We start from the raw sequence: 72089 nt of genomic DNA on the forward strand, positions 1-72089 counted from the left end.
AAAGCAGAGCAGTCTGTGAAAGAAGGCTTTCTGCAAAGCAAATTACCCAGTGCTGTATAAAATGCTGCATAAAATTAAATATCATATGCTTCTCCCTCCTCTTTTAACAATTTCCCTAGCATGTCAGTATTCTGCTAAAATGATTCAATCTTTTAAAGTTTGGATACCCATAGAAAAAGTACTGAAATAAGTGTTCATGTGCATTGTACAAGACCTGAAATCCAGGTAGCTTCACTGTTATTACAGAATCTGAAGAAACAACCATCAAAGGGAAATGAGATCACTATCTTCAAAAAAAAAAGTTTCCACAAGAGAAACAATTGTGGAAGAAAATTATCCTCTTTGCTAACAATATGGTGATCAGCCTTTCCTGCTCTCTCCTGATGATGAGGTGATGTCACTGGTCAGAAGTGCTGGCCTGTTTTCTGTTCTGCCTATGGTGGGTTGGATTGGATGAAAATAAACATCTTACATAACAGGCCGGCTGTGCACTTGGTTTTTGTTTTTTTTTGTTTTTTTCCCCAAGAAGATTTTCGCAGCATGAATTCTTCATGTGAATTCTGTACAATTAACACTGGTGAAATTTCAGCTAAAAAATCTGTTAGGTTTATGAGAAGATTAACAAATACAGTCCCGTATGCTGCTTTCTGCTCCACTTACCTTTTTCACACACGTACACACACACACACACACACACACACACATCATTACCACCTACATCACCACCACCACCACCACCACAGTATCATCATCTCCCTCACCTCCACCCCTCTTGTAATCAGAACATCTCTGTACTGAGAGAAGGAAAAACAGGAAAATTAAAATTAAAGTTAGTCTTCAAATAGTTGCAACAAAATTGAAGGTTGCAGATTAGAGTGCTTGTCTTATTCCACTGATGTAAATCAGATCCTCCTCGGGGTGTGTTTTCTCAAAATTGAAGATGAGTCAAAGATTATGAGCCTAACCAACTAGATGAATCCCTACCTTCTTTATACTCATAAAAAGAGCAAACCCAGCAGGAAGAATTTTCCATTGTAATTTGTAATAATTTACACAAATCTTGGAGTTTTCTGTCACAAGTCCTGTTTGGTAAGGAATGGTTTATGAATTTGTAAGCTTTGGCATTTATTGTGGAGACTACTTTTGGAGTGACTATCGTAAACTGAGCATTCAACTTGATTTTCCTAATTCCTGAAAGTACAAAAAAATCAGAGATGCCAAACAGGTAAAGGAAATATATACATGACCCTGTCAACTGATCTAGTGGTCTTAGTTTAAAAAAAAAATCAAGTTGTCTTTGCTCAGTAAATATTTGAGTATCTATCATATAATTAACACAGGACAAATGTTGAATAACAGGAACAGTATGGAGTTGAATTTAGACAATAAGTTCCTTTTTTTTTTTAAATGTAGTTCAAGGGAGGAAAAACATTTAAAGAGAAAGTAAAAGAGTAGATAATGAACTAAGATTATCTGATCCTTCCTGTTACTGTTCCTCGATCATAAGTATAAACCACTTTAAAAGAGCCAAAAATGAAACTGTCTTACTCAATGTAGGTATCAAATGTCAAATCAAGAAAGCAAGCCCCATACCTGTGTGGGAATTACTGTGTATCCATTTAGATGTGTTCGCCTGTGTATCCATTTAGATGTGTTTGCCTATGCTTTAGAGCCTAGAGTGCTGCAGTCAATGGGTTTGCAAAGAGTTGAACACAATTCAGCAACTGAACAACAATAATCTATGCTTAGAGGCTATTCGGTCATCTATAGGCTTTTCTGGTGGCTCAGACTATAGAGAATCTACCTGCAATTCAGGAGACACAGGTTCAGTCCCTGGGTTGGGAAGATCCCCTGGAGTAGGGAATGGCTACCCATTCCAGTATTCTTGCCTAGAGTTACATGGAGAGAGAAACCTGGCAAGCTGCAGTCCATGGGGTTGCAGAGAGTTGGACACAACTGAGTGACTGACACTTTCACTTACTTTTCAGTGTATACACAATATACATTAGTAATATTTGCTTGTTTGAATGGAGAATATGTAGGTATTAATAATAAGTCAACTGTGTTACTTGGGAAAGATAACTTTGTATTTTAAAGATTTACAATTAAATATCAACTTTGATTTTTATTGTCAGTAAGATCTTAGACAATTAATTTTACTTTTCTAATCCTCAGCTTTCTCACTAAAATGTGAAGACATTGATGTTTTTCAGTTCAGCTCAGTTGCTCAGACATGTCTGACTCTTTGAGACCCCATGGACTACATACAGCATGCCAGGCTTCCTGTCCATCACCAACTCCTGGAGTTTACTCAAACTCATGTCCATTATCCAACCATCTCATCCTCTGTCATACCCTTCTCCTTCTGCCTTCAATCTTTCCCAGCATCAGGGTCTTTTCAAATAAGTCAGTTCTTCCCATCGGGTAAACAAAATATTGGAATTTCAGCTTCAACATCAGTCCTTCCAATGAACATTCAGGACTGATTTCCTTTAGGATGGACTGGTTGGATCTCCTTGCTGTCCAAGGGATTCTCAAGAGTCTTCTCCAACACCACAGTTCAAAAGCATCAATTCTTCAACACTCAGCTATCTTTACAGTCCAACTCTCACATCCATACATGACTACTGGAAAAATCATAGCCTTGACTAGATGGACCTTTGTTGGCAAAGTAATGTCTCTGCTTTTTAATATGCTGTCTAGGTTGGTCATAGCTTTTCTTCCAAGGAGCAGTGAATTCACTCAGTCGTGTCTGACTCTTTGCGACCCCATGGACTGTAGCCTTCCAGGCTCTTCCATCCATGGGATTTTCCAGGCAAGAATACTGGAGTGGGTTGCCATTTCCTTCTCCAGGAGATCTTCCTGACCCGGGGATTGAACCCAGTCTCCCACATTGTAGGCAGACGCTTTACCGTCTGGTCCACCAGGGAAAGGCCTTCCAAGGAGCAAGTGTCTTTTAATTTCATGGCTGCAGTCACCATCTGCAGTGATTTTGGAGCCCAAAAAATAAAGTCTGTCACTGTTTCCATGGTTTCCCTATCTATTTGCCATGAAGTGATGGGACCAGATGCCATGATCTTAGTTTTCTGAATGTTGAGCTTTAAGCCAACTTTTCACTCTCCTCTTTCACTTTGATCAAGAGGCTCTTTGGTTCTTTTTCACTTTCTGCCATAAGGGTGGTGTCATCTTCATCTCTGAGGTTATTGGTATTTCTCCTGGCAATCTTGATTCTAACTTATGCTTCATCCAATCCAGTACTCTACATATAAGTTACATAAGCAGGGTGACAATATATAGACTTGATGTGCTCCTTTCCCGATTTGGAACCAGTCTGCTGTTCCATGTCCAGTTCTAAGTGTTGTTATAAGGAATAAAGAAGAAAATGTACTGAAATATCCTAAGCAGTTCATAGCAAATTGAATATACATATGTATGTATCTTTGAATGATCAAAGATACACAAATATGTACATATCATATGAATGACCAAAATCGGTATTCAGTATTTTCACAAAGAAACAAGATCAAATTATTTCATATTTACCAAGAAATGAAAAAAAAGGTTTCTGACTAGAGTAATTATTTACTTAAAGAATGATAATGGCTCATACTTTTTGTGCAAGTATGTAGAGTGATTGACATTAATGAGTAGCATTTAAATTAATTTATTATTGTTGAACCAATCAAATGTAGTTTGAATGCCTGTTTTAATGTTTACTAATAGAAGAGAGTAGCAATATTTTTTTCAGTAGTTTATTGTCTTCCAGGAGATTTCAGAGCTCTCAAGGACATGATAAAGAAACAATTACAAGATATTAAATAATTATTATCTTAATATTACTTAAGATATAAGTGCTCTAGAAGCTAAGTGTATATTTTAGTGAATTAGAAACAGTTACTGCATCCATATGCATTTCAAAGATGGCAAAATCTCTTTCTTTACATGTGGAAAAGAATTCTTCACAAGGTTTTGATACAGAATTATGATCTCTTGATATAGCTTCATGAGTTTTTGGGGAAAAAGTATTTCTCCAAGTAGTGTTTTTAGCCAGTGTCAAAGAATTCAAATCTAGGATGATTTACTGCTAATGATACTTTAAAATTTTCAAAATGTCTCAGTTAAATAGACTCATAACAAGTATATGTCTTTTAAAAATACATGTACAAAACAAAAACTTGAGATTTATAGAAATATTGTCATGTTCTAGCTATGTTAGATATTTTTTTTAAAAAAAAACTGTGGCATTGTGGCCTTCTCTATAAGCTTTGGATCATGAATGTAAAAAGTTGGTGGTGAAAGCTTATTGACTTTAGAGTTTAAGGTTTTATTTTGCTGTTTCTGAGGACATTTTAGCTGAAGAAAATTTAGGTTTCATGGGCCCTAGAAAAGGACAAGGAAACCTAGCTTTCCTTTGTGTAGAATCTCAAGTCCAGATGCTGGCTTTTTTCTTCATGAAAATTCATAATGTGTCTATTATAGCTTCCTAATTAAAGTCACACATGTATGAATAATGTTTTGAAAATCAGTTACTATCCACTTTACATATGTTAACATATATTATGCTTTAGAGCCATTTTCTGCCAAATAGCTCAGTGTGCTACATAACTTAGAATGGAGTAGTGGTATCATTATTTTCTTTTTACTCATTGACTGGATGCAGGGATTATATTTATAATGTTGAAAAGTGAAAGGAGCTAAAGTTACTTATTTTCCAAAACTCAAACTTGGTGACTAAAAAAGTGTACTGTGTTTTATTTTTTTATGTTTCCAAAGAACTGTAACTTTTAATACATTCAACATATAATTTTTTAAACATCTACTTACTGTCAGTCACTCTGAAAAGCATCTGGAATTTATCTGTGAACAAAGCAGAAAAAAAGCATCTCTATAGTAGCTAATATTCTGAATCAACAGTAAATTAAATTAAAACAAATATATTAATTATATAACATATTAGATGGAAATAAGTGCTGTGCAAAGCAATAGAACAGAGATATTCGGAGAAGGAAGTGCAGTTTTGAATGGAGTGGTCAGCGTTGGCCTTATTGAGAAGCTGCCATTTGAACAAAGATGTGAACGAGGCAAGGGAAAGATTTGAGTGCCTTCCTATCATAGAACAGAGCACAGTACCAATTATTGGGAATCGGACTCTGCCAGTTATTTAACTTCATGATCATGGCCAAGTATTTTGCTTCTTTACCTATAAGGTAAACATAGGGACTATATCTACACAGGAAAAATAAGACCATTTATTTCACAGATACGTTGTTCAGTGGCAACTGGGAGCTAGGTACTCGGAATGAACACCACCTAATCTTGAGGAACCTGCATTCTAATAATGATTACGTTATAGCAGTGAACAATGACAGCGTATTTCAAGGCTTTCTGGAGACTGCCATGTATGTTGTAATTGAATAGATATTGAAAAGCAGAATTGCCTTTTCCATGTGTTACCCTTTTAGACCTCAGCATCATCCATCTTGCTGAAGCTTCTCCTTTGCTGTGTCTCTATAGCCTTCTCCTACCTCTCATTCACCCATTTGCTATTTAATTCACTGATTTGTTTTCTTTTTTCAGATCCTTTATAAATAATATGCTTTTAAGAATTCTTTCTTAGTCCTCTATGTTTTTGTCTAGTCATTCTTGTCATGGACAAGTATTACTGATTTAAATATCACCTCTAAAGAAATACCTACCTGTCTGTCTTATCCAAATTATCTGTTCTGTGTTTAGGCGCTCAGTGGTGTTCGACTCTTTGTGACTCTTTGGACTGTAGCCCACCAGGCTCCTCTGTCCATGGAATTCTCCAGGCAAGAATACTGGAGTGGGTTGCCCTTTCCTCCTCCAGGGTATCTTCCCAACCTAAGGATTGAACCTGTGTCTCCTGTATCTTTTACATTGCAGAAGACAATGGCTCTTTATTCACTGAGCCATCTTGGAAGCCAAGTTATGGACTGAGATAAAAGACAGCAGTCTACAGATGGAGAATAATTTTTCATGGTTAAGGCTTAAAAAAAAAAAAAAAAAGAGAGATGCAGCTTTGCATGTGAAGCCAGTGGGCTGGCTAACTGAACCTCATAATTCCTTGCCAGTAGAAGAGGCAAAACTTTACTTCTACCCTCTTAGGATCTCTACTGGTCCTGAAAATTAGAATTGACATAGGTGTATTAATAGGGAAAAAAAGCACACCAGTTTTTATAGATGCATGGGGGTTCCCCATAGGAAAATGAAGACTGAAAGAAGTGGCAAAAGCCTAAATGCTCATACACTAAGTTGAACAGAGACAATAGTGGAAAATAGCTAAAATAAATGGGAAGATTAAGACAACTTAGTGACTGGACAACAACAGCGAAGGAGAGTAAGAGTTATTCTTTTTTTTTTTTTTTTTTTGAGGTAAGTCTTTATTTATTTTTTTTTTAATTTTTTTTTACATTTTTATTTATTTATTTATTTATTTATTTATTTTTAAATTTTAAAATCTTTAATTCTTACATGTGTTCCCAAACATGACCCCCCCCTCCCACCTCCCTCCCCACAACATCTCTCTGGGTCATCCCCATGCACCAGCCCCAAGCATGCTGCACCCTACGTCAGACATGGACTGGCGATTCAATTCTTACATGATAGTATACATGTTAGAATTCCCATTCTCCCAAATCATCCCACCCTCTCCCTCTCCCTCTGAGTCCAAAAGTCCGTTATACACATCTGTGTCTTTTCTTATAAGCTCTGTGTGTACAGCATTCTCGTGGCCTGACATCCCGCCTCTGGTGATGAAATTGTTTCTTCCTGGTGGAGGGAAAGCGTCTTTCCCTTGGGAGTTTTATCTCTCTCTCTCTCTCTCTCTCTCTCTCTCTCTCTCTCTCTCTCTCTCCTGCTTTCAGGAAAAAAAGGGGAGGTTAGATAATTCTTTTTGCACCTGCTGTTTCTCAAGTGTCTTTAGCCTGAAATCATCCTAATGCCACTCTCCACAGCTGTAGACCATGGGAACCTTCTGCACTTTGATTATCCTCCTGGTACTTTCGTAGACAGTGAGAAGTTTGATCAGAAAGTTCTATCCATAAGCCTGAACTTTTGCTCCCTATTCTTTTTCCATCCCAGATTTTGTCCAGCCACATAGTCCAACATAGCATGTCAGAGATAAGACTTCTAGTACAACATTAGAATTATCATATAATAAAAGGTATAAAGATTCTCCAGTTCTTTAAAAAAAAATCACAATAGAGAGAGGTCCCAAATGTGGATATAAGCTCCCCAACAGTATCAAATTTTCAGATAGGAGTGAAAAATTAAATGGGCTTTCAAGTTGAATTCTACCCATCAATGGCCTTGAATTCAAAGTAAAATCCCACATTAATTACAAGTTTACAGAAAGAAGAGTCAAAAATCCATTTACAGCATCTCCTAACCTTGCCAATAATTGTCCAGAGAGGTTCTCCATACCTGGGCAGAGTTGAGCCTCCTTCAGCAGCTCAAAGCTAGGCTATTGTTTGCTAGAATGCTGATAGTTCTTTTGAAGCTGAGTTCTTTGCCTCATTTTTTAAAGCAGAAGTTTTGTAATTTATGTTTTTATTGATGCATAAGTAAAGTCGCTCAATCGTGTCCAACTCTTTGCGACCCCATGGACTGTAGGCTACCAGGCTCCTCTGTCCATGGGATTTTCCAGACAATAGTGCTGGGCAAATAATGAAATGTACAAATTTAAAGTGGACAGTTCAATTAGTTTTGACAAGCATATACATCATACATCCATCAAGAAATGGACATTTCTTGTCACTCCAGGAAGTGCCCTAGTGCTGCCTCCCAGTAAATTTCTGTCCCTCAAGAAGCAGTTGCTCTGCGTTCTCACCATACACCAGTTTCCTCTAATTTACAAATGCGTGTACATAGCATCATAAAGTACTCTAGCCTCTGGCTTCTTTCACTTAAAAAAAGGATGTTTTTGAAATCCATCTATGCTGTCATGTGTCAGCAGTGGATTAGTTATTGCTACTGAGTAGGAAGGAATGTGGAGGGAGCGTTAAATGTAGGAAGATGCCACAGTAATTTTTTTTAAGTCTGTTCTCCTGTTGATGGATACCTGAGCTATTTCCAGCTTTGGGGATGTTGTGAGTAAAGTCATCATGGACATTATTGCACAAAGAGCTTTGTGTCTATATCTTCATTTTTCCTGAATAAATACCTAGGAGAATTCCTAGGCCATAGGATAGAAGAATATTTAATTTTATTAAAAACTACCAAGTTTTTTCCAAAGTAAGATATATCATTTTATAACTCCATGACAGTATTTGAGAGTCCTGATTGCTCCATATCCCTGACAACATTAGACAGCTTTTTTTTTTTCATTTTATCTGTTTTTAGGTGTTGTATTATGGTTTTAATTTTTTGCCTCACAGTAATGGAATCCAGACATCCAAGATTATTACAGTACTGGCCTCACACCAATTTTTTCTTCAGATAATTCAGTCCATAGCCACAGTTTTGCTCCTAGGAAAAATTATAAACACAGTATTCAGCAATATTTAAAAAATAGCAAAAGCTCTTTGGTATTTGAGTGAAACAAAGAGTAGATGTAGAAATTCTGCTTGTTTTTCCCCAGAATTCTGGAAATAAAAGCAAAAATAAACAAATGGGATCTAATTAAAATTAAAAGCTTCTGCACGACAAAGGAAAATATAAGCAAGGTGAAAAGACAGCCTTCTGAATGGGAGAAAATAATAGCAAATGAAGCAACTGACAAACAACTAATCTCAAAAATATACAAGCAACTTATGCAGCTCAATTCCAGAAAAATAAACGACCCAATCAAAAAATGGGCCAAAGAACTAAACAGACATTTCTCCAAAGAAGACATACGGATGGCTAACAAACACATGAAAAGATGCTCAACATCACTCATTATTAGAGAAATGCAAGTCAAAACCACAACGAGGTACCACTTCACACCAGTCAGAATGGCTGCGATCCAAAAATCTGCAAGCAATAAATGCTGGAGAGGGTGTGGAGAAAAGGGAACCCTCCTACACTGTTGGTGGGAATGCAAACTAGTACAGCCACTATGGAGAACAGTGTGGAGATTCCTTAAAAAATTGCAAATAGAACTACCGTATGACCCAGCAATCCGACTGCTGGGCATACACACCGAGGAAACCAGAATTGAAAGAGACACATGTACCCCAATGTTCATCGCAGCACTGTTTATAATAGCCAGGACATGGAAACAACCTAGATGTCCATCAGCAGATGAATGGATAAGAAAGCTGTGGTACATATACACAATGGAGTATTACTCAGCCGTTAAAAAGAATTCATTTGAATCAGTTCTAATGAGGTGGATGAAACTGGAGCCGATTATACAGAGTGAAGTAAGCCAGAAAGAAAAACACCAATACAGTATACTAACACATATATACGGAATTTAGGAAGATGGCAATGATGACCCTGTATGCAAGACAGGAAAAAAGACACAGATGTGTATAACGGACTTTTGGACTCAGAGGGAGAGGAAGAGGGTGGGATGATTTGGGAGAATGGGAATTCTAACATGTATACTATCATGTAAGAATTGAATCGCCAGTCTATGTCTGACGCAGGATACAGCATGCTTGGGGCTGGTGCATGGGGATGACCCAGAGAGATGTTATGGGGAGGGAGGTGGGAGGGGGGTTCATGTTTGGGAACACATGTAAGAATTAAAGATTTTAAAATTTAAAAAATAAAAAACTAAAAAAAAAAAAGAAAAGAAATTCTGCTTGTTTTTAAACTTGTTAGGATGTTAGTCAATCTAATCCACTCATAACCCATAACCTATCGATTTAATCTCAACTGGAAGAAATCTACCTTCAAGAAGCTAAATTAAATCCTAAGCATTTACTGTTTCTGGGGAGGCGAGAGCTACACATATGTTACATCTTAATTTTAATTTTACTTTTTAGTCCCATCATCTTCACCGGGTGGATCCCAAGGTTCCTTGTTGATCTGGCCAAACTAAGGAAGGGAAAGAAAGCAGAGAAGATGATATGAGAAAGGTTTGCAAGAGCCAAGTATAAAAATGTACACCATCACTTCCCCTCATAGTCTGTTAACTAAAACCTGGGCATAGGACTGCAAGGAAGACTGGAAAATGAGATCTAGTTGCTCGCTGGAAGAAGAGAAAATGGGCTGAGACTGAGAAGCATCTCTGGCTCCCTCGACCTAGCCTGCAGGGGCAGGTTATACTCTGCAGTGTCTCACACCCTGAAACTGCTTGCAACTCTGAGAACAGCCAGCAGTTTGCTGCAGTCCGCTGGTCTGGAGTTCTCTGACACGATCTAAACAGTCCTCAGACCTTTACTGGCCCTCCTGGCTGCACCTTTACCACCTGAGCACTTCTACCAGGACCCGAGTGCCTTTTCTGTGGTCTGAGTGCATTTTTTCAAGGCCCACATTTCCTCAGATCCCTGCCTCTTTGGAAACGCTTTATAGAAACCCACCTGTGGCCAAAGCTGACATAGGCTGAGGTACCACACCAAAGTCAAAATACCTTTGACTCAGAGTTTTAAGCTTTTGTTAAAATCTGGCTCAATATAAGCTTCTGAAAGTGACTAAGGTTAAAATGTTTAACTAGCACATCAAATTCAAAGCCTAGAACCATATGCCTGGCCACATTAGACACTCCATCACTTCTCATGTATGTTTTACTCCCCCGAATTGCTCTTGTTTTATTTTCCAGTGTTTCCATTTAGCATGAAAAAAGATGCAGGATCTTAATGTCGTTCCTTCAAAAGCTACAGTCCTCAGTCCCTCACTCTGCAGCACAGAGCCTACCCCAGCACAAGTTCCAGGATATGGGAAATAATGGAAAGCATGCACTGACTAACAGGGATGAAAAAGGGCAAAACACAGCCATGTTTCTTCCTTACACATTTAATAATTGGATAAACTACTCATATCCCTTGGCATTGAGTGAGTGAAAGGGTTTCAGAGCCTGTATTATAGTATTTGAGCTCCCATCATATGGGAAAAACATCATTTAAGAAGTGGGTCCCCACCCTTTAAAACAGTAGCCATGTCTATTTCCCTAGGCCTTATGTCCTCTTAACCTCAACTACTCAGTGGATATCTTCATTTGCACATCCCAAGAGCATCTCAAAAGATGGTCAGAATTTCTCCTACTGGTTCCCCCATTCTCATAGTCATCCAAGCTTGGAAACTGAGAGCCAACTATGATCCTTCTCATTTTAAAAAATGTGATGTAGATACTCTTGCTCAAACTATTTCTCATATAGTCATGTTTTTTCTACTTCCAATTCTCTAGTTTTGATATTTAGTGCCTCATTAAAACTTTGCAAAAGCCTCCTATCAGATTTGTCCTGCATACCCATTAGCCTGCATATAATTACCAAATTTTATCTTCCTAAAATATAGCTCATGGGTCTCTTTCACTTGCAAATTTTAATGACTTCTGCAAAATTGAATATAGACATTTTAATGGACTTTTACTTCTTTTTGCTTATCCAAGAACTTCAAATGCTTAGTTTATATTTGAGGAATTTCCCATCTTAAAAATTCATGTTTCTCTAAGATATGTGAGCAGTCTGACACACCCCTGGAGATTTCAATTTAGAAGGTAGTGACATAAAGAGGGAGCATTCATTCTGAAGAGAAGGAAGAGCAGGGTAGGCAGCACTCTCATTTCAGAGACAGCTCCTGTTGTGGTCTACTAACAGCATCCTGTAGCCAACATCGGTGATGAAGTCTGAGCTCTTTTCATAGCAGCAAGGATGGCAGTAGGGTCTGTCGTACGGCAGCCTTCTAGCATCTGGCTGTGTATTCTAATTCTCTTATCCTCGTATCCTTCAGTAATTTTACTTTCTGTTTAAAGTACTTCATATTTTTATTCTGTTTTTCTGTTAAAATTTAGTTATATCTTTAGAAATTTTTCTAGTTAAACTAGATAAAGTAGATTTCAGTGTTTGCAGTTGAAAACCCTACTGATATAGTATCTCTACCCTGCTGACATCCCCTTTTAGAATCATTCAATGGCTTTTTATTGCTCTTAGAGTAAAGGTCAAAATGCTTTCAGTAGATCCCAGGACCATGCATGATCTGATCCTAACCTGGCCCCGGATTTTATCTTTTTCTATTCACCCTCTTCATTACCACTCACCTACTTCCTTGATTTTCTTTCTTTCTGTTCACCCTCTTCACTATCAGTCATCTGCCAAATAGACTTTCTTTCAGGTCCTTGAATTAATTAAGATTATACCTACCCCAGGACCTTTGAACATACTACTTATCTCTTCCGTCTCCTGAATTGGCAGGTGGGATCTTTACTACTAGTGCCACCTGGGAAGCCCTGCAGCTCTTTTGGGCCTCAGCTTAAATGTAACTTCCTCAGAAGTGTCTTCCTTGACTCCTTAGAGGACATATTATGATAGTCGCTCCGTGGTGTCCAACTCTTTGTGACCCCATGGACTGTGGCTTCTCTATTATCCACTTTCACATCATTTTTTATTTTCCTAAAAGAATGTCTCACAACTAAAACTAATTACTTGTGTAATTTTTTGACTTATTGTTTCTTTTCCACTGAAAATAAGTGGTAGAGAATCGGTCCACTTTATCCATTCACTGTTGCCCTTACAATCCAAGAGAATAGCCGGTATTCAGTAGATGTTCACTGAATACTTGTTGGACGAATGTGCCTAAACTTCAGGATTCCCCACAGTATCACCCTAAACCTCCGTTACCAGTTTAGTTTTTCAAAAGACTAAAACTGGGTAAGTTTTCTCAAACCCACTTCAGAGTTCTACTATAATAATGTGACTCATAATTACTCTGGTCCTTAGAATATCCTTGACATTTTGTCTGGGTTTGAAAGTCCTGTAACTATCTTTATATGTCAACTTATGAAATTACAGTTTTCTCCAAAAATCCATTTCTGATGTCCTTCATGAGTGGCCATGTGTCCCTTCTTTCTTTAAACTCAAACAGAACAACATAGTTCAACACATTCCTTGTAGAGTGGTGATTTGTCTTCCTGCCTTAAACCTCAGTAAGACTGTAGATTTCTTTAGCGCAGAGGATTCTGCCACAGTGCCTAGTACAAAGCCATTGTCCAACCAATGCTACCTGAATTTCACATCACAAGAAATAAAGCTAAACATCACTCAGTCCCAGACTTCAAAAGTAATTTAATGAAGTTCAAGATATAAAGCCATTAGTTTCAAGACTGGATTTATATCAGTCATTGACTGTGAACTGAGCCCTTACTTCTTTAGTGAAGGCTCTCCTTTCCTTTTCCTTATTTTTTCTCCCCATGTTTTTTAGAGTATAGACAATGATGGTACAATTAAATAAGCACTTAACTTAAAGTAAGGAAAGTCTGTATTGGATGTTAGCTTTGTTCCTGACCAGGACCTGACAGTTCCAACTAGATACTTTAAATTCAATATCTTGCGTTTCTAAAGCAAGATAAAAGAGTTGATGCACTCTTTTCATTGACATTTAATGAATTCATCCCTACATCCTATGAGGATGCTTTAAAAAGATCAAATTGTCTTTACCTCAGAACCAGCTGCCTGTACTTATTAACCTATTTTCTTTTTCAATTATTTCACTGTCTCTCAGGCACTGAAGAAGGAAAATTGGTGTCTCACAGTTAATGAGTACTCAAGTCCTAGCAACTGCTGTTTCATCATTTCTTCTCTTTCCACTTTTACTGTTATCCCTCCTGTTTGAGGTCTTTGCCCATTCAAATCTGATAGATATGAATAATCTCAACCAAACTACTAACTACGTATCTGGGGAGAAAATTATAGTATAATCTCTCTAATATCCTAAAACACAGTCTTCATTTGACCACTCCAAATGGAAAAGAGCTTAGTGACTGCTCTCTGAGAATAATTTACAACCTGTGCCCTCTAATATGGAAGCCATTGGTCACAGGTGACTATTTAAATTGATTAAACTTAAGTACAATTAATTAAGTTCCTCAGTTGCATTAGTAACCACAATTTCAAGTGCACAGTAGTCAGGTGTGACTAAGGGCTACCATATTACACAGTGCAGATATAGAATATTTCTGTCATAGTAGAAAGTTCTATTGGACAGTGGTTATTTTCTCTAAACAGCTGTTGCACATATGAGTGTCTTTGCAGACACTTGAAGACCTTAAACTTGTACTGATATTTGATCAGTGGTATGGTGTCATAGAAAAAAAATTTTTTTTCATTCAGAAAATGTGCTTTTGCCTGTTGGCTCCACCACTTCCTAACCACATGACCTTGGGAAAATCACTCTGGTTTCTACATCTGTTCAGTTCAGTTCAGTCACTCAGTCGTGGCTGACTCTTTGTGACCCCATGGGCTGCAGCACATCAGGCTTCCCTGTCCATCACCAGCTTCTGGAGCCTGCTCAAACTCATGTCCACCGCATCGGTGATGCCATCCAGCCATCACATCCTCTGTCGTCTCCTTCTCCCCTGCCTTCAATCTTTCCCAGCATCAGGGTCTTTTCCAATGAGTCAGTTCTTTGCATCAGGTGGCCAAAGTAACTACATCTGTAAAATGGAGTTAAAAATAGTACCAAGACTATTTATTCCACTGAGTTTTTCTAAAGTTTAATGTGTGTGACTGTGAATGTTGTAAAACCCAGTACAAATAATGGTGGTAATAGAAGTCATAAATGTTTCTGTTGTTCCCAGTATGATATCATTTGCTTATCATTTTTGATAATAAGGTCATGTTGATTTGTGCATTGTACCACCAACAGCCCCATGCACAAAGCACGTTTTCAGTTCAGTTCAGTTCAGTCACTGAGTCATGTCTGACTCTTTGCAACCCCACGAACTGCAGCACACCAGGCCTCCCTGTCCATCAACAACTCCTGGAGTCCACCCAAACCCATGTCCATCGAGTTGGGGATGCCATCCAACCATCTCATCCTCTGTAATGCCCTTCTCCTCCTGCCCTCAATCTTTCCCAGCATCAGGGTCTTTTCCAGTGAGTTACCTCTTCGCATCAGGTGGCCAAAGTATTGGGAGTTTCAGCTTCAACATCAGTCCTTCCAATGAACACCCAGAACTGATCTCCTTTAGGATGGACTGGTTGGATCTCCTTGAAGTCCAATGGACTCTCAAGAGTCTTCTCCAACACTACAGTTCAAAAGCATTAATTCTTCAGTGCTCAGCATTCTTTATAGTCCAACTCTGACATCCATACATGACTACTGGAAAAACCATAGCCTTGACTAGACAGACCTTTGTTGTCAAAGTAAAGTCTCTGCTTTTTTTTTTTTTAATTTTAAAATCTTTAATTCTTACATGCGTTCCCAAACATGAACCCCCCTCCCACCTCCCTCCCCATAACATCTCTCTGGGTCATCCCCATGCACCAGCCCCAAGCATGCTGCACCCCACGTCAGACATGGACTGGCGATTCAATTCTTACATGATAGTATACATGTTAGAATTCCCATTCTCCCAAATCATCCCACCCTCTCCCTCTCCCTCTGAGTCCAAAAGTCCGTTATACACATCTGTGTCTCTTTCCCTGTCTTGCATACAGGGTCGTCATTTCCATCTTCCTAAATTCCATATATATGTGTTAGTATACTGTATTGGTGTTTTTCTTTCTGGCTTACTTCACTCTGTATAATCGGCTCCAGTTTCATCCATCTCATCAGAACTGATTCAAATGAATTCTTTTTAATGGCTGAGTAATACTCCATTGTGTATATGTACCACAGCTTTCTTATCCATTCATCTGCTGATGGACATCTAGGTTGTTTCCATGTCCTGGCTATTATAAACAGTGCTGCGATGAACATTGGGGTACATGTGTCTCTTTCAATTCTGGTTTCCTCGGTGTGTATGCCCAGCAGTCGGATTGCTGGGTCATAAGGTAGTTCTATTTGCAATTTTTTAAGGAATCTCCACACTGTTCTCCATAGTGGCTGTACTAGTTTGCATTCCCACCAACAGTGTAGGAGGGTTCCCTTTTCTCCACACCCTCTCCAGCATTTATTGCTTGCAGATTTTTGGATCGCAGCCATTCTGACTGGTGTGAAGTGGTACCTCGCTGTGGTTTTGACTTGCATTTCTCTGATAATGAGTGATGTTGAGCATCTTTTCATGTGTTTGTTAGCCATCCGTATGTCTTCTTTGGAGAAATGTCTATTTAGTTCTTTGGCCCATTTTTTGATTGGGTCGTTTATTTTTCTGGAGTTGAGCTGCATAAGTTGCTTGTATATTTTTGAGATTAGTTGTTTGTCAGTTGCTTCATTTGCTATTATTTTCTCCCATTCAGAAGGCTGTCTTTTCACCTTGCTTATATTTTCCTTTGTTGTGCAGAAGCTTTTAATTTTAATTAGATCCCATTTGTTTATTTTTGCTTTTATTTCCAGAATTCTGGGAGGTGGATCATAGAGGATCCTGCTGTGATTTATGTCGGAGAGTGTTTTGCCTATATTCTCCTCTAGGAGTTTTATAGTTTCTGATCTTACATTTAGATCTTTAATCCATTTTGAGTTTATTTTTGTGTACGGTGTTAGAAAGTGATCTAGTTTCATTCTTTTACAAGTGGTTGACCAGTTTTCCCAGCACCACTTGTTAAAGAGATTGTCTTTACTCCATTGTATATTCTTGCCTCCTTTGTCAAAGATAAGGTGTCCATATGTGTGTGGATTTATCTCTGGGCTTTCTATTTTGTTGCATTGATCTATATGTCTGTCTTTGTGCCAGTACCATACTGTCTTGATGACTGTGGCTTTGTAGCCTGACTTCAGGCTCTACTACAAAGTCTCTGCTTTTTAATATGCTATCTAGGTTGGTCATAACTGTCCTTCCAAGGAGTAAGCATCTCTTAATTTCATGGCTACAATCACCATCTGCAGTGATTTTGGAGCCCAGAAAAATAAAGTTAGCCATCTATTTGCCATGTTTCCACTGTTTCCTCATCTATTTGCCATGAAGTGATTGGACCGGATGCCATGATCTTATATTTATTGAATTTGAATATTAAAATATATCTATAGAGAATATATTAAATGTGTATATCTATGTTTTGTTGTTGTTCAGTCGATAGTCGTGTCCAGCTGTTTGCAATCTCACAGACTGTAGTGCGCAGGCTTCCCTGTCCTTCGCTATCTCCCAGAGCTTGCTCAAACTCGTATCCATTGAGTTGGTGATACTGTCTAACCATCTCATCCTCTTTCGTCCCCTTCTAGGGGTACAAACATATTAATACACAATACAAATATATTTGCCTTTTTAAAAATTCAGCTAAAATAAAGAATATAAATATTTCAAGTGTAAACTATTGAGAAGCAAGTCATAGCTTGGAGTGATGGTTAGTAAAATATTAGTTTTTTTATCTCTATGATGATAAGAAAATGTAGAAGATAACTTATCTGGATAATTCTATCAATTCTTCCCCACTCTGTCCTTATTCCAAAATTTCTAAACTAACCATGTGAGGGAAAACTGAACTCAAAATAGTTTGGGGAGGAGTTAATCAAATCGTCAATTCCATGTATCTTAACTTTTCATTTAGATTCATTCTATTCATTAATCTGGAAGGCTCATGATTATTGCCATTTTTCCTTCCTTTTCTGAATTTTGAAAGACTAGACTTAAAGCTGATGGTTAAAAACCCTACAGATTCCTTACCAACTGTTCTTTTTTTGGTTGCAGGGGCTAAAGAAAGTGTTAAAACCACTTTCTGTAGGATCAAAGCAGAAAGACATGTTGTATGCATGCAAGTGCTCAAGGAAATGTGGGGTCTGCGTCAGCAGCATGACTCAACTTTATGGGACTCTTCTGGTAAGCAGAAGAGCCCATGCACACATGACAAGCTGGGATGAAGGCTTGCAGTTGAGAGTAATATTTGGACTGAGTAAAAATCATCTCCTGTGAAAGATTAAGATTGAAATCAACTCTGAGGGAGCCCTCATGGAACTTGGCAAAAGTTTGCCTCACACTCTCTCTTTGACTCAGAAGGCTGGGGAAGGCAAAATGAGAAAGATATATGTTTATGCTCCAGAGAGGGGAGAATGACCTATATGGCATCCTTCACCTTCAAAGTACTGTACATTGGCTCAGCATCAAGAATTAGTCTGCTACACTATCCCTTATCAGAAAACAAAATTTTGAGAATCAAAGAAGGTAGCAATTCTAAGGGTTAATTGAATAGGCTGAAAAAGACTCCAAGGGTAGTAAGATTACAAAACCTCACCTCTTCGTCTTTTGACTTAAACCCTTTTTTCATGAATATCCATTAGGCAGCATGATTTCGTGTTTGAGAAGTACTAACCAGAAGAAGAACAATTAGGCCCTCAAGAAATTCCTAATCTATTGGCTCCAAGGCCACTGATTGAACTCAGAGAGCTATAAACTGCTGCCTTTGTGAACTGGACAAAGTCTGATTGTGTCTGGTGTTACAGTTCCTTCTCAAAGGAAGCTTCCTCTAAAAAAGATTGGGGAATCAGCTTTGAAGGTGGGGGGAAGGGGTTACAATTCAATAGCTACATAGCTTTATGAAAAGAGGAGTACGTATAAATCTTCCCAAAAATGGAGGGAAAATATGAAACCATCTTTCCTTATCTCTGGGGAAAATATTCTGTTTAATTCGTAGGAATAAATGACACAGAAGCTGAAATAAAGTTTGGTTTGTCGTAAGTGGTGATCCCAGAAATAATCTCAGGATTGCTTGACATGTTGGTAAATGAATGATTGAGAACCAAATTAGCTAGAGCATGTAGCATCTATGTCTGATAGATTCTTAACATCAAGTAAACAAAATGTTCAGAGATGAAATTAAGAAGGTGATGGTTTGCAAATGCTTCCCATATGGAAAGAAAATACCAAATATTTTCCTCTGGTAACTGTCTTATAATTTGATATTTTTGGCTACATACACACAAAAAGGACATATATACACACATGTATGTGTATCTATACACATGTACGTTATGTAGTATGTATGTATATACATATGTACATTTGTGTTTATTACATACTTGACTGTACGTCTTTTGTAGATATTTTAAATACAGATCATGTAACCAATGCAATACTACTATATATGATTATGATTTCTTAGAGTGGGTAAAATAGCATTTACCTCACCGTGTATCTGAGTTATTTGTTGTTCAGTTGCTAAGTCATTTCTGACTGTACACCAGGCTCCTCTGTCTTCTGCTATCTCCCAGAGTCTGCTCAAATTCATGTCCATAGAGTCACTAATGCTATCTAACCATCTCATCCTCTGCCGCCCCCTTCTTTTGCCTTTAATCTTTCCCATCATTGGGATCTTTTCCAATGAGTTGGCTCTTCACATCAGGTGGCCAAAATACCGGAGCTTTAGCTTCAGCTTCAGTCCTTCCAATGAATATTCAGTTGATTTCCTTTAGGATTGTTGGGTTTGATCTCTTTAGAGTTCAAAGGGCAATCAAGAGTCTTCTCCACTGCCACGGTTCAAAAGCATCAATTCTTCAGTGCTCAGCCTTCTTTTTGGTATAGCTCTCACAACCATACCTGACTGCTGGAAAAATCATAGCTTTGACTGTAGAGACCTTTATCTGTGAAGTGATGTCTCTGCTTTTTAATATACTGCCTAGCTTTGTCATAGCTTTTCTTCCAAGGAGCGAGTGTCTTTTAATTTCATGTCACCATCCACGGTGATTTAGGAGGCCTGGAGAATAAAATTTGTCACTGTTTCCATTTTTTCCCTATCTATTTGCCATTAAGTGATAGGACTGAATTCCATGATCTTAGTTTTTTGAATGTTGAATTTCAAGCCAGCCTTTTCACTCTTTTCTTCCACCCATCAAAGAGACTCTTGAGTTCTTCCTCACTTTCTGCCATTAGAGTGGTATCATCTGCTTATCTGAAGTGGTTTATATTTTTCCCAGCAATCTTGATTCCAGGTTGTGATTCATCCTGCCCAGCATTTTGCATGATGTACTCTGCATATAAATTAAATAAGTAAGGTGACAAAATACAGCCTTGTCATACTCCTTTCCCAATTTGGAACCAGCCTATTGTTCCATGTCCTACTCTAACTGTTACTTGTTGACCCACATACAAGTTTCTCAGGAGACAGGTAAAGTGGTCTGCTATGCCCACCCCTTTAAGAATTTTCCAGTTTGTTGTGATCCACATAGTCAAAGGCCTTAGCATAGTCGATAAAACGGAAGTAGATTTTTTTTTTTTTTTGGAGTTCCTTTGCTTTGTCTATGATGCAATGAATGTTGTCAATTTGATCTCTGGTTGTTCTGTCTTTTCTAAACCCAACTTGTACATCTGGAATTTCTTGGTGCATGTACTGCTGAAGCGTGGCTTGAAAGATTGTGAGCATAACCTGGTGAGCATGTGGAATGAGTGTAAATGTTCAGTAGTTTAAACACCCTTTGTCATTGCTTTTCTTTGGTATTGGTATGAAACTGACTTTTTCCAGTCCTGTTGTTACCAAGTCCAAGCTCACTCTGTTAGCCATACAACAGGTTAATGAATCTGAGAGTTGAGGGGTTGAGGCAAGGAAGAGACTTTATTTGGGGAGTTGGCTGACCAAGATGATGTCAGGCTAGTGCCTCAAAATAATCATCTTATTGGAGTTTGGATGCCAAGTTCTTTTATAGATCAGAGATAGGGGGGGTTGAGGAAGCAAAGTAAAAAGGTCATTAATCTTGCAAACATCTCCCAGAATGGCAAGCCTCCAAAGGGGATGTGTTAATTTCTTCCTTTCTGCTATCTACAGGTGGACAGGGTTCTGAACAAAGGCACTTTAGTTTAACAGTCATGCAGAGGGGCAGAATTCTGAGGCAGGCCTTCTGTATGATTATAATAACAAAAGCAACCAAAAGCAAGTCAAAGAAACAGTTCCAACAGGGAGTCAGAATTGGCTTCTTCTGTACAACACTGTGGCCTCGCTGAGTTATGTGAGTTACAAAAACAGGCTAAAAATTTACTCTTTTGCCTGAGAAGTGTACAAGTCTTACACTGGAGAAATAGGTAGGATATAAATTAATCACTTAATAAGTCATAGATATTATTAATGTTTCTATGTTTGCATATAATGTACATGTGTACATATAATGTATGTATGTGTACATATAACACACATACATAAAACTGGTTATACATGTATATCTGTGGAGAAGGAAATGGCAACCCTCTAGAGTATTCTTGCCTGGAGAATCCCATGGACAGGGGAGCCTGGTGGGCTGCTGTCCATAGGGTCACACAGAGTCAGACACGACTGAAGTGACTCAGCATTCATGCATGCATGCATTGGAGAAGGAAATGGTATCCCACTCCAGTATCTTGCCTGGAGAACCCCAGGGACAGAGGAGCCTGGTGGGCTGCCATCTATAGGGTCACACAGAGTCGGACACGACTGAAGTGACTTAGCATTCATGCATGTGTGCATTGGAGAAGGAAATGGTAACCCACTCCAGTATCTTGCCTGGAGAACCCCAGGGACAGAGGAGCCTGGTGGGCTGCCATCTATGGGGTCACACAGAGTAGGACACGACTGACGCGACTTAGCATGCATATCATGCATGTGTCTGTGTGTGTATGCACACAGAGGCATGTTATTAATAAAAGCAATTTTAGCAATTATGGCAAACAAAACTTCTATCCTTGGAATTTCAATTTAGTGCATCGAAAATATTTTTTCCTAATAATTTTATCTAATTAGCATACTATCACCACTTGCTTTTTATTTATTCATTTATTGGCCTGTTAGCATATATTTTCCCTCTTCTGATATGTGATTGGACTGAACTGACCCAAATCCCAACTTCTGGGAATATGACATAAGACATAGTCTGTCTTGTTAGCAATGGTGATTGGCTCAAATATGGACCTAGAATTCCACTTGGGACAGTGAATTTCAAGCCCAAGACTTAGGTCTAAGTGTTGATATTATAAGCCATTTTGCCTTCACAAGGAAAGAAACTGGAAATGGCATCAGTTTAGGGAAAAGCCGAGCCAAGGGCTGGAGAGATCCCAGGGGCCAGTGTAGACTTCAGAGTGGATGCCCACAGATAAGTGAGGGGAGAAGTCTAAATTTGAAATATAATGTTGTCCAACCAATACAATGTGAATAGTATGGATCATTTACATGCTATTGGTAAAAGATGGTTTAGAACTGTATCACTTGACTGGGTTTGTCAATATATATCTTAATGCATAGTGAGTATGACATAATGACGAGGTAACTGATTTTTTTAAGGCACTTGGAAATAATTGAGTAGTATTGTGTCTATCCTAAACCCTCCTCCCCAGGTAAGGCCCCTTTAATGTCACATAATAAAGCTGTCAGTAAAAGCTCAGAACAGTGATACAGTTTCACGTTCTTCCTGTCTAAGCTATAACAGAGCCTGAGGAAACTGAATCTCCCAGGAGGATGCAGGGAGGGATCATCAAAGCCCCTTCTTGCCCTCGGACCTCTCCAGTTGTGGGCAGTGTTAAAGAGGCAGCATTATCAAAACTGCCATGGGGGTTTGGAGCCTTCTCCTTAGGAGGGACGTGGTCTTGGAGACGCAACAGAAGCCAGGGTGAATCTATCATGTAACTGAGGTTTAGGATTTACTGTAGACCGGGGGCTCTAAAGGAGACAGTAGAAGAGAAAGGAGGTTGCCTTTCTGTTGCTTGGTTCCACTTAGCAGGATAGGAAACCATATCAAGAATCAGTGGATGCACTATTTTAGACATGTTTGTTTACAAATAATTAAAATAGATGATGACTAAGTGAAACCACCAAAAGGAATATATGGGAAGCAAGTTTGGATAACTCATGGAATTTACACAAATATTGAACTAAAGCACTGGCATAGTATGAACTAATATAGTTGAAGAAGTCTAATAATGGAAGGTTGTGAAACTTCCGTCTAGAGAACTGACATAAAGATGAATTAGTTGTTGCTTTTCCATTCAGGATTTTAAGTTCTTGGGAGAAAGAACTCGCTTCGCTCTACGTCTATAGAAGGAGGTCACAGTCACCTTGGAGCTAACTTTGGTTATTGGGGATGGTTGCATAGGTGAGAAATTGTAAACAGGGTCAAAATGGCTTAGATTCTAAGGGGTAAGATTTGATTTTAAAGAACAAAAAAGAATGTACATTTGCCTAGCACAATCCTGTATTATATCTGGGAAGCCTGAGAGAAGTGGTAGATAGCTGGGTGCGTTGCAAAACCAGTTAGAAAGGAACAGCACCTGACCCCACCCCTCAGCCCCACTTTCCCACTCAGAGTGAAAATGAAAATGCTCATGTATCAGTCTTCAAGTCACAAATGAATAGAGAGATTCTGAATTGATCACAACTTACTCCATAGGCATTCTTGAGTGGGGAACATATGCAAAGGATAGAAAAGTGTTTAATGAGGAAAATAAAACTTCAGTCCCTGAATGTAAGGTAGAGGTAAAAGAAAGGCACAAGATGTATCAGAGGTTTTGAATCAATTTGGGATTTAGTCAACAAAAAGTTTCTGACTCAGTTATGCTTATGTGGACAGCATCTTAAGACACAGTGCAAGCCAGAGGGATTTTTTACAGACTTCTTGGTAGCATCACCCCCTCAAGATCTTCAGGATCTCTTTGCACTACTCATATGTGGACCTCAAAACTTCAAGTGACTAATTCTGTCTCTCTTGAGACAATAATAGCATAGAAACAAAAAGGGCCTTTTAACACATACTAAGGGAATTCTACTCTGCATTGTATTGGTTGCTTTAGGACTCAGTGAGATAACAAATGAAAAATTCTGGAGATAGCACTGGCTCTCAGCATGTATTAATAACATTTTCTTTTCCTTGACTTTCCCCTGGTACTGTGAAAGAGATGCCTAAGAGAACAGATGTTAATATTCTGTGCCTGGAGAGGTACATTATTATTGCATACTAGCAAATTTGGGAGTAAGTTTATAGGGAAATCTTTCCAGAATTTTCTTACTATGGATCAGTCTTACAGAATATCTGAGGAATTAATTTCTTTTTTAAAAAAATTTACTAGAGTACAGTTGATTTATAATATTGTGTTAGTTTCAGGTATAAAGTGAATGTTATATATACATATATATCTACTCTTTTTAAAATTCTTTGTCTATATAGGTCATAACAAAGTACTCTGTAGAGTTCCCTGTGCTATACAGTAGGTCCTTATTAGTTACCTATTTTATATATAGTAGCCTGCATATGTCAATCCCAAGCTCCCAATTTATCCTTCCCTACCTTACTTTCTCCTCTAGTAACTATAAATTTAATTTTTATATATGTAACTCTACTTCTGTTTTGTGAATAAGCTCAACTGTATCCATTTTTTTAGATTCCGTATATAAGTGAACTCATTTTGTGAATAAGTTCCATTGTATTAGTTTTTTTAGATTCCATACTATTACTTATATATGGTATTTATATCATACATCACTCTTATATTGTATTTGTCTTCCTCTGTCTAACTTACATCACTCAGTATGACAGTCTCCAAATCCATCTATGTTGCTGCAAATAGCATTATTTTGTTAATTTTATGGCTGAGTAATATTGTGTATATGTACCATATCTCCTTTATTCATTCTTCTGTTGATGGACGTTTAGGTTGCTTCCATGTCTTGGCTATTATAAGCAGTGCTGCAATTAACTTTAGGGTGCATGTCTTTGTTTGAATTATGGTTTTCTCTGGATGTGTGCCCTGGAGTGGGATTCTGGATCATATGATAGTTCTTTTTTTTTTTTTTTAATTTAAGGAACCTCCATATTGTTCTCTATACTGGCTTTATCAATTTCACACTGCCACCAACAGTGTAGGAAGGTTCCCTGTTTTATCTATATCCTCTCCAGCATTTGTCTTGCTGGGTAGCTCAAACAGTAAAGAATCTGCCTACAATACAGGAGACCTGGGTTCAATTCTTGGGTTGGGAAGATTTCCTGTAGAAAGGCATGGCAACCCACTCCAGTATTTCTTGTCTGGAAAATTCCATGGGCAGAGGAGCCTGGCAGGCTACAGTCCATGGAGTTCTAAAGGGTTGGACACGACTGAGCGACTTTCACTTTCTCCAGCATTTCTTGTTTGTGGATTATCGATGATGGCCATTCTGACTGGTGTGAGTTGATACCTAATTATAGTTTTGATTTGTATTTCTCTAGTAAATGGTGATATTGAGCACTTTTTCATGTTCTTTTTCACTATCTGTATGTTTTCTTTGGAGAAATGTCTGTTTAGGTCTTTTGGCTATATTTTGATTGGGTTTGTTTTTGCTTTTATACTGAATTGCATGAACTGTTCATGTATTTCGGAGATTAATACCTTGTTGGTTGCTTTGATTGCAAATATTTTCTCACATTCTGTGGATCGTCTTTTTATTTTGTTTATGGTTTCCTTTGCTTTTAAATGTAATTAGTCTCATTTGTTTATTTGCTTTTTATTTTTGTTACTTTAGAAGGTGGATCAAAAAAGACACTATTGCAGTTTATCTCAGAAAGTGTTCTTCCTATGTTTCCCTCTAAGAGTTTTATAGTATCCAGCCTTACATTTGGGTCTTTAATTCCAGTTTGAGTTTAATTTTATGCGCAGTGTTAGAGAGGGTTCTGATTTCATTCTTTTACATTTAACTGTCCAGTTTTCCCAGCACCACTTATTAAAGAGACTGTCTTTTCTCCGTTGTATATTCTTGCCTCCTGTGTCATAGATTAGTTGACCATAGATGCATGGGTTTATCTCTGAACATTCTATCCCATTCCATTAATCTATATTTCTATTTTTGTTCCAGTACCAAACTGTTTTAATTACTGAAGCTTTGTAATATAGTCTGAACAATTAATTTCTAGATGTTAAGTACAACTAAGATCATCCCTCGTCTTTTGTGGTTGCAAAAAGGTGTTGCACATCAAGCAAGCAGCAAGGTTATACCCTTCTTTAAACATATTCTAAAAGTCCAATGCACTGCCCATTGAACCACAGAGCCACCTTAAACACATTTTAAAATGACACTATCCATGTACCAAGAGGCATTCATACTCCTGGATCGTTTGTTAATTTCAACCACTGATGAGATCACTTGAAAGCTAGGAAAGGCAGTGCTGTTGTGTATATTCTGACTGTTTTTAGCTCAAGTGAGAGTACTTGGCTTCTATCAAATAGAAGTTCCTTAGTTGTAAGCAATATTGCAGGGTCTCTTAAGTACTAGAGGTATCCAGATATACATGTGTACGTGTACAATACACAGCTGATGTATACTTAAATTTTTCTTAGTGAAATTGAGGGGGGGTTGTGTGTGATACATCAATTCTTGAAATGCACTAGGGTAGTTCATCATTTGAAGCCACCCACAAAAATACCCCTTTGTCAAATGATGATTGTAAATATTGATTTTTTAAAATATTGGTTTTTCTAAAATATATAACTGATGCTTCATGTGAACCTATAAAATCTAATATCAGAGGAAGAGCGGCTCCCTAGTGACCATCAGTATGCATGCACACACACACACACACACACACGCACACACACTCATTCAGTCTCCCAAAAATATCCACTAGCAATTGACCTAATGAATGAATTTAAAGCTCAAACAGTTTATGTGGCCACTGGTGAAGAAATTTGCTCTGCTACTTCAAATAAACACAACGAAACACCTGCCAGGGATTGTAGCAGACAAGTAATAGCAATACTGTCTCTTGACTATAGACTCTGCCAGGCCTTAAGCTTTTAGGAGCCAAGCAGAAGAAAATCTTCACCAAGCCATGGCTCAGCCCCCAGAAAGCATCTTTGTTATGACAAATGACAACTTGTATTCGTTTATCCCCCACTACTGGTGGGAAGGAAAACAGATCATCCTCACCACTGGAAAATTAAAAATTAAAACTGGAAAGAATCCTATAGATTGTCTCACACAGTACTTTTCAAATTTTTGAATCTCATGAACCAGAAGTGTTTAAAAAATATAAATAAATTTTTTAGAAGACAAAATAGGGAGAAAGAGGGCAGATACTGACATAGGACTTTTTTTTTTGAAAAAAAGTTTTTAAAAATACCCCTGCCAGTTTGAAGATGACAGCTTAGATTAGCATCTCCCTCTTTTTTCTTAGAGCTCATTGAAAGCAGAAAGGAAACTAGGAAACAATAGCATATAATATGCCTTTCGTAAAACCAGGAGACAGCTAGAGCCCCAAATTTTGGAGTAGGTGAGGAGTTTCCATTAGCATTGGTAATGGAACAGCAGTGTGACAGAGAACACAGAATCTGCAGATCTCACAATATCAGAATGTTTTTCTGAAGTCATTTTCTGATCTTTGCATCATCAGAGTGGGTGTATGTATCAACAGTGCTACCTTGCATATCTCAGTTTTGTTTTAAGAGGTAGAGGCAGGCTCAATGATATGCTCCAGTTGAAAATAGTCTGTCTCATGAAACAAAATAGAAGATGGGGGAAGGGAGGGAAATATTACAGTTATCCTCATTGGCTCAAGTATAAACAAACTTTCTCCCCAAATCCTGAGTCTTGGGAAAATTTAGGCAAATTCCAGCTTGTCATTATGAACACCTATACAAGTAAATGGTACAGAAAATACACAATAATTTCAAAATTAAGTACTCAAAATATAATATAACCCAGAAATGATTGATAAAAGTATGCTTCAAGAATCAAAAGAAAGTAACAGAAAAACAGGTTAAATTTCTCTCACAAGAAAATTATTTTCATGGAGTATGTTAAAGTTGAGACTAAGAGGGCAAAAGGGTGAGGCTGGAATTAACATATACACATTACTATATATAAAATAGATAACCAATAAGGACCTACTGTCCTTATTGGGCTTTCCTGGTGGCTCAGATGGTAAAGAATTTGCCTGAAATGCAAGAGACCTGGGTTGGGAAGATCCCCTGGAGAAGGGATTGGCTACCCACTCCAGTATTGTTGCCTGGAGAATTACATGGGTAGAGGAGCCTGGCAAGGCTACAGTCAATGGGATTCAAAGAGTTGGACAAGATGAAGTGACTAATCCTTTCACTTTTCAAAGACCTATTGTATAGCACAGGGAACTCTCAACTCAATATTATGTAATAACCTAAGGAAAATAATCTGAAAAAGATTATACACACATAGACTCATATATATCATGTAAGTTTCACGTGTACAGCACAGTGTTCTCTGCTGTACACGTGAAACTTACATGATATTATAAATTAACTATACTTCAATAAATTTTTCTAAAATTGAGACTAGGTATGACCATCGTTTAAAAAGATACCGAAGTATTAATATTTCTTCTTGCAAAGTAACGATACAAAAAAGGGATGCAATAGCCTAACAGGAATATGCCAATAAAAGATGTGGATGTAAAATATGAGTTAGTATAACTTCAGAAAGAACTGAAGTTAAAAAAAATGGAGGCAAGAATAAAGATGAATTTGGAAGATCTGATATATACATGATTAAACACTGAAAAACTATAGTTGTCAACAAAGCAAATATGAAAAATAATTTTAATCTGGCACATGAAAAAGTACCCATAATTATTAGGTATCAGGAAAAATAAGTTCAAGTCTCAATCAGCTACTTCTATACACATTAGGATGGCTATGATTAAAAGACAGACAACCCCAAATACTGAGCATCCTGACTCTCATACATTGCTGATATAAATGTAAATGACCCAACCACTTTGGAACAGGGTTCAGTAGTTTCCTAGAAAGATAAATATGTGTGTTCCTAACACAGAGAAATTCTACTACTGGATACTGATCCAATAGAAATGAAAACAAGCGTCCATTAAAATGATTTTTGTTGAAGAATATTTATGCCAGCTTTATTCATAGTAACCAGAGGCTGGAAACAATCCAAATATACCTTTACAAGAAAAAAAAAAGATTATAAGGAATATTTATTCTGTGAATAATACTAAGTCATCAAAAGGGATAACTACTAGCATTTCCAGTGTCATAAATGAAATATGACAGATAATGTGCTGAGTCAAAGAATCTGGATGTAAGATAGCACATACTCTGTGATTTAATGTATATGAGTTCTAGAACAGGCAAACCTAACTATATACATATTTTAATTGAAATAGTAGTTGTCTGTGGGGGCAGGGGAATATAGATTTAAAAAGACATAGGAGAATTTTCCAAGATGATAGAAATATTTTGTATCTTGATGTGATGTGAGTTAAAGAAGTGCATCCACTTGTCAAAATTAAATAGTCATAGTTTGTGGATTTAAATTTATTACATATATGCATTAACTAAAAAATGCATTCAATAGTAATGAATAATGAAGTGGAATTTGGAGAGTGGGTATAAGGACAGAAAAAATAAAAATGATGGAATGTCATTAATTATTGAAGCTGAGAGATAGCTGCAAGAAAATTCATTCAATCATTTGCTTTCTTTATATTGACTTGAATTCTTCCCAAATAGTTGAAACTCTAAAATAAGGAATAACTTCATTCAAAATATAGAATTTTGAAAATAAAGAAAAATGCTTTTTTTGGCCTGAATTCTATTTTATCTGTTATTAAAATCATGAGTCATATTTCCTTTGTTCTTATATTTGCATGTTATTTCTTTGCCAATTATTTTCATTTTAACCATCTAAATTTCTTTAAGTATATTTCTTTACATGGTCTTGAGTTGGACCATTTTGCTTTGTTAGCCAAACTAAAAAAATTTTTCGTGTAACATGTTATAAGCTCACATTACTGATGTGACTGATAGATTGTCTTCGTTCTACAATATTGATTTCTTTTTTCTTTATTTTATATTGGAGTATAGTTGTTACTTTTAATGTCTTTTACTTTGCCAGTTTATTCATATTTTTTATTTCTATTGATGCCTAGAAGGTATATACTTTTGCTCTAGTACTTACCTTTATACAATAATTTTATAATACACTTACTCACCTGTTTCTTAGGAAACTTAGTTTTTACTATGAGAAATACTAAAATTAGATTATACCATCTTCTTTCCCCATTTCTCTGTTTGTTCTCTTTCTTCAGTTTTAATCACTGGTAAAGTTTTAGTTTTGATATTTTATCCCTAAATGTATTAACTTCTACTTGCTTTGTGAATCTCAAGTTATATACTATTATCAGTCCAGTTCAGTCATTCAGTCATGTGCAACTCTTTGTGACCCCATGGACTGCAGCACGTCAGGCTTCACTGTCCATCACCAGCTCCTGGAACTTGCTCAAACTGATGTCCATTGAATCAGTGATGCCACCAACCATCTTATCTTCTGTCATCCCCTTCACCTCCTGCCTTCAATCTTTCTCAGCAACAGGGCCTTTTCCAATGAGTCAGTGCTTCACATTAGGTGGCCAAAGTATTGGAATTTCAGCTTTAGCATCAGTTCTGCCAATGAATACTCACAGGACTGATTTCCTTTAGACTTGACAGGTTGGATCTCCTTGCAGTCCAAGGGACTCTCAAGAGTCTTCTCCAACACCACAGTTCAAAAGCATTAATTCTTTGGTGCACAGCTTTCTTTATAGTCCAACTGTCACATCCATACATGACTACTAGAAAAACCGTAGCTTTGACTAGATGGACCTTTGTTGGTAAAGTAACGTCTCTGCTTTTTAATATGCTGTCTAGGTTGGTCATAGCTTTTCTTCCAAGGAGCAAGTGTCTTTTAAATTCATGGCTGCAGTTTCCATCTGCAGTGATTTTGGAGCCCAAGAAAATAAAGTCTGTCCCTGTTTCCATTGTTTCCCCATCTACTTTCCATGAAGTGTTGGGACAGGAAGCCATGATCTTGGCCTTTTGAATGTTGAGATTTAAGCCAACTTTTCCACTGTCCTCTTTCACTTTCATCAAGAGGCTTTTTAGTTCCTCACTGCTTTTTGCCATAAGGATGGTGTCATCTGAGGTTAAAGATATTTCTCCTGGCAGTCTTGATTTGAACTTGGCTTCATCCAGCCTGGCATTTCACATGATGTCTTGAGAATATTAGAAATAAGCAGAGTGACAATATACAGCCTTGACGTGCTCCTTTTCCTGTTTGGAACCAGTCTGTTGTTCCATGTCCAGTTCTAACTGTTGCTTCTTGACCTGCATACAGATTTCTCAGAAGGCAGGTCAGGTGGTCTGGTATTGCCATATCTTGAAGAATTTTCCACAGTTTGTGGTTATCCACAAAGGCTTTGGCTTAGTCAATAAGGCTGAAGAGATGTTTTTCTGTGATTTCTTGCTTTTTCTATGATCCAGTGGTTGTTAGCAATTTTATCTCTGGTTCCTCTGCTTTTTCTAAATCAAACTTGAACATCTGGAAGTTCACAGTTCATGTACTGTTGAAGCCTGGCTGAGAGAATTTTAAGCATTACTTTGCTAGTGTGTGAGATGAGTGCAATTGTGCAGTAGTTTGAGCATTCTTTGGCATTGCCTTTCTTTGGGATTAGAATGAAAACTGACCTTTTGAGTCCTGTAGCCACTGCTGAGTTTTCCAATTTGGTGGCATATTGAGTGCAGCACTTTCACAGCATCAACTCTTAGGAATTGAAATAACTCAGTTGGAAATCTATCACCTCCACTAGCTTTGCTCATAATGATGCTTCCTAAGGCTCACTTGACATTGCATTGCAGGATGTCTGGCTCTAGGTGAGTGACCACACCATTGTGGTTATCTGGGTCATTAAGACCTTTTTTGGATAGTTCTCTATATTCTTGCAACCTCTTCTTAATATCTTCTGCTTCATTTAGGTCCCTACCATTCCTGTCCTTAATTGTGCCCATCTTTGCATTAAATTTTCCCTTGATATCTCTAATTTTCTTAATATATCTCTAGTCTTTCTCATACTATTATTGTTTTCCTGTATTTTATTTTATTTTTTTTTTGCAGTGATCATTAAGAAAGGCTTTCTTATCTCCTTAATATTCTCTGGAACTCTACATTCAAATGGGTATATCTTTCCTTTTCTCCTTTGCCTTTCAGTTCAGTTCAGTTGCTGAGTCATTTCCGACTCTTTGTGACCCCATGAATTGCAGCACACCAGGCCTCCCTGTCCATCACCAACTCCCAGAGTTCACTCAGACTCACATCCATTGAGTCTGTGATGCCATCCAGCCATCTCATCCTCGGTCATCCCCTTCTCCTCCTACCCCCAATCCCTCCCAGCATCAGAGTCTTTTCCAATGAGTCAACTCTTCACATGAGGTGGCCAAAGTACTGGAGTTTCAGCTTTAGCATCATTCCTTCCAAAGAACACCCAGGGCTGATCTCCTTCAGAATGGACTGGTTGGATCTCCTTGCAGTCCAAGGGACTCTCAAGGGTCTTCTCAAACACCACAGTTCAAAAGCATCAATTCTTTGGCACTCAGCTTTCTTCACAATCCAACTCTCATATCCATACATGACTACTGGAAAAACCATAGCCTTGACTTGATGGACCTTAGTCGGCAAAGTAATGTCTCTGCTTTTGAATATGCTATTTAGGTTGGTCATAATTTTCTTCCAAGGAGTAAGCGTCTTTTAATTTCATGGCTGCAATCACCATCTGCAGTGATTTTGGAGCCCCCAAATATAAAGTCTGACACTATTTCCACTGTTGCCCCATCTATTTCTCATGAAGTGATGGGGCCAGATGCCATGATCTTCGTTTTCTGAATGTTGAGCTTTAAGCCAACTTTTTCACTCTCCTCTTTCACTTTCATCAAGAGGCTTTTTAGTTCCTCTTCACTTTCTGCCATAAGGGTGGTGTCATCTGCATATCTGAGGTTATTGATATTTCTCCCGGCAATCTTGATTCCAGCTTGTGCTTCTTCCAGCCCAGCATTTCTCATGATGTACTCTGCATTTAAGTTAAATAAGGAGGGTGACAATATACAGCCTCGACGTACTCCTTTTCCTATTTGGAACCAGTCTGTTGTTCCATGTCCAGTTCTAACTGTTGCTTCTTGACCTGCATACAGATTTCTCAAGAGGCAAAAGGTGGTCTGGTATTTCCATCTCTTTCAGAATTTTCCACAGTTTCTTGTGATCCACACAGTCAAAGGCTTTGGCATAGTTAATAAAGCAGAAATAGATGTTTTTCTGGAACTCTTTTGCTTTTTCCATGATCCAGCGGATGTTGGCAATTTGATCTCTGGCTCCTCTGCCTTTTCTAAAACCAGCTTGAACATTTGGAAGTTCACGGTTCACATATTGCTAAAGCCTGGCTTGAAGAATTTTGAGCATTACTTTACTAGCATGTGAGATGAGTGCAATTGTGTGGTAGTTTGAACATTCTTTGGCATTGCCTTTCTTTGGGATTGGAATGAAAACTGACCTCTTCCAGTCCTGTGGCCACTGCTGAGTTTTCCAAATTTGCTGGCATATTGACTGCAACATTTCCACAGCATCATCTTTCACGATTTTGAGTAGCTCAACTGGATTTCCATCACCTCCAGTAGCTTTGTTCATAGTGATGCTTTCTAAGGCCCACTTGGCTTCACATTCCAGGATGTCTGGCTCTAGGTGAGTGATCTCACCATCGTGATTATCTTCATCATGATTATCTTGAAGATCTTTTCTGTACAACTCTTCTGTGTATTCTTGCCACCTCTTCTTCATATCTTCTGCTTCTGTTAGGTCCATACCCTTTCTGTCCTTTATTGAGCCCATCTTTGCATGAAATGTTCCCTTGGTATCTCTCATTTTCTTGAAGAGATCTCTAGCCTTTCCCATTCTGTTGTTTTCCTCTATTTCTTTGCATTGATCGCTGAGGAAGGCTTTCTTATCTCTTCTTGCTATTCTTTGAAACTCTGCATTCAGATGCTTATATCTTTCCTTGTCTCCTTTGCTTTTCACTTCTCTTCTTTTCACAGCTATTTGTAAGGCCTCCCCAGACAGCCATGTTGTTTTTTTGCATTTCTTTCCATGAGGATGGTCTTGATCCCTGTCTCCTATACAGTGTCACGAACCTCTGTCCATAGTTCATCAGGCACTCTATCAGATCTAGTCCCTTAAATCTATTTCTCACTTCCACTGTATAATCATAAGGGATTTGATTTAGGTCATACCTGAATGGCTGGGTGGTTTTCCTTACTTTCTTCAATTTAAGTCTGAATTTGTCAATAAGGAGTTCATGACCTGAGCCATGGTCAGCTCATAGTCTTGTTTTTGCTGACTGTATAGAACTTTTCCATCTTTGGCTGCAAAGAATATAATCACTCTGATTTCAGTGTTGACCACCTGGTGATGTCTATGTGTAGAGTCTTCTCTCGTGTTGTTGGAAGAGGGTGTTTGCTAAGACCAGTGCATTTTCTTGGCAAAACTCTATTAGTTTTTGCCCTGCTTCATTCCAAGGCCAAATCTGCCTGTTACTCCAGGTGTTTCTTGACTTCCTGATTTTGCATTCCAGTCCCCTATAATGAAAAGGACATATTTTCTGGGTGTTAGTTCTAAAAGGTTTATAGGTCTTCATAGAATCATTCAACTTCAGCTTCTTCAGCATTACTGGTTGGGGTATAGACTTGGATTACTGTGATACCGAATGGTTTGCCTTGGAAATGAACAGAGATCATTCTGTAGTTTTTGAGATTGCATCCAAGTACTTCATTTCAGACTCTTTCGTTGACCATGATGGCTACTCCATTTCTTCTAAGGCATTCCTGCCCACAGTAATAAATATAATGATCATCTGAGTTAAATTCACCCATTCCATCCATTTTAGTTCACTGATTCTTAGAATGTCGATGTTCACTCTTGCCATCTCTTGTTTGACCACTTCCAATTTGCCTTGATTCATGGACCTGACATTCCAGGTTCCTATGCAATATTGCTCCTACAGCATCGAAGCTTGCTTCTATCACCAGTCACATCCACAACTGGGTATTGTTTTTGCTTTGGCTCCGTCCCTTCATTCTTTCTGGAGTTATTTCTCCACTGATCTCCAGTAGCATATTGGGCACCTACTGACCTGGGGAGTTCCTCTTTCAGTATCCTGTCATTTTGCCTTTTCGTACTGTTCATGGGGTTCTCAAGGCAAGAGTAGTGAAGTGGTTTGCCACTCCCTTCTCCTTTGCCTTTAGCATCTCTGTTTTTCACAGATATTTGTAAGGCCTCCTCAGACAACGATTTTGCCTTTTTGCATTTCTTTTTCTTGAGGATGGTTTTGATAATTGCCTCCTGTACAATGTCACAAACCTCTATACTTCATTTCAGGCACTCTGTGTATCAGATCTAATCCCTTGAATCTATTTGTCACTTCTACACTATAATCCTAAGGGATTTGATGTAGGTCATAACTGAATGGTCCAGTGGTTTTCCCTATTTTCTTCAATTTAAGTCTGAATTTGGCAATAAGGAGTTCATGATCTGGGCCACAGTGAGCTCTTGCTCTTATTTTTGTTGACTATATAGAGCTTCACCATCTTTGGCTGCAAAGGCTATATCAATCTGATTTCGGTGTTGACTATCTAGTGATGTCCATGTATGGAGTTGTCTCTTGTGTTTTTGGAAGAGGGTGTTTGCTATGACCAATGCATTCTCTTGGAAAAACTGTTAGCCTTTTCCCTAGATCATTTTTCCCTCCTTCTGTTTGTATACTATTAAACTCCCTATTAATAGTTATGAAAATACCAGGAAACTAATTCTACTTTCTGTTAATTCCTTGCCTTCTTATATTTTTTCAGTTGTGGAATATCTCTTTTCTTAGAGTGTATTACATTTATATAGTATTCTGTCAAGATTTTTTTTTTTGGTTTTTATTGTATAGTTAATGATTTTTATTGTATAGTTAAAAATATTCCGTTTGAATCCCCATGAACCTTACAATGGAGTATCCCCAGTCATTTTGTTGTGGTAGAAGTTCATTCACTAGTAGGTTCCTGAGGAAGAGCTCATGGGAATGATATTCCCAGATGTCTAGCTTGTTCCTAACTTGATTTGATTGGTTATCAATGGCCTTATCTTTGAAGGATATAAAAGTTTATCTCATATTTCTTTCCTTGATTGTTATAAAAAATATTCTGTTGCTTTCTTAACCTAAACAGGTATTTTCCCTTGTTTTGTTTTTATTGAGGTAAAACTCACTCTTCAGTGTGTGGTTCTGAAGCTTCCAGATGCCTTCAGGTAGGTGTCAGAGTTTACCTGCTTGTGGTTGTACTACTGAGGTCCTCATTTCCGCACTGTCTGTGAACTAGGGGTTGTTCTCAGCTTCTAAAGTCTGTCTGCACTCCTTGACTCATGCCATCTCCCTCTCATGGCCAGAAGTGGTGGGTTGAGTCCTCCTTGTGCTTTGATTCTCTCTGACCTCCTCTTTTACCTCATTTATCCTGCCTCTTTTGCTGCATTTCTCTGGCTGACTCTTCTGCCTGCCTTCCTCATCTTTTTTCCAAGGAGTTATTTGATTAAATTGGGCCTACCCAGGTAATCCATAACAGTCTCTCTTTTTAAAGTCAATTGATTAGTAACTTTAATTATTTCTGCAAAGTCTATCCACAACAGTACCTAAAAATAGTGTTTAAATAGGATATCTTTATGACACGAATGAGAATTTTAGGGAGACATCTTTAGAGTTCTACCTAACATACTTACATAACAAAAATTCACTGGATTTCACTCATAAGGAACATATAAATTAAACATATACTGAGCTACCATTTTTCACTACTGCATAAACAAATATCAAATAGTATAATATAGTGATGAAGAAGAGGGGTACCAGAACTTGGATATATTGTGAGGAGTTATAAGTGATAAGACATCTACAGAGGCAACATGGCAAAATCTATCAAAGTTAAACACACTGATACCTATTTATTCAGAAATTCAACTTCTGGAAAAGTTTCTATAAATATCACATAAGTATAATATGACCTATGTACAAAGTTGGTTACTGCACCTTGATTTTTGTAGCAAAATACACAAGGAAACCTAAAGATCCAAGGGATTTAATAAGTCAGTGTAACTTGATATCAATAGAATGCAGTACCTAGAATTCAATAAAATGCAAACAATGATGAATCTCTTCATATACTATTATGTGATAACAAGCAGTATATATTATTTTAAAAAGACATTCTAGAACAGTGGATATTGTATGAAACCAAGAGAAGAAGTAGAATTATACATACCTATTTGGATGCTTTCATGGAAGAGAAATTGGTGGCAACTGGTAGCAAGGGTGGGACCTTTTGGAATGTTTTTGAACCTTGGATCACATAAGTGCACAATATCTTCAATAATTAAATGAATAAACTTTGTAAAGTTCTTTCTGCTATCATTTCTTAAAGGCAATATTTTTTACTGGAGAAGCTATTTAATGATCACTTACTGTGTCCTAAGCAGTCTGCAGAAGATTTTGAGGGCATCATGTCTTTCCATCTTTAGAGTGGCATATATGGTTAGTTCTATTCTCCTATTTTACAGAGCCCAATCTGCAGTCACATGCTGAAGTCTCTTGTGTTACACCTCCCACAGAGACTCCTTGAAAAACTTCAGTGACAATGAACGTTCCATGAAGTGATTTTCTCGAAGCAGTCCCTCATGGATTAAGGCAGGTTTCATGCTAGAAAGTTTGTCTCAAATATGCTCTCCTTACACTCTCCATACATTTGTCCAGTTAGCGCCATGGAGCCACCATGAAAGTTCTAATTGATCCCTCTTGATTATGACAGCTCTTCAGACTTTCTCTTTCTATGTCATACTCTCCAAGATTCTCTCTCTCTCATACAAGATTTCAGTTTTGTTTTGCTTTTTTCCCACCTGCATAACAGATAATTTTCAGGGTGCTCCACTCCAGTTTGTCAGTGTTTTTGATAGAATATTTTTCCAGGGCATATTGACTAGCAGAAAGTAGACAGGAATTATTACATTGCTGAGCATCATCCTATTAACATAGAATAAAATAGATTATCTTTATGACAAGAGGATCAGGCTGCTAATTTGTATAGAACAGACAAGCATATACAACCTTTAATTATTTTTCACATTTGCAACTCATAGATTTCCCATCTCTGAGAAAGAGATGGAGAAAGAGAGAAGAGAGTGAAGATTCTTTGCCTTATGGACATGATGTTAATATTATACCCATTCCAATTAGATTAATTCTTTATTGGGGCTAGTTAGTTCCAATTCCAATTAGTTTCTTTTAGAGTCAGCTTGTTTAAAAAAAAAGAATCTAAATTTAGAAAAATGTAGTGGAAAAATTAGGGGGAAGTTAAAAATGAAAAAAGAAATATCAGAAAAAGCTAAAAATACATGCCAGTGTGAATTCAGGTAGTTGTTTTCATTAATGAAATATCCAGTGAAGTTTCAGGATTTTCATAGTAAATATTTGAAATACTTGATTAGTGTCTAGATTTCAGACCACTAAAAAATTACATCAGTAAATTATATAAATAGCTAACATTTATAGAAGCTCATTGTAAAGCAGTAACTATGAGGGCTTCAGTGAATTACATTATTTTGTTTCACAAAAATCATGTAATATAGATAGTGTATTATTAATACCTCCATTTTTGAAGATAAGGAAACAGAGGCCTGGGGTTACCCTGGAGCAGTTAACTAAGTTGCTCAAGATCACAGAACAAATTATCAATGAAACTGATATTCAAAACCAACAAGTTCAGTTTTGAAGTAAATGACATATGGATAATTATATAACCAATCTATACAGGGCCAAGTTTGCTTGAGTTTATTCTCAAAATAGGTAAAAACATAAAAATTCGGGAATATGCAGAATCAATAATACCTATAGACAAAAGAAAAGTTGCATTAGAAATAGAAATTCAGTCATAGAAAGGAAACAGTGGGTGCAGTGGTAGGCTTTCAAATCCTACAGTCTAGGTTTGAATTCAACTCTGCTACTCACCAGAAGTGAGGCTGTGGGCAGATGACCGACCCTGGGGAAGCTCAGTGTCTTTGTCTGTGAAATGAAGGTAATAATATCTCCTTCAAAGGACTCTTACCAAGAACAAATGCAATAATGTATGCAAATCACTTCCCAGTGCCAGACACATAGTATGCACTTAATAAATGATGGCTATTATATTATTATTATAGTCAAGTTTGAGTCATGACACCGGAGGAAACTTATGCCTAGTAAATTCAATTTTCTCCCTCAGTGAAGTTGCTCGTGTCCCTAACCTTCAGTAGTGTCTAATTCAGGAATGTATGCTCAATAATTACTCATATATTATATTTTATTGCATTAGCTAATGTTGCTTTCCGCTTTTAGCTGTTTCAAAACTTCTTGGGGAATTTGTCATTTTTTTCATTAACTGAATGAAATTGTAAAATAAGAAATCTAGAGAATACTTTTTTTCCTACTATTTCTAAATTAAAGGGTACTTTTCCTTCCATGGCAGAACATTTATCTTGTATTACAAAGTCCATCAAAATGTCTCTAACAATGTCAGTTTCTATGACTGGAGAACAAATATAATTTAGGGTCAAATTTAGCAGAGTATGTAACTAAGAGCCTGGGAGAGAACGTTTATCAATGCAGAGTCATTAGTACATGTAAAGGAAATAATTTTGTTCAAAATGAAGTTATTATTTACTTAGCTTTTAGTACTCATTTATTTTTCACACTATTTGCAGCACTGTTAATTGTTAACATTGTTAGGCACAATCCTCAGAATGTTTTCAGGTTTCCAAGGATTTATCTCTCCCAGAGAAGTCTTTCCAGGCACAAAGGACAAAGGACCCTGCTGCTACTGCTGCTGCTGCAGCTGCTGAGTCGCTTCAATCGTGTCCAACTCTGAGCGAGCCCATAGACGGCAGCCCACCAGGCTCCTCCATCCCTGGGATTCTCCAGGCAAGAATACTGGAGTGGGTTGCAATTTCCTTCTCCAATGCATGCATGCATGCTAAGTCGCATCAGTGGTGTCCGACTCTGTGAGACCCTACGGACAGCAGCCCACCAGGCTCCTCCGTCCACAGGATTCTCCAGGCAAGAATACTAGAGTCGATTGCCATTTCCTTCTTGTGACTCAGACGGTAAAGTATCTGACCACGATGCAGGCAACCAGGGTTCGATCCCTGGGCTGGGAAGATCCCCGGAGAAGGAAATGGAAACCCACTCCAGAATTCTTGCCTGGAAAATTCCATGAACAGAGGAGCCTGGTAAGTTACAGTTCATGGTGTCACAAAGAGTCGGACACAACTGAGTGACTTCACTTTCTTTCTTTCTTTCTTTTCTCCAAGACCAAGGACCCTAGAAATGATCAATTCTTAGACAAGTTTCATTCAAGTAGAAAATTTATATAATCATATTTAATGTTTTTTAAGTTATAACACAACACAGTTTTATTCATGGAAACTATATCATTGGATAGTGTGGTCAAAATTAAACCATATCCAGTAACTTTTCTGCATTAAACCTGATTCAGTTCCATTCACTTTAGTAGCTCAGTCATGTTCAATCTTGTCCAACTCTTCCCAACCCCATGAACTGCAGCACACCAGGCTTCCCTGTTCATCACCAACTCGCAGAGTTTACTCAAACTCATGTCTGTTGAGTTGGTGATACCATCCAACCATCTCATCCTCTGTCGTCCCCTTCTCCTCCTGCCCTCAATTTTTCCCAGCATCAGGGTCTTTTCCAATGAGTCACCTCTTCGCATCAGGTGGCTAAAGCATTAGAGTTTCAGCTTCAACATCAGCCCTCCAATGAACACCCAGGACTGATCTCCTTTAGAATGGATTGGTTGATCTCCTTGCAACCCAAGGGACTCTCAAGAGTCTTCTCCAGCACCACAGTTCAAAAGCATCAATTCCTCAACACTCAGCTTTTTTTACAGTCCAACTCTGACATCCATACATGACTACTGGTAAAACCATAGCTTTGACTAGACAGACCTTTGTTGGCAAAGTAATGTCCCTGCTTTTTAATATGCTGTCTAGGTTGGTCATAACTTTTCTTCCAATGAGTAAGCGTCTTTTAATTTCAAGGCTGCAGTCACAATCTGCAGTGATTTGGGAGCCCCCCAAAATAAAGTCAGCCACTGTTACCACTATTTCCCCATCTATTTGCCATGAAATGATGGGACCAGATGCCATGATCTTTGCTTTCCAAATGTTGATTTTTAGGCCAACTTTTTCACTCTCCTCTTTCACTTTCATCAAGAGGCTTTTTAGTTGTTCACTTTCTGCAATAAGGGTGTTATCATCTGCATATCTGAGGTTATTGATATTTTTCCCAGCAATCTTGATTCCAGCTTGTGCTTCATCCAGCCCCGCGTTTCTCATAATGTATTCTGCATAAAAGTTAAATAAGCAGGGTGACAATATACGGCCTCGATGTACTCCTTTTCCTATTTGGAACCAGTCTGTTGTTCCATGTCCAGTTCTAACTGTTGCTTCCTGGCCTGCATACAGATTTCTCAAGTGGCAGGTCTGGTGGTCTGGTATTCCCATCTCTCTCAGAATTTTCCACAGTTTATTGTGATCACACAGTCAAAGGCTTTGACATAGTCAATAAAGGAGAAATAGATGTTTTTCTGGAACTCTTTTGCTTTTTCCATGATCCAGCAGATGTTGGCAATTTGATCTCTGGTTCCTCTGTCTTTTCTAATTCCAGCTTGAACATCCAGAAGTTCACGTTTCACATTTTTCTGAAGCCTGTCTTGGAGAATTTTTGGCATTATTTTGATTACTTAGATCTCTTTGATCTAGCAATACATCATTGCAGTTGTGCAGTAGTTTGACCATTCTTTGGTATTGCCTTTCTTTGGAATTGGAATGAAAACTGACCTTTTCCAGTCCCATGGCCACGGCTGAGTTTTTCAAATTTGCTGGCATATTGAGTACAGCACTTTCACAGCATCATCTTTCAGGATTTGAAATAACTCCACTGGAATTCCATCACCTCCACTAGCTTTGTTCGTAGTAATGCTTCCTAAGGCTCATTTGACTTCACATTCCGGGATGTCTGGCTCTAGGTGACTGATCACACAATCATGATTATCTGGGTCATGAAGATCTTTTTTGTATAGTTCTTCTGTGTATTCTTGCCACCTCTTCTTAATATCTTCTGGTTCTGTTAGGTCCATACCATTTCTGGCCTTTATTGTACCCATCTTTGCGTAAAATGTCCCCTTGGTATCTCTAATCTCTTGAAGAGATCTCTAGTCTTTCCCATGCTATTATTTTGCTCTATTTCTTGGCACTGATCACTGAGGAAGGCTTTGTATCTCTCCTTGCTATCTTTGGAACTCTGCATTCAAATAGGTATATCTTTCCTTTTCTCCTTTGCTTTTGGCTTCTCTTCTTTTCACAGCTATTTGAAAGGCTTCCTCAGACAGCCATTTTGCCTTTTTGCATTTCTTTTTCTTGGGGTTGGTCTTGTCTCCTGCACAGTGTCACAAACCTCTGTCCATAGGCACTGTCCATAGGAATCTCTGTCATCAGGCACTGTCTATCAAATCTAGTCCCTTAAATCTATTTCTCACTTCCACTGTATAATCATAAGGGATTTGATTTAGGTCATACGTGAATGGCTGAGTGGTTTTCCCTACTTTCTTCAATTTAAGTCTGAATTTGGTAATAAGGAGTTCATTACCTGAGCCACAGTCAGCTCCTGGTCTTGTTTTTGCTGACTGTATAGAGCTTCTCCATCTTTGGCTGCAAAGAATATAATCAATCTGATTTTGGTGTTGGCCATCTGCTGATGTCCGTGTGTAGAATCTTCTCTTGTGTTGTTGGAAGAGGGTGTTTGTTATGACCAGTACTTTCTCTTGGCAATACTCTGTTAGCCTTTGCTCTGCTTCATTCTGTACTCCAAGGCCAAATCTGCCTGTTACTCCAGGTGTTTCTTGACTTCCTACTTTTGCATTCCAGTCCCCTATAATGAAAAGGACATCTTTTCTGGGTGTTAGTTTTAAAAGGTTTTGTAGGTGTTTATAGAATCGTTCAACTTCAGCTTCTTCAGCATTACTGGTCGGGGCATAGACTTGGATTATTGTGATATTGAATGGTTTTCCTTGGAAACGAACAGAGATCGTTCTGTCATTTTTGAGATTACATCCAAGTACAGCACTCTTTTGTTGACTATGATGGCTACTCCATTTCTTCTAAGGGATTCCTACCCACAGTAGTAGATATAATGGTCATCTGATTTAAATTCACCCATTCCAGTCCATTTTAGTTCGCTGATTCATAGAATGTCAACGTTCACTTTTGCCATCTCCTGTTTGACCACTTCCAATTTGCCTTGATTCATGGACCTGACATTCCGGGTTCCTATGCAATATTGCTCCTACAGCATTGGACCTTGCTTCTATCACCAGTCACATCCACAATTGGATGTTGTTTTTGCTTTGGCTTTGTCTCTTTATTCTTTCTGATGTTATTTCTCCACTGATCTCCCTTAGCATATTGGGCACCTACCGACCTGGGGAGTTCATCTTTCAGTGTCCTATATTTTTGCCTTTTCTTTTTTCTTTTTTACTGTTCATGTGATTCGCAAGCAAGAATCCTGAAGTGGTTTGCCATTCCCTTCTCCAGTGGACCACATTTTGTCAGAACTCTCCACCATGACTGGTCTGTCTTGGGTGGCTCCACACGGCATGGCTTAGTTTCATTGAGTTAGACAAGGCTGTGGTCCGTGTAATCAGATTGGCTAGTTTTCTGTGATTGTGGTTTCAGTCTGTCTGCTGTCTGATGCCCTCTCTCAGCCCCTACTGTCTTACTGGGGTTTCTCTTACCTTGGACGTGGGGTATCTCTTCATGGCTGCTCCAGCAAAGCACAGCCACTGCTCCTTACCTTGGACGTGGCGTGTCTCCTCAACAGCTGATCGTAGATCATAGATCATCTAAAGTCATACAAGACTTTTACTTGTATGACCCTTCTTATCATTCCAGTCTTGGCTCAAACACCTTTGCCTCAGAGATCCCTACCTTGATCATCCAGTCTAATAAACTCAGTATGCTGCTCCATTCAAACACAGGGAAAACTCTTAGTTACAAAAATTAATATTTGAAATCATCTTATTTATTTGTTTCTAAGTTTCTCATCTGCCTGCCTTAATAAAATATAAACAATTTGAGAGCAGTAAAGGTGTCTCTTTTGATCAGTGCCTAAACCTCAGGGCCTGTTGGACTAGCTGGTTCATAGTATATTCTCAAACTATAGTGGTGCAATTAATAAAATATGAGGGATTTAAATTGCAGTTTTCTGTGTGTTCAAATGAGCACAATAGCTTGATGGCTCCACCTACTCTGTAATTAGAGTGTGTAGGTTTTCAGACTCTAGCTCTACCATTTAAACTGTTCTTTATTATGTTCATCTGCCAGACAATACCTATCTCACAGGGTCATTGAAAAGATTTCCTGCAATCATGAATGTTAAGTACTAATGTATAATAAGCTGTAAAGTTAATATCATCTATGATTATGTATTTCTTTTGTGTCACAAAGTCTTGTTGTTTTAAAAATTTTATTATACACAAATCTTAAATAAAATTGTTAAGATTCTCCTGTGAGAATGAGCATGCTTTTTACTATTATCAATTCATGTTTGGTTTATCCTAGGAATGGCAAACATACTGCTGCTGCTGCTGCTAAGTCGCTTCAATTGTGTCCGACTCTGTGCGACCCCATAGACAGCAACCCACCAGGCTCCCCCGTCCCTGGGATTCTCCAGGCGAGAGAACACTGGAGTGGGTTGCCATTTCCTTCTCCTATACATGAAGGTGAAAAGTGAAAAGTGAAAGTGAAGTCGCTCAGTCGTGTCTGACCCTCACGACCCCATGGACTGCAGCCCACCAGGCTCCTCCATCCATGGGATTTTCCAGGCAAGAGTACTGGAGTGGGGTGCCATTGCCTTCTCCAGGCAAACATACTACCATCCTCTTTTCTCTTGACAACTGTCATATTCTAGAGGGGCTCATCCACTTCTTGGATGTAACTTTCCTGTTTTTGTGCCAATGATTCTTGCTGCTCCATTCATATACCAAATATGTAAATTATTCCATGGAGTAGTATTGTGCTAGAAACTAGAGATATGATCCCAAGCTATTTAAGAGGAGATGAATATTTGTGTTTACACATTAAGAAATTATATAATTGCAATCTAAGATTAAGTTCTGTGAAGGAAACATGAAGGGACTATGAAGGTATATCATAGCAAGATCCAATTTAGGTAATAGGAAAGAAATGGTAATAGAACTGAAATGAAAGACAAAGTACATGTTAGCTGAACAGAAACCAGAATGGACTATGTTATATAGAAAAGGAAATTTGCAAAGTTCCTAAGAAATAAAGTACATTTTCCAGGTGGCTCAGTGGTAACAGAATCCTCCTGCCAATGCAGAAGACCCAGAAGACACTGGTTCGATTCTTGGGTTGGGAAGATCCCCTAGAGAAGGATATGGCAACCCATTCCAATATCCTTGCCTGGAGAATCCCATGGACAGAGGAGCCTGGTGGGCTACAGTACATAGGGTCGCAGAGTCAGACTCAACTGAGCACACACGCTTGGCCTAGTCTAAGAAATAAAAGAATTAAAAATTTAAAGGAAAAGAAAAATATTTGATGGTACTATAATGAAGTGGGAGCAGAGGGTTAGGGAAGAGGTTATAGAGACGACTGAGCCCAAGTTCTGAGTATTTTATGGGCAGTTCAGTTCAGTCACTCAGTCGTGTCCAACTCTTTGTGACCCCATAGACTGCAGCACTCCAGGCCTCCCTGTCCATCACCAACTCCTGGGAGCTTACTCAAACTCATGTTCATTGAGTCAGTGATGCCATCCAACCATCTCATCTTCTGTCATCCCCTTCTCCACTCACCTTCAATCTTTCCTAGGATCAGGGTCTTTTCAAAGAGTCAGTTCTTCGAATCAGGTGGCCAAAGGATTGGAGTTTCAGCTTCAACATCAGTCCTTCCAATGATTACTCAGGACTGATCTCTTTTAGGGTGGACTGGTTGGATCTCCTTGCTGTCCAAGGGACTCTCAAGAGTCTTCTCCAACACCTCAGTTCAAAAGCATCAATTCTTTGGTGCTCAGCTTTCTTTATACTCCAACTCTCACATCCATACATGACTACTGGAAAAACCATAGCCTTGACTAGACGGACCTTTGTTGGCAAAGTAATGTCTCTGTTTTTTAAGATGCTGTCTAGGTGGTCACAGCTTTTCTTCCAAGGAGCAAGCGTGTTTTAATTTCATGGCTCCAGCAACGATTTGCAGTGCTTTTGGAGCCCCCAAAAATAAGGTCTGTCACTGTTTCCACTGTGTCCCCGTCTATTTGCCATGAAGTGATAGGATCAGATGCCATGATCTTCGTTTTCTGAATGTTGAGTTTTAGGCCAATTTTTCACTCTCCACTTTCACTTTCATTAAGAGGTTCTTTAGTTCCTCTTAGCCTTCTGCCATAGGAGTGGTGTCATCTGCATATCTGAAGTTATTGATATTTCTCCCAGCAATCTTGATTCCAGCTTGTGCATCATCCAGCCTGGCATTTCACATGATGTACTCTGCATATAAATTAAATAAGCAGGGTGATAATATATAGCCTTGACATACTCCTTTTCCTATTTGGAACCAGTCGGTTGTTCCATGTCCAGTTCTAACTGCTGCTTCTTGACCTGCATACAGATTTCTCAAGAGGCAGGTCAGGTGGTCTGGTGTTCCCATCTCTTTCAGAATTTCCACAGTTTGTTATGATCCACACAAAGGCTTTGGGATAGTCAATAAAGAAGAACTAAATGTTTTTCTGGAACTCTCTTGCTTTCTCAATGATCCAGCAGATGTTGGCAATTTGATCTCTGGTTCCTTTGCCTTTTTAAAATCTAGCTTGAACATCTGACGTTCTCAGTTCATGTACTGTTGAAGCCTGGCTTGGAGAATTTTGAGCGTTACTTTACTAGTGTGTGAGTTGAGTGCAACTGTGCAGTGGTTTGAGCATCCTTTGGCATTGCCTTTCTTTGGGACTGGAATGAAAACTGACCTTTTCCAGTCCTGTGGCCACTGCCAAGTTTTCCAAATTTGTTGGCATATTGAGTGCAACACTTTCACAGCATCATCTTTCAGGATTTGAAATAGCTCAACTGAAATCCATTACCTCCACTAACGTTGTTCATAGTGATGCTTCCTAAGGCCCACTTGACTTCACATTCCAGGATGTCTGGCTCTAGGTGAGTGATCACACCATCATGATCACACCATTCATCTGGGTCATGAAGATCATTTTTGTACAGTTCTTCTGTGTATTCTTGCCACCTCTTCTTAGTATCTTCTGCTTCTGTTAGATCCATGTCATTTCTGTCCTTTATAGAGCCCATCTTTGCATGAAATATCCCCTTGGTATCTCTAATTTTCTTGCTGTGATCTCTAATCTTTCCCATTCTATTGCTTTCAATTCAGTTCGGTTGCTCAGTCATGTCTGACTCTTTGCGATCCCATGAATCGCAGCATGCCAGGCCTCCCTGTTTATCACCAGCTCCCGGAATTTACTCAGACTCACATCCATCGAGTCAGTGATGCCATCCAGCCATCTCATCCTCGGTCGTCCCCTTCTCCTCCTGCCCCCAATCCCTCCCAGCATCAGAGTCTTTTCCAATGAGTCAACTCTTCGCATGAGGTGGCCAAAGTACTAAAGTTTCAGCTTCAGCGTCATTCCCTCCAAAGAAATCCCAGGGCTGATCTCCTTCAGAATGGACTGGTTGGATCTCCTTGCAGTCCAAGGGACTTTCAAGAGTCTTCTCCAACACCACAGTTCAAAAGCATCAATTCTTCGGTGCTCAGCCTTCTTCACAGTCCAACTCTCACATCCATACATGACCACAGGAAAAACCATAGCCTTGACTAGACGGACCTTAGTCGGCAAAGTAATGTCTCTGCTTTTGAATATACTATCTTGGTTGGTCATAACTTTTCTTCCAAGGAATAAGCGTCTTTTAATTTCATGGCTGCAATCACCATCTTCAGTGATTTTGGCGCCCAAAAAAATAAAGTCTGACACTGTTTCCACTGTTTTGCCATCTATTTCCCATGAAGTGATGGGACCGGATGCCATGATCTTTGTTTTCTGAATGTTGAGCTTTAGGCCAACTTTTTCACTCTCCTCTTTCACTTTCATCAAAAGGCTTTTTAGTTCCTCTTCACTTTCTGCTATAAGGGTGGTGTCATCTGCATATCTGAGGTTATTGATATTTCTCCTGGCAATCTTGATTACAGCTTGTGTTTCTTCCAGCCCAGCGTTTCTCATGATGTACTCTGCATATAAGTTAAATAAGCAGGGTGACAATATACAGCCTTGACATACTCCTTTTCCTATTTGGAACCAGTCTGTTGTTCCATGTCCAGTTCTAACTGTTGCTTCCTGACCTGCATACAGATTTCTCAAGTGGCAGGTCTGGTGGTCTGGTATTCCTATCTCTTTCAGAATTTTCCACAGTTGATTGTGATCCACACAGTCAAAGGCTTTGGCATAGTCAATCAAGCAGAAATAGATGTTTTTCTGGAACTCTCTTGCTTTTTCCATGATCCAGCGGATGTTGGCAATTTGATCTCTGGTTCCTCTGCCATTTCTAAAACCAGCTTGAACATCAGGGAGTTCATGGTTCACATATTGCTGAAGCCTGGCTTGGAGAATTTTGAGCATTACTTTACTAGCATGTGAGATGAGTGCAATTGTGCAGTAGTTTGAGCACTCTTTGGCATTGCCTTTCTGTGGAATTGGAATGAAAAATGACCTTTTCCAGTCCCATGGCCACTGCTGAGTTTTCCAAATTTGCTGGCATATTGAGTGCAGCACTTTCACAGCATCTTCTTTCAGGATTTGAAACAACTCAACTGGAATTCCACTCTATTTCTTTGCATTAACCACCGAGGAAGGCTTTCTTATCTCTTCTTGCTATTCTTTTGGAACTCTTCATTCAAATGGGTATATCTTTCCTTTTCTCCTTTGCCTTTTGCTTCTCTTCTTTTCATAGCTATTTGTAAGGCCTCCTCAGACAACCATTTTGCCTTTTTGTATTTCTTTTTCTTAGGGATGATTTTGTGGACAATATTATGCATTTGAGATGCTGTCTTTTAAGCAGTGGAAATCCATAAGGATTTTATGGAGATGAGTGTTCAGATCATATGTGCTCATTTGGAAGGTCACCTTGTCTATGTTGTTGAAGATGCAGAAGAATCAAGGCAGAGGAGGGAAGCTCACTAGTCTCTGGCAGAAAAATACTGGCTTAGATCGAGGAAGAATGATGTGAGAAGGAAGGGAATGGGTTCAAGAAATATTCAAGACACTTTCAGTCTTGAAATATCATAGGTTAGCAAGAAGCTTGTTGAGTGTCAAAGGCCTATAATTAAATAACTATGATACTGAAAAATCACTGAGCTAAAATCACTAATTTGTCAATCCACAAATAGTTATTATAGTAGATACAGCAAGACTATGGAAGCCCTCATTAACTCCAGCTAAAACAGGTGTGGAATAGTCACATCAGTAACTGACCTCTTCGAAAATGTTTTAACTTAAATCTAGAATATGTATTCTGATTGGTACTTTTTCTAGATATGAAATATGATTATGTCTGAAAACTATTGCTTTCCAACTTATATATAAATAAATTACCATCACTGTTCTGTAAATTGAATGTGTATTCTCTAGCTATGAGAAACAGGATGACAGTTCAACAAACAGTGTGTCAACACTGCCTGTATGCCAGCCGCTGCGATATGCAGTAGCAATACAAAGATCAAAAGACACGTCTCTACTAAGGAATGCAGCAGATGCGCCTTCATCCTGGCGCTTGTAATGGTTTATTATCCTAAACTCACTTTAGGGAACAGCTAACTCTGCTGGCTAGCTATTCCCAGGATGACATTCTGATAGCAGTTGTGCTAACAATCAAAGTCACATTTGTTGAATATTCTCCAAAACTTACGTGAACAAAATAAAAGATAAGTACTCAACAACTACAGCGAGTTCCTTGAGAATAGGTGCTGTGTCCATGTTATTCAATACTGCATTTTCAAAATTTAGCTTATTGTCTGGGACATGGTGCTTATGTGTTAAATTCATGAATGGCAGAAAAATAAATATCTGAATTCTTCTCTATGAGACAATAATTTATAACTCCTAATTCTGAAAGGGGTCATTAGGATACCTACATATTCAAAATCATATCTTTAACAAGCTTAATAGGTAAGAATTGCCCTTTACCTTTCTTCCAGAGAAAATTTCCTTCCGTGTTCTTTTCAGGCCAAAACTCTGGGTTCTTAAGTGGGAGTTAATTGAAATTATCAGCAAATACAAAAAACAAAAGCAGAAGGAGAAAACATCCTGTTCATTGGTTTTGCTAAGGCCTACTTCTGTGTAGGAATTAACTTTCTATCTGGGTAAGACTTTAAGTCAGGCATAAACTTTCACAAAACTATCCCTCTCCTAGGTCTGGTATTTAAGTCAATTCATTGGCAAAAGTATGTAGCTACTCTGACTGCTGGAAAACAAAAATGAATAAAATGTGTCTTGAACTCAAATACATCAAAGTTTGTTTGGGGAAGACTGAAAAGTAAACAAGCAGTTATAATGCACTGGGCTAAAGGTTTTGATAGAATAAAAGAAAGAATGCCATCAGAGCCCTGGAAATGTGTGTATTAGTCAACTCAAACCACCACAAACAAAGTACTATAGACTGGATGGATTAAACAACAAAAACTAATTTTGTCACAGCTCTAGAGGCTGGAAAAATCCGAGATCCAGGTTCTGGCAGAGATCAGATTCTCTTCCTGACTTGCAGCCTGCTGACTTGTCTGTGTGTCCTCACATGATAGAGAGAGAGAGAGAGAGAGAGAGAGAGAGAGAGAGAGACTTCAGGTCTTTCTTCCTCTTCTTAACACTACAGTCTGTTGGGTTAGAGCTTCACCCTATGACCTCAGTCCCTCCTTATAAACCCTATCCCCCTCCTTATAAACCTAGTGGGAGACAGGGTTTCAACAAAAGAATTTTAGAGGAACACAGTTCAGACCATAACAAGGCACCTAAGGCAGAAGGAGACGATAGACACCATGGAGAAAAGAGGTCAGCTCTTTTCTGACCTCTTTGGGAATCAGCTCCAGATAGAAATAAAGCCCCTTGGGGCTTTCCAAAACATGTCCCTGCTCTAAATCCACACTCTCTTCTGCAAGTGTAAGTTTTTGTTTATGTCTAACACCATCTAGAATGTGTTTGGATATTAAAAATTAAAAAAAAAAGCAAAAAGGTTCACTGAAAACTGAACAAACCCACATTTTGAAATATAAACTATATGTAGTTTACTAAACAACTTTCTAAACATACATTAGTCCTACACATTAGTCAGGGAAATGGCTAGAACCTTTCAGTTAGAGGGGACAGTGCAAGCACATATGGGAGCAAGAAATTAAATGATGAGCATCAGTGTCATTTGAAATGTGAATCAGAGAATGAGGCCATTGTTGCGGCCCAGAGGTCTCAATTCAAGAGTCACCAGCTTGTCAGAACGAATGAGCTCATCAAGGTAGTGCATACAGATAAAGGAAATGTCAAGGGATTAAGTCCTGGGTGGCACATGGACAGGGCAAGTTTGATTAAAGGGAGAGGAGGGTCCAGCAGAGGAGAGTGAGGATGAGTGACCAGTAAGGTAGCCGGTAAGAAAACCCCTGTGTGTGTCCTAGACCCCAAGTGACTCCGGTTTTGAGAAGAAGGGAGTGATCAAGGGTATTGAATACTGCTGATAGATCTAGTAAGATGAGTTGAAGACTGACATTAGATTAGCAAAATGGAGGTTGTCATTAGCATCTTGGACCAAACGGTTTGCCTGCATTCATGGAGTAAAGGCTGAAGTGGGCTCAACAAAGAATGAGGTAAGCTTTGGCCAAAGCAGACATAGACAAGACTTCAGGGAACTTAGCTCTGAAGGGAAAATGAGGAGGGGCATATTGTTTGGGGTCAGCTCCAGATAAAAGGATTTCCCTGGTGGCTCAGACAGTAAAGCGTCTGTCTACAATGCGGGAGACCTGGGTTCGATCCCTGGGTTGGGAAGATCCGCTGGAGAAGGAAATGGCAATCCACTCCAGTACTCTTGCCTGGAAAATCCCATGGACAGAGGAGCCTGATAGGTTACAGTCCATGGGGTCGCAAAGAGTGGGACACAATTGAGCGACTTCACTTCACTTCACTTTCCAGATAAAAATAAAGCCCACTGGGGGTTCCCAGGGCATTACCATGCTGTAAAATGCACACTCTGTTCTACGAGTGTAAGTTTGTGTGTATATCCAACACCACCTAGAATGTGTTTGGATATTAAAAAAAAAAAAAAAAAGCAAAAAGGTTAACTGAAAACAACCAAACAAACCCACATTATGGAATGTGAACTATATATAGTTTACTAAGCAGCTTTCTAAATATACATATTTGCCTGATAGAAAATTACATTTTTGGTTTTGGTTTTGATTTCCAGTTTCTCCTCTATATAAAAATAAGTAAACTCCTTAGCTGTATCTCTGGCTCTTTTAAAATCTAATTTTTTAATATTTGGAGGCTTCAGTCTATCTCTTTCAATTATTTTCCCCCTTTCGAATTAAAATGGTCATTTTTTACAGTAATTGCCACTTTTTTCCATTTTTGTTTTTAATTTACTCGATAATTCTTATCACTTTGGATATTAGGCAGATGTTAAACTAAATACTGCATCTTCATCAAGCTTATAACCTATTATTTTTATTTTCCATTTATATGTGCATGTATGCTGAGTCACTTCAGTCGTGTCCAATTCTTTGTGACCCTATGGATTGTAGCCAGCAAGGCTCTTCTGTCCATGGGAATCTCCAAGGGACAATACTGGAGTGGGTTGCCATGCTTTCCTCCAGGGGATCTTCCTGACCCAGGGGTCAAACCCATGTCTCTTACATCTCCTGCATTGGCAGGCAGGCTCTTTACCACTAGCACCACCTGGGAAGCACTTCCATTCATATGCTCTCTGATAAATCATGAGTTTCCCTCCGTATGGCTTGCTATGGTCTGCATGTAATTCTTGTGACTTTATGACTTTTTATTTCCAAGTGTGGCAGAGACATCTGAAGGTGACCCCCAATGATCTACAGTGGTGTGTGATTCTTTCCCCTCAGGTGCCAGAGAAACTTGTGACTTGCTTCTATTCAGTAAAGTATGACAAAAGTGATAGGCTGTCATGCCTGTGATTGTTGCTGTCTGACTAGAAAGATTCTCCTGATGCCCTTGAATAAGCCAGTAGCCATGATGTGAACTGGCTGTGGAGAGGTCCACAGGGCAAGGAACTGCGGGTGGCTCCTAGCATCTGAGAGTGGCTCCAGCCATAGGCGGAAAGAAGCCAGAGCCCTCAGTTGCACAGTCACAAGGAAATGAATTCTGTCAATGACCAAATTGAGCTTGGAAGTGGATCTTCCTTGATCAGACATGCTTGTGAGACCATGATATGAGGAACCAACTAAAACATGTCCAGACTTTCCTGCAGAAACTGTGAGAGAAAAGATGTGTGATGGAAGATGGCAGGGGAATAGGATGCGGAGACCACTTTATCCCCGACAAATTCATCAAAAGAACATTTAAACGCTGAGTAAATTCCACAAAACAACTTCTGAATGCCGGCAGAGGACATCAGGCACCCAGAAAAGCAGCTTATTGTCTTCAAAAACAGGTAGGAAAAAATATAAAAGAGAAAAAAAAGAGACAAAAGAGGTAGGGAGGGAGCTCCGTCCTGGGAAGGGAGTCTTAAAAAGAGAGAAGTTTCCAAACACCAGGAAACACTCTCACTGCCAAGTCTGGCGAGACTTGGAAGCACAGAGGACAGCATAACAGGGAGGAAATAAATAAATAATTAAAACCCACAGATTAGGAGCCCAATGGTAACTACCTCAGCAGAGAAGCAGCGCAGACGCCTGCATCCGCCACTAGCAAGCGGGGGCTGGGCAGGGAGGTGCGGGCTGCATTGCTTTTTAAGGATTGGGCCTGAATGCCCGGAGTGTAACCAGAGTGAGCTAACTTGGGCTAGCAAACCAGACTGTGGGATAGCTACCATGCGAAAAGCTCTAACATAAGACACCGCCAGGACCACACACAGAACAAAGGACAGAACAGAATTAGGCGGCTGCAGACCATCCCCCTCCAGTGACAGGCAGCCAGAGCCAGAAGGGCTGGAAGGGGGAAGCAGCCCCAGAGAGACATTACCTACCAGACTGCAAACAGGCTTCTTTGCTAACTAAGACTTCTTGGGGTTCTGGACAGTCATCATCTGTCTGAGAAGGTGCGCCAGTTGTACACTCAGAAAACTGAGCAGCAGGGATGGGAGAGGCAATAAGTTGCAGCTACTGCACTCGCCAAACACCTGAGCTACTCAGACCTGGGAAGGACACAAAACTCAGGCCCAACTCAGTCTGTGCCTCTGAGGACTACCTGAGTGCCTGAGCCTGAGCGGCTTAGACCTGGGAGGTGCATGGAGCCCAGGGCCAGCCTCAGACAGTTCCTGGTGGAGCAACCTAGAGCCTGAACTGTGTGCGCTGCGAGCAGGGGTGGGCCCAGTGTGGCTGAGACACTGTGAGCACACGCCAGTGTTACTTGATTGCAGCATCCCTCCCTCCCCACAGCGCGACTGAACAAGTGAGCCTAAAAAAAAGTGTCCACCACTGCCCACCCCACCCCCACCATGTCAGGGCAGAAATCAGACACTGAAGAGACCAGCAAACAGAAGAAGCTAAAACAGAGGGAACCGCCTTGGAAGTGACAGGTGCAATAGATTAAAACCCTGTCGTTAGTACCGACTACATAGGAAGGGGCCTATAGATCTTGAGAAATATAAGCCGGACCAAGGAACTATCTGAAAATGAACTGACCCCACACTGCCCACAACAACACCAGAGAAAGTCCTAGATATATCTTTACTATTTTTAAGATCACTCTCTTTTTTGTTCGTTTTTTTTCTTCTTTTCTTTTTCTTCTTTTTTTAAACATTTTTAAATTTTTAAGTCCTCTATTTCTCCTTTAATTTTCATTTTTATAACCTACTATCACTTTTAAAAAAGATCCTATTTTTAAAGCAAACTTCATATATTTTTTTTTAATAATTCTTGAGACTTTTTTTCTTCTTTTCTTTAAAATTGCATTTTTGAAAACCCAACCTCTACTCTAAATATTTAATCTTTGTTTTTTGGTATTTGTTATCAATTTTGTACCTTCAAAATCCCAATCTTCAGTACCCATTTTTACTTGAGAGTGAGATTACTGGCTTGACTGCTCTCTCCTCCTTTGGACTCTCCTTTTTCTCCACCAGGTCGCCTCTGTCTCCTCCCTCCCCCTTCTATTCTCTGCCCAACTCTGTGAATCTCTGTGTGTTCCAGACAGTAGAGAACACTTAGGGAACTGGTTACTGGCTGGATCTGTCTCTCTCCTTTTCATTGCCCTCTTTTATCCTCCTGGCCACTTCTGTTTCCTTCCTCCCTCTCCTCTTCTCTGTATAACTCTGTGAACATCTCTAAGCAGTCCAGACTGTGGAGTGCACATAAGGAAATGATTCCTGGCTAGCTTGCTCTCTCCTCTTTTGATCCCACTTCATCTCATTCCAGTCACCTCTAACTACCCCCCTCCCTCTTCTCTTCTTCATGTAACTCAGTGAGCCTCTCTGGGTGTCCTTCAATGTGGAGAAACTTTTCATCTTTAACCTAGATGTTTTATCATCAGTGCTGTATAGATGGAGAAGTCTTGAGGCTACTGTAAAAATAAAACTGAAAACCAGAAGCAGGAGGCTTAAGTCCAAATCCTGGGAACATCAGAGAACTCCTGAATCCAGGGAACATTAATTGATAGGAGCTCATCAAATGCCTCCATACCTACACTGAAACCAAGCACCACCCAAGGGCCAGCAAGTTCCAGAGAAAGACATACCACGCAAATTCTCCAGCAACACAGGAACACACCCCTGAGCTTCAATATAGAGGCAGTTCAAAGTTACTCCAAAACCACTGACGTCTCATAACCCATTACTGGTCACTTCATTGCACTCCAGAGAGAAGAAATCCAGCTCCACCCACCAGAACTCCAACACAAGCCTCCCAAACCAAGAAACCTTGACAAGCCACTGATACAACCCCACCCACACAGAGGAAACTCCACAATAATGAGAACTCCACAAACTGCCAGAATACATAAAGGTCACCCCAAACACAGCAATATAAACAAGATGAAGAGACAGAGGAATACCCAGCAGGTAAAGGAACAGGATAAATGCCCACCAAATCAAACCAAAGAGGAAGAGATAGGGGATCTACCTGATAAAGAATTCCAAATAATGATAGTGAAAATGATCCAAAATCTTGAAATCAAAATGGAATCACAGATAAATAGCCTGAAGACAAGGATTGAGAAGATGCAAGAAAGGTTTAACAAGGGCCTAGAAGAAATAAAAGAGTCAATATATAATGAATAATGCAATAAATGAGATCAAAACACTCTGGAGGCAACAAATAGTAGAATAACAGAGGCAGAAGGTAGAATTAGTGAAATAGAAGATAGAATGGTAGAAATAAATGAATCAGAAAGGAAAAAATAAAAACGAATTAAAAGAAATGAGGACAATCTCAGAGACATCCAGGACAATATGAAACGCTCCAACATTCGAATTATAGGAGTCCCAAAAGAAGCAGATGAAAAGAAAGACCATGAGAAAATACTTGAGGAGATAATAGTTGAAAACTTCCCTAAAATGGGGAAGAAATAATCACCCAAGTCCAAGAAACCCAGAGAGTCCCAAACAAGATAAACCCAAGGCAAAACACCCCAAGACACATATTAATCAAATTAACAAAGATCAAACACAAAGAACAAATATTAAAAGCAGCAAGGGAAAAACAACAAATAACACACAAGGGGATTCCCATAAGGATAACAGCTGATCTTTCAATAGAAACTCTTCAGGCCAGGAGGGAATGGCAAGACATACTTAAAGTGATGAAAGAAGATAACCTACAGCTCAGATTACTGTACCCAGCAAGGATCTCATTCAAATATGAAGGAGAAATCAAAAGCTTTACAGACAAGCAAAAGCTGAGAGAATTCAGCGCCACCAAACCAGCTCTCCAACAAATGCCAAAGGATATTCTCTAGACAGGAAACACAAAAAGGGTGTATAAACCCGAACCCAAAACAATAAAGTAAATGGCAATGGGATCATACTTATCAATAATTACATTAAACGTAAATGGGTCGAATGCCCCAACCAAAAGACAAAGACTGACTGAATGGATATAAAAACAAGGCCCCTATATATGTTGTCTACAAGAGACCCACCTCAAAACAACGGACACATACAGACTGAAAGTGAAGGGCTGGAAAAAGATATTCCACGCAAATAGCGACCAAAAGAAAGCAGGAGTAGCAATACTCATATCAGATAAAACAGACTTTAAAACAAAGGCTGTGAAAAGAGACAAAGAAGGCCACTACATAATGATCAAAGGATCAATCCAAGAAGAAGATATAACAATTATAAATATATATGCACCCAACATAGGAGCACCACAATATGTAAGACAAATGCTAACAAGTATGAAAGGGGAAATTAACAATAACACAATAATAGTGGGAGACTTTAATACCCCCCTCACACGCATGGATAGATCAACTAAACAGAAAATTAACAAGGAAACACAAACTTTAAATGATACAATAGACCAGTTAGACCTAACTGATATCTATAGGACATTTCAGCCCAAAACAATGAATTTCAACTTTTTCTCAAGTGCTCACAGAACCTTCTCCAGGATAGATCACATCCTGGGCCATAAATCTAGCCTTGATAAATTTTTAAAAAATGAAATCATTCCAAGCATCTTTTCTGACCATAATGCAGTAAGATTAGATCTCAATTACGGGAGAAAAAGTACTAAAAATTCCAACATATGGAGGCTGAACAACATGCTTCTGAATAACCAACCAATCACAGAAGAAATCAAAATAGAAATCAAAATATGCATAGAAATGAATGAAAATGAAAACACAACAACCCCAAACCTGTGGGACACTATAAAAGCACTGCTAATGCGAAGAACTGACTCATTGGAAAAGACTTTGATGCTGGGAGGGATTGAGGGCAGGAGGAGAAGGGGATGACAGAGGATGAGATGGCTGGATGACATCACTGACTTGATGGATGTGAATCTGAGTGAACTCTGGGAGTTGGTGATGGACAGGGAGGCCTGGTGTGCTGCGATTCATGGAGTCGCAAAGAGTCGGACACAAATAAACGACTGAACTGAACTGAACTGAAGGGGAAAGGTCATAGCAGTACAGGCATACCTCAAGAAACAAGAAAAGTCAAATAAATAACCTAACTCTACACCTAAAGCAACTAAAAAAGGAAGAAATGGAGAACCCCAGGGTTAGTAGAAGGAAAGAAATCTTAGAAATTAGGGCAGAAATAAATGCAAAAAAAGAAAAAAAAAGAAAGAAAGAGAGAGAGAGAGAGACCATAGCAAAAATCAACAAAGCCAAAAGCTGGTTCTTTGAAAGGATAAATAAAATTGACAAACCATTAGCCAGACTCATCAAGAAACAAAGAGAGAAAAATCAAATCAATAAAATTAGAAATGAAAATGGAGAGATCACAACAGACAACACGGAAATACAAAGGATCATGAGACTACTATCAGCAATTATATGCCAATAAAATGGACAACGTGGAAGAAATGGACAAATTCTTAGAAAAGTACAACTTTCCAAAACTGAACCAGGAAGAAATAGAAAATCTTAACGGACCCATCACAAGCACGGAAATTGAAACTGTAATCAGAAATCTTCCAGCAAACAAAAGCCCAGGTCCAGACAGCTTCACAGTTGAATTCTACCAAAAAATTCAAGAAGAGCTAACACCTATCCTACTCAAACTGTTCCAGAAAATTGCAGAGGAAGGTAAACTTCCAAACTCATTCTATGAGGCCACCATCAACCTAACACCAAGACCTGACAAAGATGCTACAAAAAAAGAAAACGACAGGCCAATATCACTGATGAACATAGATAGATGCAAAAATCCTTAATAAAATTCTAGCAATCAGAATCCAACAACACATTAAAAAGATCATACACCATGACCAAGTGGGCTTTATCGCAGGGATACAAGGATTCTTCAATATCCACAAATCAATCAATGTAATTCACCACATTAACAAATTGAAAAATAAAAGCCACACGATTATCTCAATAGATGCAGAGAAGGCCTTTGACAAAATTCAACATCCATTTATCATAAAAACTCTCCATAAAGCAGGAATAGAAGGAACATACCTCAACATAATAAAAGCTATATATGACAAACCCACAGCAAACATTATCCTCAATGGTGAAAAATTGAAAGCATGTCCCCTAAAGTCAGGAACAAGATAAGGGTGCCCACTTTCACCGCTACTATTCAACATAGTTCTGGAAGTTTTGGCCACAGCAATCAAAGCAGAAAAAGAAATAAAAGGAATTCAAACTGGAAAAGAAGAAGTAAAACTCTCACTGTTTGCAGATGACATGATCCTCTACATAGAAAACCCTAAAGACTCCACCAGAAAATTACTAGAGCTAATCAATGAATATAGTAAAGTTGCAGGATATAAAATCAACACACAGAAATCCCTTGCATTCCTATACACTAATAATGAGAAAGTAGAAAAAGAAATTAAGGAAACAATTCCATTCACCATTGAAATGAAAAGAATAAAATACTTAGGAATATATCTACCTAAAGAAACTAAAGACCTATATATAGAAAACTATAAAACACTGGTGAAAGAAATCAAAGAGGACACTAACAAAATGGACCATGTTCATGGTGATTGGAAGAATCAATATAGTGAAAATGAGTATACTACCCAAAGCAATCTACAGATTCAATGCACTCCCTATCAAGCTACCAGCGGTATTTTTCACAGAGCTAGAACAAATAATTTCAAGATTTGTATGGAAATACAAAAAACCTCGAATAGCCAAAGCAATCTTGAGAAAGAAGAATGGAACTGGAGGAATCAACCTGCCTGACTTCAGGCTCTACTACAAAGCCACAGTCATCAAGACAGTATGGTACTGGCACAAAGAAAGAAATATAGATCAATGGAACAAAATAGAAAGCCCAGAGATAAATCCACACACCTATGGACACCTTATCTTTGACAAAGGAGGCAAGAATATACAATGGATTAAAGACAATCTCTTTAACAAGTGGTGCTGGGAAAACTGGTCAACCACTTGTAAAAGAATGAAACTAGAACATTTTCTAACACCACACACAAAAATAAACTCAAAATGGATTAAAGATCTAAGCATAAGACCAGAAACTATAAAACTTCTAGAGGAGAACATAGGCAAAACACTCTCCGACATAAACCACAGCAGGATCCTCTGTGACCCAGCTCCCAGAATATTGGAAATAAAAGCAAAAATTAAAAAATGGGATCTAATTAAAATGAAAAGCCTCTGCACAACAAAGGAAACTATAAGCAAGGTGAAAAGACAGCCTTCAGAATGGGAGAAAATAATAGCAAATGAAGCAACTGACAAACAACTAATCTCAAAAATATACAAGCAACTCATGCAGCTCAATTCCAGAAAAATAAACGACCAAATCAAAAAATGGGCCAAAGAACTAAACAGACATTTCTCCAAAGAAGACATACAGATGGCTAACAAGCACATGAAAAGATGCTCAACATCACTCATTATCAGAGAAATGCAAATCAAGACCACAATGAGGTACCATTTCACACCAATCAGAATGGCAGCGATCCAAAAGTCTACAAGCAATAAATACTGGAGACGGTGTGGAGAAAAGGGAACCCTCTTACACTGTTGGTGGGAATGCAAACTAGTACAGCCACTATGGAGAACAGTGTGGAGATTCCTTAAAAAACTGCAAATAGAACTGCCACATGACCCAGCAATCCCACTACTGGGCATACACACCGAGGAAACCAGAATTGAAAGAGACACGTGTATCCCAATATTCATCGCAGCACTGTTTATAATAGCCAGGACATGGAAGCAACCTAGATGTCCATCAGCAGATGAATGGATAAGACAGCTGTGGTACATATACACAATGGAGTATTACTCAGCCATTAAAAAGAATACATTTGAATCAGTTCTAATGAGGTGGATGAAACTGGAGCCGATTATACAGAATGAAGTAAGCCAGAAAGAAAAACACCAATACAGTATACTAACACATATGTATGGAATTTAGAAAGATGGTAATGATAACCCTGTATTCGAGACAGCAAAAGAGACACAGATGCATAGAACAGACTTATGGACTCTGTGGGAGAGGGAAAGGGTGGGATGATTTGGGAGAATGGCATTAAAACATGTATAATATCATGTAAGAAATGAATCGCCAGGCTAGGTTCCATGCAGGACACAGGATGCCTGGAACTGGTGCACTGGGATGACCCAGAAAGATGGTATGGGGCAGGAGGTGGGAGGGGGGGTTCAGGATTGGGAACTCATGTACACCTGTGGTGGATTCATGTTGCTGTATGGCAAAACCAATACAGTATTGTAAAGTAAAATAAAGTAAAAAAAAGATGTGTGATGTTTTAAGCCTCTACATTTGAGGTAATTTGCTATGAAGCCATAGAAAGCAAATACACAAATCTTTCTGTGTTTATTTTTTATTAAGAGTATGTCTCTTTTTATGTACACACCACTGGCTGTTTTTCAGACATAATCTGATCATTTCTGTCATTAAGGAATAGTTTCAAAAATTTGAATTTACTGTATCTAGAATTGCATCAAATTATTTCTGTTATTATATTTTAAATTATTCATTTATAATACTTTCTTGTCTCTTTTTAAACTCATTTATTTTTTAGTAGGCAGCTTGAGCACCCTTTTGTTTGCTTAAAAATGACATATTCTATTTTCATCCTTTTAATGGTTTCTCTTACTGTTTACACTTATAATTATTTAACTCTATTTCTTAATGCTACCAGTATATGCATGTTCCTTACAAGTATTTTAGCGTACTGCAATACAAATTTGGTTTCACCTCTTCTATTATATTAATATTACCTGAAATTTTAATTAGCAATAGTTGTACCACCACAACTTTATACACTTCTAAAATAATCTCCTGAACTCTTTTCCTGGAATGTGTTTTGAGTGTTTTTGGCAAAGCCTATGAGATCTTATATACCTAAGACTATTTTCAGCGTACCTTCACTTTGAAACAAAAGGATAATTTTGATGGTAACAAATTTGGTTCCTGACTTCTTTTCCTTTAAAACTAAACTGTTGTTCCATTATTGTCTAGATTTCATTGCTTCTGAAGAGAGATCTGATTGACTCCAATAATTCTTTTTCTTTCAAAGGTAGTCTGCTTTTCTTTTGAAAGCTGATAGACTTTCTTTGGACTTTGATATTTTCTAATGTCTCTCTAATGTATTCAGATTTAGGTTTTGTCATTTGTCCTTTCTGGCACTCCAGAAACTCTCTCAATGAACATCTTTAATCTTATTAATTCTGAATTTATCTCCAGAATTTCCAAATATTTTCAAAATATCTCATTTTAGTTTTTCTCTTCTTCAGTTCCTATTTTTCTGATGTTGGTACTGCTATTCCTTCTAGCCATATTTTTAGCTTTCATTGATCCTTTCCTGCTGTGTTTCAATCTTCCAATTCATCATTTCCTTTTCCAGTTAAGTTTACATTCTTCTTAAAGTCTCATCTACTGGTGTCTCTATTTCAACTATTACAGTGTTCATATACAACTGTTGTACTTACTTTTTTGTGATTTTTTGACTTGTTTATTATTGCTATTATCATCCTTTATATTCTTTAATATATTTGTCATAATGACTAAATTTTTGGTCTATCTCTTTCCATAACTGCTTCAGAAAGTATGTTAATTCTACTTTAGATGGTATAGAAATACATGTTATTCATGTTTTGCCTTTCTTTTATAATAGTATTATTTATCAAGACTCAATTTATTTTGTCTTAAGACTTCACATTTAGCTCTTCTTTTTGTATCCTTAATGTTGGGGAGGGACCTAAGCCTAATACTAAGCAAACTTTTTAGTCTGTGATGGTAGCAGTCAGTTTAGAAAGTTGAGAGATGATGAAGCCTAATGCAAAGAACTCCTAGCACCACATACCCTCTCTCCCAGGGAAATCCTCAAGCCTCAGCTTTACCTTTAAAGGCTTCAGGAGAAGTAGTGTGGTGAGATGAAACCTCCCTAGGTTATAACCTATCAGCCTAGGAGGTTTGGAAGACAGGGAATATAAAAGGAAATGCCCAGGCAGTTTTTAATTTTGCAACTTCTTTTTTTAACCAACTCCTTGCCTTGGAGTGATTTACAGTACCCATATACCCTGTGGACACCACCAGCAGCAGAGTGGTCCATGGGGATATGAGATTATGATTTAGTCAATAATCATGACAGGTGTCTTGTGCCAGACACCAAGAGGCAAAAGCAGATCCTCCAATCAGAGGTTTATCTGTGGCCCGAAACTGCCTTCTCCTCCTCCACTTTTGCCATTGTCTCTCATCTTCCACCAATACCTTCAAAAGGTACCATCTCAAACAGCTTTCAGAGCTGGCTTCTATGGATAGCCAGAAGCTTGTACCACCTCACCAATTTCATTGCATTTCTTTTTTCTCCATGCTGTCTCAGGTCTGTCCTTATATCATCTATGAGCTTCAGCAGAGAGAAGACATTTTTATCAAAAAGAGAAAATCTTCTGCGTTCAATAAAACTGGTGTACTACCAATATCATGAGGCTCATAAACTCAAATATTTAAGGGTATTAAACACCAAACGCCTTTCAGTAGCTCTAGCCGTGTGGGATGCCATTGTTAGTTAACTCATTTGTGCAATGATTTAGTGAAACTGAGCATATATACTCACTCCCAATAACCTTTATGAGAACCAAAAAGCCCTAGAAAATGGTGATATTACTTATGTGTTCAGTTAGTCAAAAAACATTCATTGAACAATTTTCTGTACAAGTCTCTAGGCTATGGAAACAGAAGTAATTAAGATTAAGTACTTGTCTTCAAGATATCTTCACTGAAAGAAGTGTAAGTGGGATAAACAGAGTCTTAAATAATTAAGTGCATTCATAGGGCTTGTACAAAGTCCTAACAGAATGTAAAGAATGGAGCTTCTGACTTACCAGGGGAACATACAAAGAATTCTCAGAGACACATCATCTGATAATATGGCACACCGTGAAGATCACAAGTTTCTAGACTCTCAGCAAGCTTTTTACTAACAACTACTCCCAGACCTCTACACAAGACTCTTCCTGTGTTTACAGACCAAAAAAAAAAAAAATCTAAAGAACCTGATCTGGTACTGCCTGAGTCTAGTCACTTCACTGGACCGGCCATAAGGAGATACCTCACATCCAAGGTCAGAGACACCCCAATAAGATGGTAGGCATTGGAGCAGCTGTGAGGAGATACATGGGGTATCTCCTTATGGCCAGTCCAGGGAAGTGCAGCCACTGCTCGTGACCTTGGATGTGCGGTATCTCCTCTCTGCCGCTCACCTCTCCAGCACCGTGCAGCCACTGCTCACCCCTCTATGTTTGAGTGTCTTCCGTGGAGGAATGGGTCAGCAGTAGACTGCCACAGGGACGGGGCTCTGGGTGCTGCAGATGTGAGTATGGCATAAGCCCACTGCAGAGATCGCCATTAACCCCACCATAGAGCTGCCAGAACTTACACAGGGCTGGGAAATAGACTCTTGGAGGGCACAAACAGGACCTTGTGCACCAGGACCCAGGAGAAAGGAGCAGTGACCCCACAAGAGACTGACCCAGATTTGCCTGTGGGTGTCCAGGAGTCTCCAGCAGAGGCATGGGTCAGTGGTGGCCTGCTGCCGGGTTGGGGGCACTGAGTGTAGCAGTGCATGCATGGGATCTTTTTAGGGAGGTCACCATTATCTTCATCACCTCCACCACAGTTTGGCCCCAGGTAAATAACACGGAGGGAACACAGCTCCACCCATCAATAGGAAATTGGATGAAAGATTTACCAAGCATGGCCCCACCCATCAGAACAAGACCCAGTTTCCCCCTCAGTCAGTCTCTCCCATCAGGAAGCTTCCATAAGCCTCTTATCCTACTACATCATAGGGCAGACAGACTGAAAACCAAAATCACAGAAAACTAACCAATCTAACCACAATCACAGCCTTGTCTAACTCAATGAAACTATGAGCCATGCTGTGTAGGGCCACCCAAGACAGATGGGTCATGGTGGAGAGGTCTGACAAAATATGGTCCACTGGAGAAGGGAATGGCAAACCAATTCAGTATTCTTGTCTTGAGAATCCCATGAACAGTATGAAAAGGCAAAATGATAGGATACTGAAAGAGGAACTCCCCAGGTTGGTAGGTGCCCAAAATGCTACTGGAAAAATAACTCCAGAAAGAATGAAGAGATGCAGTCAAAGCAAAAACAACACCCAGTTGTGGATATGACTGGTGATGGAAGTAAGGTCCAACGCTGTAAGAGGTATATTGCATGGGAGCCTGGAATGTTAGGTCTATGAATCAAGGCAAATTGGAAGTGGCAAATAGGAGATGGCAAGAGTGACCATCAACATTTTAGGAATCAGCAAACTAAAATGGACTGGAATGGGTGAATTTAACTCAGATGACCATTATATCTATCACCATGGGCAAGAATCCCTTAGAAGAAATGGAGTAGCCATCATAGTCAAAAATAGAATCTGAAATGAAGTACTTAGATGCGATGTCAAAAACAAAGGAATTATTTCTTTTTCCAAGGCAAACCATTCAATATCATGGTAATCCAAGTCTTATGCCCTGACCAGTAATGCTGAAGAAGCTGAAGTTGAACAGTTCTATGAAGACCTACAAGACCTTCTAGAATTAACCACCCTCCCAAAAAAATGTCCTTTTGATTATAGGGGACTGGAATGCAAAAGTAGGAAGTCAAAAAATAGCTGGAGTAATGGGAAAATTTGGCTTTAGAGTACAGAATGAAGCAGGGCAAAGGCAAACAGAGTTTTGCCAAGAGAACCCACTGGTCATAGCAAACACCCTCTTCCAACAACACGAGAGAACACTCTGCACAGGGACATCACCAGACGGTCACACTGAAATCAGATTGATTATATTCTTTGCAGCCAAAGATGGAGAAGCTCTATACAGTCAGCAAAAATAAGACCAGGAGCTGACTCTGGCCTAGATCATGAATTATTTACTGCCAAATTCAGACTTAAATTGAAGAAAGTAGGGAAAACCACTAGACCATTCAGGTATGACCTAAATCAAAACCCTTATGATTATACAGTGGAAGTGAGAAATAGATTTAAGGGACTAGATCTGATAGACAGAGTGCCAGATGAACTATGGACAGAGGTTCGTGACATTGTTCAGGAGACAAGGATTAAGACCATCCCCATGGAAAAGAATGCAAAAAAGCAAAATGACTGTCTGAGGTGGCCTTACAAATAGCTGTGAAAAGAAGAGAAGTGAAAGACAAAGGAGAAAAGGAAAGATATTCCCATTTGAATACAGAGTTCCAAAGAATAGCAAGGAGAGATAAGAAAGCGTTACTCAGTGAACAGTGCAAAGAAATACAGGAAAATAATAGAATGGGAAAGACTGGAGATCTATTCAAGAAAATTAGAGGTACCAAGGGAACATTTCATCCAAAGATGGGCTCAATAAACAACAAAATGGTATGGACCTAACAGAAGCAGAAGATATTAAGAAGAGGTGGCAACAATACATAGAACTGTACAAAAAAGATCTTCACGACCCAGATAATCATGATGCTGTGATCACTCACTTAGAGCCAGACATCCTGGAATGTAAAGTCAAGTCGGTCTTAAGAAGCATCACTTCGAACAAAGCTAGTAGAGGTGATGGAATTCCAGTTGAGTTATTTCAAATCCTGAAAGATGATGCTGTGAAAGTGCTGCACTCAGTATGCCAGCAAATTTGAAAAACTCAGCCGTGGCCACGGTACTGGAAAAGGTCAGTTTTCATTCCAATCCCAAAGAAAGGCAATGCCGAAGAACGCGCAACTCATCTCACATGCTAGTAAAGCAATGCTCAAAATTCTCCAAGCTAGGCTGCAACAGTACGTGAACTGTGAACTTGCACATATTCAAGCTGGCTTTAGAAAAAGAAGGAGAATCAGAGATCAAATTACCAACATCTGCTGGATCATAGAAAAAGCAAGAGAGTTCCAGAAAACATCTACTTCTGCTTTAGTGACTACGCCAAAGCCTTTGACTGTGTGGATCACAATAAACTGGAAATTCTGAAAGAGATGGGAATACCAGACCACCTGACCTGCCTCTTGAGAAATCTGTATGCAGGTCAGCAAGCAACAGTTAGAACACTACATGGAACAACAGACTGGTTCCAAATCAGTATGTCAAGGAGTACATCAAGGCTGTGTATTGTCACCCTGCTTATTCAACTTATATGCAGAGTACATCATGAGAAATGCTGGGCTGTATGAAGCACAAACTGGAATCAAGATTGCCAGGATAAATATCAATAACCTCAGATAAGCAGAGGACACCACCCTAATAGCAGGAAATGAAGAACTAAAGAGCCTCTTGATGAAAGTGAAAGAGGAGAGTGAAAAAGTTGGCTTAAAGCTCAACATTCAGAAAATGAAGATCATAGCATTTGGTCCCGTCATTTCATGGAAAATAGATGGGGAAACAGTGATTTTATTTTGGGGGGCTCCAGAATCACTGCAGACGGTAACTGCAGCCCTGAAATTAAGACGCTTGCTCCTTGGAAGAAAAGCTGTGACCAACCTAGTTCAGTTCAGTTCAGTCACTCAGTCGTGTCCGACTCTTTGTGACCCCATGAATCACAGCACGCCAGGCCTCCCTTTCCATCACCATCTCCCGGAGTTCACTCAGACTCACGTCCATTGAGTCTGTGATGCCATCCAGCCATCTCATCCTCGGTCATCCCCTTTTCCTCCTGCCCCCAATCTCTCCCAGCATCAGAGTCTTTTCCAATGACTCAACTCTTCGCATGAGGTGTCCAAAGTACTGGAGCTTCAGCTTTAGCATCATTCCTTCTAGAGAAGTCCCAGGGCTGATCTCCTTCAGAATGGACTGGTTGGATCTCCTTGCAGTCCAAGAGATTCTCAAGAGTCTTCTCCAACACCACAGTTCAAATGCATCAATTCTTCAGCGCTCAACCTTCTTCACAGTCCAACTATCACATCCATACATGACCACAGGAAAAACCATAGCCTTGACTAGGCAGACCTTAGTCGGCAAAGTAATGTCTCTGCTTTTGAATATAATATCTAGGTTGGTCATAACTTTTCTTCCAAGGAGTAAGCGTCTTTTAATTTCATGGCTGCAGTTACCATCTGCAGTGATTTTGGAGCCTAAAAAATAAAGTCTGACACTGTTTCTACTGTTTCCCCATCTATTTGCCATGAAGTGATGGGACCAGATGCCATGATCTTCATTTTCTGAATGTTGAGCTTTAAGCCAACTTCTTCACTCTCCTCTTTCACTTTCATCAAGAGGCTTTTTAGTTCCTCTTCACTTTCTGCTATAAGGGTGGTGTCATCTGCATATCTGAGGTTCTTGATATTTCTCCCAGCAATCTTGATTCCAGCTTGTGTTTCTTCCAGTCCAGCGTTTCTCATGATGTACTCTGCATAGAAGTTAAATAAGCAGGGTGACAATATACAGCCTTGACATACTCCTTTTCCTATTTGGAACCAGTCTATTGTTCCATGTCCAGTTCTAACTGTTGCTTCCTGACCTGCATACAGATTTCTCAAGAGGCAGGGTAGGTGGTCTGGTATTCCCATTTCTTTCAGAATTTTCCACAGACCAACCTAGACAGCATATTAAAAGCAGAGACATTATTTTGCCAACAAGGGTCCGTCTAGTCAAAGCTATGGTTTTTCCAGTGGTCATGTATCGATGTGAGAATTGAACTATAAAGAAAGCTGAGCACCAACGAATTGATGCTTTCAAACTGTGGTGTTGGAGATGAATCTTGAGCATCCCTTGGACTGCAAGGAGATCCAACCAGTCCATCCTAAAGGAGATCAGTCCTGGGTGTTCACTGGAAGGACTGATGCTGAAGCTGAAACTCCAGTACTTTGGCCACCTCATGTGAAGAGTTGACTCATTGGAAAAGACCTTGATGCTGGGAGAGATTGGGGGTGGGAAAAGAAGGGGATGACAGAGGATAAAGTGGCTGGATGGCTTCATCAACCCGATGGACATGAGTTTGAGTAAGCTCCAGAAGTGGGTGATGGACAAGGAGGCCTGGTATGTTGCAGTCCATGGGGTTGCAAAGAGTCGGACATGACTGAGCGACTGAGCTGAACTGAATTGAGTCTAGTCAGTCATCTGCTAAACCTGTTTGGCATGTACACTGGTTCATGGCATATACACTGGGTCTAGACTGTTGTAATTTGGGTTGTGTGGGAAGCCAGGAGTTTCTTCTTCAGAGGGGAGTTGCTTGCACATATACCCAGGGGTGAATGCCTGTGCTTTGAAACTCCTGGTCATATGTGCATTCCAGGTGAGGATGTGAAAACTGTGAGAAGTTTACCACCTTCTCATTGCTATTTAATTTTTTAATTGTGTCCTATATTTAGAACCACTGAATAAATCAAATCTGTGATCAGAGTTAGAAGTCACCACTCTTGAACCTCCAGCACGTGCCTTAGTATCAAATCCACTGAGTCCTAGAGCAATGAGGCAGGGTTATCTCACCTCTCCCATTCCTTACTTGGACTCTATATGTAAAGACTGTGCTCGTAAAATGTTCCAATTATTTATTTAGCTAAAGTATATTTGGTGCCACTGTTCCCTAAGTATGGAGTAGATGCTGGGGATATAGAAATAACCAACACCAAGATTCCCTACTTCTTGGAATTTATAGTTTATGAGGCAGACTTTGAGCAAATAATTAAAAATATAATGAATGCTCTGAAAGGGAGGTACAGAGTACTCTGGAAGTGTCAAAAGGGCATTTTAAAAGGCAGCTTCCTGTGAAGAACCAATGTGGGAAACTGAGATTTCACATTAAAATCAATAGGGATAAAACTGTGTGCTTAATTTTTTAGAGGTCTTGTCATGAACGGCCATGCTTCTTAAACCAGAATACCCAGGAGGCATATAGAAAGCCACAGGATAAACACAATGCATATCTGGGGCTTGAGTTTCACTTAAAGATTTGGGAAAACAAACATATTTTGTATTAAGACAAATATAGATATATTATGGAGTAGACTGTATGCATGTTAAAGATAAAAGATGAAACTTCAAAGAAATTTCACACTTGCTGTGATTCCCTTTGAACTATACTCGCAGACTCCCTAGGGGTGTTTATTCATTCTCTTCTGCCTTCAGGGATACTTTATTTTTAAAAAGATGTTTAGCAAGCGGTCGAAAGAGCACAGAGTCAAACATATTTGAATTTGGGGCCTGGTGCCATTGAGAAGAGCTGGGTAGTCTTCATTAAGCTAGGTAACCTCTGTGGCTCAGTTCCCTTGGAGATAACACAGAAATAATGTCTACCTCAACATTTCTGGTAAAGATAAAATCAAGCAGCAAATGGAAAAATTTCAGGCACTGTTTGCTACCAAATAGGCACTCAATAAATGTTAGCTACTTCTTCCCAGTATCAGTGAAATAAATAGTTCCCTAACATTCTCATTGCTTAAACTCAGCACAGCCAGAATCACAGAAGGAACAACCAAAGAAAGCAGGTTTTAGAAAGCCCCGTGTTATGTTCCCATCTGTTTATCCATTAGCATAATAGCTACTGTAATAACAACTAACAAATGTGAGTGTATGTGTGGTGAATCTGAAATGCTTATAAACTGTAATTTAAGGAAACAAAACAAACAAACCTACCCATTTTCCATATGTTGGTATATTTTTACTCTCTTGCTATTTTTAACCATTTTTGTATTGATTATGAAAAATTTTTTTAAAAATGAAAGGACTGCATTCACTCCTTTTCCAAATGGAGTATAGGATGAAATAGGATCAGAGTTCCTGGTGAATTGTAAGTCAGGATACAATTAAGTGTAATTATAATTATGACTATAAGGATATGCTAGTAAAGGACTCATTGGTTCTCAATATTCACTTTTTCTCAAACTCACTTATAACTGATCTTGCTCTCTCCTTCAATGCCCTGTGTGCACGCATGCTAAGTTGCTTCAGTCATGTCCATCTCTTTGTGATTCTATGAACTGTAGCCAGCCAGGCTCCTTTGACCATGTGATTCTCTAGGCAAGAGTACTGGAGTGGATCACCATGCCCTTTTCCGGGGGATCTTCCCAACCCAGGAATTGAACCCGGGTCTCCTGCATTACAGGTGGGTTCTTTACCATTAGCCCCACCTGGGAAGCCCACCTTCAGTGACCTAAGTCCTAATAATGAGACAAACTAAAAAGTTTAGGGAAATTATGGATAAGAGAGGAAAGTCTGATGATAGCTTGATATTTTTCAAATAAGAAGATAGATATAAGATTCATTTTTTTCCCAAAATATTTCATATCTCAAATGGAATTGAATGTCTTAATACTGAAGCAGAATAATTAGTTTCCACTTGTTTCATGCAATGAGACAAAGGGAAAAGAAAATATATCAGGGTTGTGTTGTTCCTCAAATCTCTATTTGTTACTTAAAATATATTATTGTATAATTAAAATCTATGATGTGAACTTCAGTTATCAAGTAAAGGTCTGCTTATCAGGATTTGTGGTGAAGCAAATAAGAGAAGGTTCATTGGGAACATGGTGGGCCTGAGCCATTGCCAATGTTGAAGGTTAAGTTTAGTTCACTAAGTATTAATCACACAGGGCTCATCACCTGCATCAGAGAAGGTCCAAAGAAGTGATTTCCCAGTGTAGATGAACATGAGTGCTTGCCAAGCTCTAAATGATACAAAGTGAAGCTTCAGTTCCTCATAGTCCTTGAGATTGAAATAATAAAATTACGGTCTTTCCAGGGTCTAAAGAATCGAGAATTTTAGTTGCCTCAAGGCAAGACAGTAAATAATTGTCTTTGAATTATTATTAGTGGGCAGATGTCTGATGTTTCCTTAAGGTCTGAGATAGTGGCTACTCCATGTTGCTGTTTACTTGTAGTACTGAACTACTCTAACAGCTATATGTGGGACAGAAATCATTGTCCACTTAACTAAATGAGCAA

Source organism: Ovis canadensis, chromosome 3, assembly GCF_042477335.2.
Source record: "Ovis canadensis isolate MfBH-ARS-UI-01 breed Bighorn chromosome 3, ARS-UI_OviCan_v2, whole genome shotgun sequence".
NCBI classification, from domain to species: Eukaryota; Metazoa; Chordata; class Mammalia; order Artiodactyla; family Bovidae; genus Ovis; species Ovis canadensis.